The sequence below is a fragment of the Uloborus diversus genome, chromosome 8, assembly GCF_026930045.1.
Source record: "Uloborus diversus isolate 005 chromosome 8, Udiv.v.3.1, whole genome shotgun sequence".
Lineage (NCBI taxonomy): Eukaryota > Metazoa > Arthropoda > Arachnida > Araneae > Uloboridae > Uloborus > Uloborus diversus.
Window position 1 is genome coordinate 144,731,684 of NC_072738.1, and position 72,089 is coordinate 144,803,772.

At 35.3% G+C, this 72,089-nt stretch overlaps 1 non-coding gene and 1 pseudogene across 1 annotated transcript; one reads left to right on the forward strand and one right to left on the reverse strand.

The window, feature by feature from the left end:
• Nucleotides 1-24,077: 24,077 nt before the first annotated feature.
• On the reverse strand, nucleotides 24,078-59,030 carry LOC129227539 (carcinine transporter-like; annotated as a pseudogene).
• Trnak-cuu (transfer RNA lysine (anticodon CUU)) lies at nucleotides 33,539-33,611 on the forward strand. Its single transcript has one exon. It is a non-coding gene; the product is annotated as a tRNA-Lys (tRNA).
• Nucleotides 59,031-72,089: the final 13,059 nt, after the last annotated feature.

Below are 72,089 nucleotides of genomic sequence, written 5' to 3' on the forward strand. Positions count from 1 at the left end.
AGAATACCTGACTTTCGGTTTTTCGTGGATCGGAGATGTAAAATCACCAAGACCTGAGTGTCCCATTTGCGGGGAGAAACTTTCAAATGAATCGATGGTCCCTAGCAAATTAAAACGTCACCTGTCTACTAAACTTCCTTTTTACATTGGCAAAGACATCGGTTACTTCAAGCGATTGCAAGAAGAGAACTCGAAGCAAAATTCCTTCATGAAAGCCAGCACAACATTTTCTGAAAGGGCTCAAGAGGTTAGCTATAATATTGCACGGCTAATTGCCAAAACGAAAAAATCCACACACTATCGGTGAAACGCTTATTTTACCAGCGTGCAAAAGAAATTGTACGGGGAATGCTAGGACCCGAGGCAGAGAAAGAGGTGGTCTTAGTGCCACTTTCTGACGACACTATCAGGACGAATTGATGACATGTCGGGTGACATAGAAGCAACATTAGTAGAGAAATTACAAGTAGTTGGAAAATTTGCACTTCAAGTTGATGAATCAACAGACATCGGAAGCAGTGCACAACTAATAGGCAAGTGGTGGTGAGATATTCCCCGTTACAGAGGAATATCTGAAAAAGTAACGGGATCAAGTGGCAAAATTGCACAAGTGTTTGCTCCGACGGAGCTGCTGCAATAACAGGACCTATCATAGGGTTCCTGTCGAATGTGAAAAATCGTAACTCAAGTGCTCAAGCCATACACTGTTTCCTCCAGCCTGAAGCACTCATAGCAAAGAATTTACCAGATAAGCTGAAGTCAGCTTTGGTTGAAGTGAAAATCGTGAATATCATAAAATCGAGTCCGCTTATTTCTCGCCTTTGCCCCATACTTTCCCACTCAGCATAATGTCGTCGCCCAGGTGTCAATGGGACGTCATCTGCTGACGATAGAGTCGTCCCGGCAACGTCACTCCCCGGCGTCCTAAGTCTGCCCCCATGTCCGGGTTTAATAACGGTCTGTAGACGTCCCCAGAAGGGCACCGTCTGACGTCCGGGAGACGGACGGCGACTAATAAGGGACGACGCAGAGACATCCCAGGAACGCCTTAGGGCGGACTAACCCACATTAAAGCGACGGTCTCACGGCGTCCTAGGGTCGTCCACAGACGGGCCTTTCGGCGTCGGGTGACCGTTTATATTGCTTTATATTGTGTAGAGTAAGCTTTATTTGACTATTTTATTTTTTAATTCAATTTATTATTTTTTTAAATTCAGTTTACTTTATTTTGTAGCTCATTTAGTTACGAAAATTATTATTACAATTATTTTTTTTTCTCTTAAAAATTCACCAGGTTTGCAGCCCCAATGTTATTTGACAAAATGAAGCAAACTAATTTTTAAAAATATAAATTAAATAAAAAAATAAAAAAAGTCAATTAAAGCAATTTTAGTTCAGTATATTTATCATCACTATAAAATACATATATAGAAAACCTTTCAGTTTTTTTTTCAGATCAATTTTACTCTCAGATAATTAAAAAAGTTGTCATTCATTCTTTTGGTGAATTGTATTCTATTGATTATTTTTTCCAAGCTCTTTGGAGAATGGAGAGTCCAACAATCTTTTCCTAAAGCAGCTTGAAAAACATAAAAATACAGTTTAGGCATATTGCATTCCTCGAATGAAAATTATCATTTTATGTACCTTCTTGTCTATTTATGTTTATGACTTTCCATTTTTTTTAAAAAAATTATTAATATAAGAATTTATTATAGCTATTATAAGAATTTAAAATGCAAAATTTTAGTTCGCTGTGATAAAACTTTAAAGAGGTAGCCCTTTTATTAAACATATAATTGGAGATTTTCAAGTTTTAAGCAACAGCTTTGAATTTTCTTATAGCAAGTGGCTTGAAGAAATCCTCTTAGTAATGCAATTTAAAACTACTTGAACTAGCTGTTAATAAAATATCTTGCCTACAATGTAGCAGCCCCTGCACTGCTTATACATTTTCACATGTATTTTATTTATTCCTTTTAATAACTGTCCAAAACCTGAATATACATAGTACAAATTAAAGCCCAGTACATAATATTAAGATTGCAGGCAAATTTTGTTTCCAATTGAAAAACAATTCAGAATTCTTATTCGCGATATAAAAAGTTGTCTAAATGAACATGTACATTTAAACAAGTTATTCTCAATTTATTCCCTGCATGTAAGCAATCAATTTTAAACTGAAATACAGTTCCCCCAAGTTGATAAAACTAGTACACAATTGGTTCTTATCAATGCACAACGAAATTCTAACTGAAAATAATTAAATACATTAAGCCAGGACTTAGTTTTGCAAAAGAAAAAAAGAAGTACAAAGTAGCACAACATTCTTATATAATTTACCTGAATTTCATTTAATGGATTCCATGAAGTTTGATACAAAGAGCAGTACTAAAATAATACAATGAAACACCTTTATTGACAAATTTTATACAATAGATTTCTTTAATTATTGGCTATTTCCCTTATCAGCTAGTCTGCTGAATGCTTCAGCCAGGATTTCATTTTCCCTTGGTCATCTGCTACCTTCATGTTTTTTCCAATACCATCTGAAAAAGAATTAAAGAAGAGAATAAATAAGAATATTTTCAAAAACCACAAAAAAGGACAGCACAATATTAATGGCTTGGGGCGGGGGGGGGGAAGAGAAAGAAAAACATTACTTGCTCAATGCAGGAAAAAGTCATGTGATTTTATAAGCTATTGTACTAAGAAAATTCTTATTCCTGGCTTGTCAAAATATTGTCCTATTCCTTTAGTCCCCACTGTAAAATGAGTAATCAAAAGATTCATCCCCCTTCTCCCAGGGGCGGATCCAGAAATTGTTGTAAAAGGAGTCATGTTTCAATGGCGAACGTTGTACCACCTACGTAAAAAAGTATCAGTTAAGTCCATCCCCCAAGGATGATGGCTTACCCCCTCACATGCTACAAGGCCCCCTCCCCTAACCCAATGAGATCAAAATCATTTCAATTATGTCCTACCAACCCCCTATTCTTTTCAATGTCGCAACCTGCACCATAGATCATATTTTTTCAAATTTTCATCATAAAAGTCATATTTCTTTTGGCAGATAGGCTGATCACGCTACCACAAGCTTTGAATATATGGCATTAAATTTATAAAATATTGGAAAAGCATAGACACACATGTGGTTTGAGGTGGAAGAGTGCTCTGAAAAAAACGTTGAACTCATTAGTCATGATTGTTATTTTGAAGATGAACAATTAGAAAACTCAAAATAGCAATAACCCCAGTAAACGAACCCAGTCACTCCTTTGAATTATGAGGCCCTGAGAAGAAATACCTTACAGAACGGGGACAAACACACACATGTTAATATTCATTCCATGTACTATTTTTCACATCGAAAAAAAATGAAGCAATAATAATCACAACAAATTACTGTCACAGGGACCCTCTCCTGAATCCGCCCTTGCTCCCCCCCCCACGCCATTAACATTGCAAAAACCTAACAGGCACCATCATCAATGTTAAACTCAAAATCAAATCAAGAATGTCTTCCACTTTAAAGCAAAGGCAATACTTACTACTACAGGGGGGGGGGGAGAACAACACTTAGAAATTTCTAGTTTAATAACCACTTCTTTAGAAATAAATCCGCACAAAAATTTTCAAAACTACTTCTTCAAAAGATGTTTTTATACACTTTTCTTGTTGAAAACATTTCTATTACTATTTTATTTTTAATTTTTTTATTTATTTTGCAATTTTATTTGAAAAATGAAATTATTATTGAATAAGAATGTAAATAAGGTGTTTATTTTTATTGCATTTATTGTAAACATTTCTGCAGAACAATGCACCATTTTCCTTTGAATTTTGAATACCAAACAAAAATACCAAAATTCTTTAAATTTGAAAGTACCAAACTCACTTACACATTTTATAAATGTCATAAAATAGAAATTTTAGAAGTATTACTCCATATGTGCTTCAGTGGCGTAGCGAAGGGGGAGAGGGGCTGAAAACAACCCTCAGAAGCATTGGTTTTAATGAAAATGCAAATTATAACACAGTAGTTTATGCATATGAAATGCTGTTTTGATGAAAAAAAAACCCTTCAGAAGGTATTTTTGATCAAAAATACCCTCCAGAAGGTATTTCTGGCTGCGCTAGTCATGTGCTTAGATGAGTAAAGAGTAAATACATCTATCCTTTTGAGTGATTAGAAAACTTAGATCAGATTTTTTTTTTCTTTCATTGAAAGAAATACATTGTATTTTTATTTTTCATGTTAATGCTCTTTAAGTATCTATTGTAACAAAAAGCAACAGAACACAAAATATGAAATCAAACTTCATTGATCATATTGAATTTGCACAAGAAATATGTTTGGTAAAACCCTCCTCGAAACAAAAGTCTGGGTACAGCCCTGGCACATAGTGTACAACACGCAAATGATTTCTTATTTAAAAGATGATTTTTATGGTCACAAAAAAAATATATATACATAAAAATAAGCAATTGAAGTCGGATGAAATGTCAATGTCTAAATAAAAAATAATCCATAAATGACCAATAATAAATAAATAACATTTACACAAATAAATGCAAAATTAAGTTACGAATATTGTAGTGGGAAAAAAGAAAAAACAATCACTAGTTCAAAAAATTAGTTATTGGAGGGGGGAGGCGAGTGGGCGGTTAGGGGATTTGACGACTTTTTGCAGGGAAGTAACAATCTCAACACATGGCGATTGAAGAAATTGGTTAAAAAAAAAAAAAAAAAAAAGAAGGCGAGAAAAGTAGTACAGAAAGCAAGTACAACTCAACAACACTCTGTTCAATCAAACATATACAACTTGAAAATAGTAATTGGTGTAAACTGTAGAAAAATTCTTTAATGCAGGGAAGGGGGTCCTGACGGAATGGGAATGGTATTATTGAAACTGAAACAAACTACATCTTTGAAAGCTTTTTTTTTTTTTTTTTGGGGGGGGGGGGGGCGTAGCTTAGGAGGCGATGCACCATTTCCCTCAAGGGATGGTCACCCCTTGAATATTCACTCAGTTTTATATAATAACTGTTTTCTGAGTGTAAGCTATTCAGAGTGAATGATATGGAAAAGCCTATATAAAGGGACTGGGACTCGGAATAAACGTTCAATATTTGAGAGTGTCGGCTAAAGGAGGTTTTAACACAGATTTTGTTTTGTCATGCATTCTTGTCAGTTTGTTCACCAAACCCCAGCCCTCTCATACTTTCCAACTAAGTCGACAGACTTTTGTCAGCCCTGCATTTAAGCCTGAGAACCCCCCTCCCCCAACAGTAAGATCTCTTGTAATTCCTTAGAATTTATTCATTGAAACCAAGCTTAACACAGACATGAGCATGCACTTGATTGACAACATAGTTGCTTTTGTGAGAGCATTAATTCAAAGTCATGGAAAAATAACAGTAGCAGATTTGCTACACTCACAATTATGTGCTATTAAATATTTAAAAAAAAGAAAAAAATACAGTATAACCCCGATTAAATAATCGTCAAAGAACTGGAGAAAGTTTTCGTTAAATAAGGATATCTTCAAATCAAGGAGCTTATACATTCAATGCAGTTAAATTCGGACCAGTGAAATGTATCGCTAAATTCAGGAAATCGTTAAATCGGGTATCGTTAAAATCAAAGTTACACTGTATTTAAAATGATTTTTAAATATTCATTTTGGAACATTTTATACAGATACTTTTGACTAAAAAACAGCTCTAAACCGAACAATAGGAAACTTAAAAAATAATAAAACAATCAAAGGACTCAATTAAAAATTCAGTTGCATGAAAAGGGAGAGATATGGGGGAGGGGGGAGCAAAATTAGAACTGTAACTCCCTTAGTTAAAATTTCAGTATGCATACATTAAAACATTTGTCACGATTTGATCTTCAAGAAACCTAGCTCAACGCATAAGCAAAACATAAGTCAATCGATGGAAATAAAAGGTGAAAAGTGAGGTTAGATTTATATAATTCGACAAATAAAAACAAATATAATTTGCATTTGAAAGAAAGAAAAAGCATGAAAATTCAATACAAAAAGATATTACCTTCTAGACTTTAAAGTTAAAGTAGAAGCATTTCCATTCTGCTCCTCGATCCCTTTAAGTTTTCTTCCTTAAAAAAGGAAGAAAATTATATGTAATGATAAAAAGTACAATAGTATGTTAATATGTATTTGATACTTCATTATAGTACCCCTTGAATCTTCTATATATGCTGCATTGATATCACAATGTAGACAATTTTACATAGTTTATGAAAACTGAAAACAGGCCATCACTCATGCAGTGCTACCTACTGCTTACACATGGGTTAGAAAAATAATTCACTGGTTCAAGGGACCAGTAGGCAGGGCTGTTCGATTTTAGCCGGGCCAAAAAAGGCCAGCCGGCTTTTTAAAGAAAAATAGTTTTTATGGTATTTTATTGTAATTTAATCAAAATGAAAATTATCTTTGTACCTTTAATGCAGTTACGGCTGTATTATATCAAGTTCCATGAAACAGTAATAAAAAATTTGGTAGTTGTTAAATAAAGTCGTTCACAAAAACAAAACCTCGCTCTAATATTAAGAATCTAGTCTAGTTCAATGGAATTTAAATGTTTATAAATAAATTTTAGTAAAATTCAAAAAATCACATGACACTGCTGCTGTCATACCAATAACTGGGTTCAGACTTTAAGTAACAATGCATTACAATTTTGTAATAAAAAAAAGAAGAAAAAGTCTAATTTCATACATTATATCATGCATGTGAGTGCAAGGGCCACCAAGACCCAAAGGCCTAGTTAGCTTGGGACAGACATCCCCATAAAATTCGTAACATGACTGATTCTGAACCATGCCCAGTCAACCAGTTTTCGACTAGGGTGGCATGGAATCTTGTCAGCGCTGGTAAAGTCCCCAAGAACGATGGCATGCCTCCCTCTTCTCCTAAAAAGAGCAGACTAAGACTTTTAAAAATTTCAATGGCTCTTGGTGACCTGGCAGACAAACTTTATGTAAATACTACTGAAGAAATTCTCCAGAAAAAGAGAATGATCATTGCATTAGTAAATTAAAAACTATACATGATTTTTTTGCGAATGACAAAAATAACTAGTATGTTGTGGCCATCACGAAACTTTCTTCTATATTTTTCCTTTTTCTGATCCCTCCTCATGCTTGACGAGGAAGCAATATTCCTAACAAAAACAAAATTACACATGCAAAAACTTGACGACCATCCCAATGTCTGAATTATTGTAAAAACAAAACAAAGAGCGAAAATTGAAAGTTACTTTAAAAGCCTTACTTCAATTAATTACAAATATTTTATTTATTAACAAACATAAGATGGCAACAGTTAAAAATTTTAAATCATTGAGATAATATTTCCGATCATTTCCATACAATTAAAATCACGAGAAATAAGCAGACGACAATCCATTACGATTTATCTTTCTTATTGTTGCATTAATAAAGCTATTTTTATTCGCAAAAAAAAAAAAAAAAAAAAAAAAAAAAATCAACACCTCTTGGAGCGATTGGAGTCAAAATTGAACCAAAGCCTGTTTACGTATGGATTCACATATATTCCAAATTTCAACCAGAACGTAGCATTACTTCTTGAGATAGGGCACTCACAATGGAAAAAAAGAACGGGCGATTGCGCTACCCCCCTTTTAGCTGTTGACACCAAAATAAAATCAGCTCTTATACCCACTAAGGGCTACTTGTCAAAAAATTTTTGTTTGATTCCATTCGTTATTTCTTGAGATACAGCAGTCACAATTGACGATAAAAAACGTTCTATAACTCAACCCCCGTTTGAGTTATTGACACCAAAATTGAATCAGCACCTGCTCCTGTTAGGGGCAACATATGGACCAAATTTTGTTTGATTCCGCCAGTTACTTCCTGAGGAATAGCAAGCACGCGTAACTCAAAAAACGTCCCATTGCTCCACCCCCCTTGGAGGAATTCGCGCCAAAAACTAATGGGCACAAGTTCACATAGGGGCACATATGTGTACCAAATTTCGTTCGATTTCATGCGGTAGTTTTTGCTGTAGAGCGGCCACAAAAAACTGGTCACACACAGACGTGACACACATACATACACACACACACACACACACACATACATACACACACACACACAGACAGACAGACATTTTCCAAAAATAGTCGAAATGAACTCAGCACACCTCAAAACGTTCGAATCCGTCAAAATTCGAAATTCGAAAATTTGCACGAATCCAATACTTTCTTCTATATATTAGATATAGAAGAAAGTAAAAAGGAAGTAAATCATCCTGAAAAATTTAAAACAGTTGAATGCAATAAAGTAATAAAACGATGCATAACAGCAAAATCACTTCAGGTTTATTTACTCTTAAAAATTTGGCGTAATACTTTAAGGGAGTAAAATTACAGAATCATGACATAAACATCTTTAAGGAGAAAACCAAGCATGAGATAAAGAAAAATAATTTTCAGCTTTGAAAAACAATAAAATCATTATTTTTAAACATCATCTGCTTGCATTATAATACAGAGTATACGAATTTGCTTGCAATTAAACACATTATATTAATGCAGTGGTTGGAAAAACTACATTTTTTTGTAGCGAACTACAACTACAACTACTTTAGCACAAATGTAGTTAACTACAACTACAACTACTTTTTCCAAAATGTAGCAATTACAAACTACTTTTGAAATGTAGTCGCTACTTCGCTACTTTTTTTAAAAATAAATAAATAAATAAAATACACATACACACCGTTTGAGGATTGAATGAAAAAATTTAAAAAAAATTCAGATTGTTATATTGGATCATTTGAACAATGGAATACAGAAGACCCTCGTTTTACACGGGTTTATTTTACGCGGTTTCGATTATACGCGGTTTAAGATTTGACACCTTTATTTTATTTTACGCGGATGAGTTTCGGTTTTACGCGGTTTCGGCAATGCAAACAGATAAAAATTTCCCCTCTTTCAAAATCTTAACTCCTAAAGATTGCAGATTGCACGTAATAAACTGCATTTTGGCGTGCTAATAATCGAGCTTGGGCCACTGGAGACCTTTTTTGCAATTGGTCCCAGAGCTCTTTCCAGAAGTAAAGTTATTAAACTCACACAGTTCAGAACTTACTGGAAGAAGAGCTTTTAGGAGTGATAAAAAACCAACGAGGATACCGACTTCGGTGACGCATAACCAAGTACGTTCACCTTTAAAATTTTGTGCCTTTCCTAGACAATAGAAATGATCGTTCTGATTTTTTAGTGAAAGAAGATTCTATCATGGAAATGACGCAAGTGATCACGTATGCGTTAATGCTCTGCAAAGAATTACAGAGAAAAATTCTCAATGACTGCCAAAAGACTATCATAGTCAGCTCTTCATTATAAACAGAACACGAAAATAGTTTATGTTTTCTTTGTACATGTTGTGCATAATAATCGATATAAGTACACATTAAACTTATTATACAATTAGTCATCACTGGAATGAAGTATTTTTTTATCTACAGAACCTAACCCTATTTTAACACTACTATTAGGTCTCAATTTACGCGGTTTCGATTTATGCGGCATTTCCGTGGAACGTAACCCCCGCGTAAAAAGGAGGGTCAAATTTATTGCTATAAATTATATATTCTTTCTTGCCTTTACGGAAACGATTCGTCAATCCAAACATTTTTTACCATTTGCACGAATATTCCCTGCAAGAAAGGATTTAAAAGTGGTAGGAATTCAACCTTCAAATTTTTAATCCTTTCCCGACAGTAAATAGTATTTCATTCAAGAAGTGTAACTCGGCTACTTGAAATTGAGATAAATCCAGTCTTAATTTGATTTAAATTTTATATAGACATACATAAACATAAAATTGATTTAGATGATGAAAAGCATCTTTTAAACGAAAGAGAAAAACTTTAATTTTCATTATATGAGTTAATTTTAAAGGAACTTATATTTCATAGGAATTAATTGCTTTTGCACTTCAAGCTAGGGTTCCGAACCTGGACACCATCTCTTTTCTTACGCCCCTGATAAAATGAAATAAAATCATTTTTCAATTTTACCGAATAATCTCAAAAACTCACAACATTTAATAATTGACTTTTAATATGTTAATATATCAACATTTAATCAGTAAAAAAGAAAAATAAAGAAATAGGGAAAATATCCCAAACGGTACTACTAATTATCCGAAACATGAAACATAACTAAAAATGCTTATTTACTTCAATGTGCAATTTTTAACAACAGTGGTCTCGGGCTACAACGCAATTCGACAAACGCGAAATGTCTATATAGCGAGTTTTACTCGAGAAACGAATTTTGCAGCTGACGCGAATTCCTCACCCGCAACACGAAACTTTTCGGAGCGGAAGCGCAGGGCTTATATCACCTTCTTTCTTGGGTACTAAATATTAGTTTCGTGAATGGAATTTCCTTTTAGCATCACTGAAAGCCAAAATTCCTCGCACCGTACTATAGTCGAAACATCAGATTGTTAACGTACAAATCGCCGCTCCGCATTATTTTCGTTCTAAATATGAAGTTGATGAAACATAATTTCGCAAAGCTGACTGTTTATCTAAAGTTTGAAACGCATCCCTCGCGTAAGTTGAGATCCGACTGTATGTGCAAATGGAATTGATACTGAAAGCATTTTGCTTAAGGGGCAAAGTTTGCATGAAAGGGAAAAACTTCGTTTCTTTCTTTCTTTCTAAGCCATGCTCTATTCAAGGCGAATATTGGGAAAATGTGTAAGTTTCTATGCCAAACAAACTAATGGCGTCAAACAGATAGAACGTGTGGCGTCAAAGTAATATATCAGAGGTCAGCTCGTATTTTTCAGTCTTACGAATTTGATTGGTGCAAGTTTTACTCGCGTAAGACTTGCACCAGTCAGATTCGTTTCAAAACGCTTTTTTTTTTAAACTTTATTCAAAAGTAGTTTTCAGAAATCACTACAAACTACTTTTTTTTGTAGCGAACTACTCGCTACTCTACTTTTTTTTTAAAAGTAGTGCGCTACACTACAAACTACTAAAAAATGTAGCTACTACAGTAGCGTCGCTACTTGTAGCACGCTGCTTCCAACCACTGTATTAATGTTAATCACAACTGTCTAATTTCATACCATAAAAAAAAATATATCGTTGTTAAATTTAGTATCAACAGAATCTGCAACAGTCGAAGTATCAGCATGATTGTGTATTTACATTACGTAACGAGCACCCTTATTTTTTTTTCACATGCTGCAGGGACACGCAGAAAACAAAACAAAAAGACATAATGCTTTTCAGTACTTCAAGAACGTATTCCTGTAAACATTTACACTAAACTGCCACAAACACAAATGACAAACAATGGAACACATCATATAGTTAATACTACATTTCAAATAAAAACGCACACGAATATACATTAAAAGTTTGCTTTTTTCTTTCGGCGACGTTATGGATTACTCTTAAACAAACATCTTTACGAAAAGATGCACACAACGTTCTTATTGCATTTCTGTACGTAATAAACAAAAAAATATTTTTACTTACCTTTAATGCTTGCAAAAACATGGCCGAACAGCGAGCGGGAGCTCAGAGAGACGACGCGCATGAATATCTCGAAATAGAATCAAAAATAAAATTACCGTTGGAAGCTTAACTTTTTTCTTTATTTTATCCATGTTTTTTCGTTACAGTGTGTTTCGAAACAAAAAGACGCGATTTTAAACCTTTCAATAATTTATTTATTTATTTCTTGCTAAGGAGTATATTTTTACGCGGAATATCTTGATGAAGTGTAAGTGTAAAAAGGTTCGGCGTCGCATAGATGGCATGAAGTCCGTCGCCAAGACGACCCAGAGACCAGGGTAGAGGGCTGGAACCCGGGTTGAGTAAAAGGGTCCTCAAATGGTCAGTGTTATGTCGTCCCAGGGACTGACTAAACTGACGTTATAAGACCAAACTGGAAAAAAAAGGTTTTAATTAGTAATTAAACTTTTTTGAAGTAAAATATACGTTTTTCTTCTATTTTCAACAATTTTATCATCTTTTGACTCATTTTCTGCGCTAAATATTACTAAAAATAAAATTAGAGGCGTCCTGTGGACATCATATTGAAGCGCCCTCCAGACGTCAAACATACGACCATTATGGGACGTCTCGCCAACCAGTTCTGCTGAGTGGGTTGTGAAGACATGGGGGCAGATCACCACTCGCTACTTCTTCATAAAGAGATTCGCTGGCCTTCACAAGATATGGTACTATCAAGAATTTTTGAATTGACGGACGAAGTACGACAGTTTTTGATTTAAAAAAACGAAATGCAGTATGCCAGTTAGTTGCAAGACATATTGGCTGCAAAACTAGCGTAAATAGCTGACATTTTTTAACACCTAAGCAAATTGAATCGGAAAATGCAAGGACAAGTAGGGAATTTGGTTACATGTATGGACAAGCTGAACGGGTTCAAATCAAAAATTCAGCTGTGGAGAGAAGTATAGCGTGGCTCGTTGGACATGTTCGAACGGACCGTCAACATGGTATGTAGAGGAAATGGCTGGAAGAGAAGCTGCCGAATGTGGTTGCAGAACATTTAGTCATATTCAGGACAAGTTTAAGCAATGTTTCAAGAACACTAACATCGAACAGTATGACTGGATTCGCGATCCATTCTCTTCATCTGCAAATGCATCAGTTAAAGACCAATCTTTGAAGGCGAGAGAAGAATTTATGGACCTCAAGAGCGATCGTACTCCTAAACTTAAATTGGAGCGAAGAGCCTCTGGACGAATTTTTGGTTGCTGGTTAAAAATGAGTATCCTACCATCTCTTGTCTTGCTATTTATGTGCTGCTACCATTTTCAACTACATATCTTTGCGAACTCAGCTTCTCAGTCCTCACACTTATTAAAAAAAAACAGCAAGAGATCATCTCTAAAGAGCCTGGATCAAGAACTTCGTGTAGCTCTTTCCAGCATAGAGCCGAACATCAAACATCTTTGCTCCTCAAGGCAGGTTCAAGTGTCTCAGTGTCAAACGGAAGTTAGGTGCTTGGTTTTAATTTCTTGCTTGCTTCTTTCTTGAAACATTTTTTGATAAATCGTTTAACTGCAGTGTGCACTTCAATGACATGTTTGACAGAAATGCTTCGAAACATATCAAGTATAATTTTCTGTAAAGTCTGATATAGGTAGTTTTGTTGTTCATTATCAACCTCAATACATTCGAAATATTTCTACTTTCTAAATAGATTTAACTACACTACGATTGTTATAATTGTTTTATTCATATGAAAATATGCCCTCCCCCCTCTCCCCGTCTTTTTACCACTGAATGATAAAAAAACTTCTCTGTGCGAAAAAGTTCAGTGTGCCCCGTTGATCTAGATATTTCTTAAATGTGTCGCAAAGTAAAAAAGGTTGAGAAGCACGGCTGTAAGGGACATTTTAAATGGCTCTAGCATAACTGATCTGAAAACGAAATTTTCTCAACTATGAAAAGTGAAAAAAATGTCTGATTGCCTGTAGAGCTCAATCTAAAAACATGTATAACATTCAAACTAGTGCTTCTTTCCAGGGCAGGGGATTTCAAATTGACATGAGACTAAAACTTTTTCATCAATTTCGATAGAAAGGGACAGAAGTCGTATTATGGGGGGGTAACATTGTCAAACTGTGCGAGCTACCAAACGACACAACCTTGAGGGTCACGGATCTGGACGAAATTCTGGATTTAGGTCAACACCCACAAGATATGAGCCCAGGTTTAAAACGGTTTGACTGCATAAACCTTAGTTCGGCCGTAATGAGGGTCCAAAGTTTCTAGTTTGGCTCAGAAAAGCAATGGTTTTTCCTTTAAAATTAACCCTTTTTTAAAACTCTTTTCTTGATATTGCATTGCAGTATCGCCGAACTGAATGCGTTCATAATAAATTTCACCGCCCCTAAGTTGTACTAATAAGAGACGTGACAGACGTAAGGAGAGGTATTGTGCCAAAGTTTCAAATTCCAAAGAAAACGCTATTGCAGTTCCGGACCTAAACAAGCTATATTTAGACCGTTCTTGGTGTCGAACTGGAGCCTTGCACTCAACTAAGTTACCTGAGCTCATATCTTGCACGAATTGAATTTAAATCCAGAAGTTTATCCAGATTCGTGGCTTTCAAGTTTTTGCCGTCTGAATCACGCTGATTTACAGGACTTCAGAATGGGGTTGTTTCCTTCAGTCGAAAGCACTATAACTTTTAGTCACTGAAATTGATAGAATGCGTTAAAAAAAAAAAAAACATTCCTACATTGCACCTACTAATATTAAATATAAATATATATATATATATATATATATATATATATATATATATATATATATATATATATATATATATATATATATATATATATATATATATATATATATATATATATATATATATATATACTATATATTAATTTGAATTTTTGGCATCTTGAATTCAAATTATGTTTTTCGCAATCACGAGCGGTGTGTGTGTATGTATGCGCGTGTGTGTTTGTGTAGGCGCATGTGTGTTTGTTTGTAGGTGCTGTGTGTGTGGGTGCGTGTGTGTGTGAGTGTATGTATGCATGTATGTGTGTTGAGTGTTGTGTATGCAGTGCAGTGCGTGTAGGCGTTCGTGTTTGTGTGTGTGTATGTAGGCATGTGTGTTTGTGTCTGTGTACTGGCATGAGTGTGTGTATGTGTGTGTGTAGGAGGTGCGTGTAGGTGTGTGTGTGTGTAGGTGTGTGTATGGTATACGTGTAGGTGTGTGTGTGTAGGTGTGTGTATGTATACGTGTGTGTGTAGGATATGGACGCAACCTGGACACGGTTTTTCGCAAGAGGAGCAGCACCGTGAGGCGGCCTGTCGACGGTGATGCTGCAGAGGGTGCTGGCGGGAAATTAAAATTAGATTAACGCCAAAAAGAGTCAAATGAGAACAATAAGCAATGTGATTGCTCAAAAAAAAAAAAAAAAAAAAAAACATGGACCCAGAAAAGTTTCATTTTTCCAACAGTTATTTTTTATTTATTTTTAAAATGTCCGATTTTTCAAACAAGGCATGGTCCTAAACGTCACAAATGATGCAATTTTGGCGCATCTTTCTACCACGTTTCCACGTTATGATAATCAAGAAGCGAATTAAATATTGAGTTCTACGCCTGCTATCAACCATATCGTTGCCAATACACGTGAGTAAAGATGCGAATTAAATATTGTGCTCTCTGAATGGCAACACTGAATGGTATTTCATCATTTGTGATGTTATCGGCTAATACGTAAACAATGAAAGCGCACCGATTTAAGTAATTTTTTTTAAATGTTAAACTTTAAACAAATTATTTAAAAAATGGTCAGATCCCATGTTTTTAATCATGCTCTTTCAGAAAAAAATACTTTTAAAATTTTGGAAGCGACCCCATTGCAATGGCGTTTTTACTGGAATTTGAAACTTTGGAGCAATGTCTACTCTCCCAAGACTTTTGGCGTCTCTTGTCACTACAACGAAGGAGGGGGGGGGGGATTTGTTCTAGGTGGTGAATGCATTTAATTGGCTCATACTGCAATGCGAATGCAAGAAAAACTAAAAAAAAGTTTAATTTCAAACGGAAAAAAACCATTGCTTTTCTGAACTCAAATAACTTTTGACCTCCGCTGCAGTCGAACTTAAGCCTATGCAGTCAAACCGCTTTAACCTGGGTTCATATCAAGTGTGAATTGACCTAAATCTAGAATTTATCCAGATCTGTGACTCTCAAGGTCGTGCTATTTGGTAATATAAGTCAAAACAAACTGTTTTTCATTTATTTCATTGTACAGTGAAGAATCGAACTGTACATTGAAGCAACAACTGCAATCTGAGTGAATGTTGTCTGCAAGCTACAAGTTAAAACTAATGAAAACTTTTGGGGAAAGCAGTTCTAAAAATGCTTGAACATACTGCCAAGTTTACACTGTATAATTATCACTGCAACTCAAAATGGTGTAAATTTCCCCTCAGTCATATTACACTAACACCTCTGATATAGCATTTTTGAGCAATCACATTGCTAAATTGTTCTCATTTAACTGTTTTGGTGTTCCTATAATTTTATTTTCCTCCCGCTTCCCTCTGCAGCATCACCGTGGACCGGCCCCTCCCGATGCTGCTCCTCTAGCGAGCAAAGTCTCCAGGTTGTCTATATCTTTACACACACATTCACACACTTACACACATACATACACACCTACCCACACACACACACACCTACACATACATACCACACCTACCCACACACACACATACATACACACCTACCCACAAACACACTCCTACACACACATACAGACACACATACAAACATACACAAACATAGCCACACACTCATGCCTGCAGACAGACACAAACACACACGCCTACATACACACACATACTTGTGATTGCGAAAAACATAATTTGAATTCCAGGCGCCAAAATTCAAATTAATTTTTAATTTTAATTTTTTTTTTTTTCATATTACTAACCACCCAACTCAGCGGTTCAAAGCTCTGCGTTATTAGTACATTGCATTATGTTACTGTTTTACATATCAGCTTTAACAAGAAGTTCTGTCTAGAACTAGACGAGCCTACTTTCCCGTATACCCATACTACTTTCTAGTACCTGATCAATATTCTCAAAAATAACTAAAATTGCAAATTTTTTCAAACATACTTTTAAAATACTTTAAGCTGATTTCTAGGAATAAAATATTCCTCACTCATCAAAAAAAAGAAAAGAAAAAAAAAACCGAACAAATAAAAATAGCAGCAACTTTTAAACAAAGCAGCTAATACACTTTTTTTAGATTAAAAAAAATCTTTAATAGCTTTCAAAATGAAAAATTAATAAGTAAAATTAATAAGCTCATTAAAATAAATACATCATATCAAAAAAAATCGTTTCTTTTTTGCCCTGTTGCCAAAAAACATTTTTTAAAATGAATTAATGCAATTACTAAAACAAAAAAAAAAAAAAAAAATGTCAACTTAAAGAAATAATTTTCTTTGTCAAAAAAAAAAAAAAAATCGTCTGCGCATATCTTATGTAGAAACATAAATGACTTCGAATTTATTCGCCAGTAAACTGAATACCTAAATTTAAACTTTAGCGTGAAAATAAAAACAAGTCATATCAACAATAAGTATTTCACAGTTAAAACCATAGCTGCGGTGTCGGAGTCGGAGTCAATCTCATTTTGAGATAAAAGAGTCGGAGTCGAATATCCAAGAATCAGAGTTAGTCATTTGTCCATAAATTTTTGCCAAAGCTACGAAGTCAGAGTTGAAGTCGGGGAGTCGGAGTCCAATTAATTGTCGGGCACAGGAATCGGAAGTCGGAGTCAGGTGCCTCTAAATTCTCGGAGTCGGAGTCTGGAATTTTGGCGTCAAGAGCTATTTCTAACAAAATTTGTTTGAAGTAAATCCGCCTTCAAGTACGGAATCTACATTGACTTTCAGTTTCCCCGTAGGCGCCAATGTTAAGGGATTTGAACAGTTCAAAATTGAATGGAAAATTGTTCAAATCAAAAAGATATTTCATATACAAGTTTTTCATCAAAAGTTTGTTTGAAGCAAATTCGCCTCACAGTTCGGAATTGCCTTGAATTTCCCCGTAGGCGCTAATGTTAAGTTTTTTTTGAACTGTTCAAAATTGAACAAAAAATAGTTCAAATCAAAAAAGTGAAATATGGGTATGAGGTGTCCTCGCCGAGATCTTTCGAACAAAAAAAAGTTTGTTCGAATCGGATTATTCATTCAAAAGTTATTAGGGGGGGACAGACAGACAGACCGACAGACAGACAGACCGACAGACATTTTTCCCCATCTCAATACCCTACTTTCCAATTTTTAATTTTTTCGATATTTATTTAATTATTTTATTTATTTTTGAGTTTTTTTTTGTTTTTTCGGGATATTTTTAAGATGCATTAAGCCTTCTTTCATGCTTTTTTTTTATTTTTCTGACTTTTACTGGGAAAGTAGGCTAAAAAAGGAAGAAATAAGTAAAAGATATGTAAGCTAATGGATGACCCGGTTGAGTTAGCTCTGTAAAAACTGATATCTCTCCGGAAAAGTTATTTGTAACTACCCAACCTACTCGGCCTAGTTCCGTTAACGGCCTAAAACGCCGTTATAATATAGTATAGAAGAGATATAATATAGAAGTGCTGAAAAAATAAATGTAAACCTGTACTAACTTTATTTCTTATGAAATGTAAACATATATTCTCTATTGCCAAGTTTATTATCTGTACTGATCACTGTTTCATTAGAAATAGCTCATCCAAATTACAGATTTTGCACAATATCACGCCCGTCACAATTTCGTCTTACCCGTCACATCACGAAAAAAAAAATCCTGTTTGGTAAAAAAATTTAAATTCATCATAAATATCATGCATTAAGTTTCATTTGAATGTCTTTTAATACGAAATCTTTAAAAAAAAATTGAAAACTCCTACAGTTTTTATTTTTCAGCACAATTATTCAAGCAAATGCATAGTTGAACATGATTAAAATACTTTGTTAGTGTTTGTTAACTGATTTAGTGCTGAAAATGTTGGTTTAACTAATAAAATCTTGTCTAAGTGTCACATCCGTCACAATGGAATTGCCCACAACTAAAATGGTCTGCAGTGTGACATCTGTAAAATGAAAAAATAGATAAAAGTGTGATTTTATTCACAAATTCAATGGGCTTATCTTACTGTAAGTAAAATTTATTTTTTGAGGGAAAGGTTATCGCATAGAGTCAGGTTCAGAGCTTGATAGTGTAAATATTGTAAGTTTTAAGCAGAGACCAACAGCAAAAGGTTTAAAACTTTTATTTATAAGTCGTGTTCAAAAAAGATGAGTTATTCATTTTGATAAAATATTCATATTAGCTACAAATATCTTCAGAAATACTTTGTACAACATAACCGACTAATTGGTCAGATTAAGAAAAAATAACAAAAAATAATAGCATTCTATAAGGCACAATAAAATTTATTCACTTTCAAGACTCTTCATTTCGTTTTCTATAATCTTACAATTTAAGAGACAGAGAACATTCAGAGCGATTTTTGTACTGCTCGAACTTCTTCCCCTGCAAGTTTCGACCAGTCACGTGGACGAAATCGTATCCGATTCACCAATCGGCCGCCAAGCTCATCACTTGACCCAGTCGAAAATAATCGAGAATCAGACTCTTTGTACCAACAGACTTTTCACAGATAAATAGTCATCCTAAAAATATTAATGTAAGTTGTTTTTTCATGAATAGCAATGAAGTACATTTGCTATGCTGTCTATGTCTAAAGAATTTGTGGTTAAAAAATTATGACCAAGATTGCACTGGGCAACGTAATTTTTTCACAGCTTATTACGGAATATATTCGAGTACTTACTCGGTTTTATTAAAAAAATCTTTAATAATCAAATAGAAAACATTTCATTAGAAAAATGTTTTATTATCCACTTTGCAGCATGAGAAAAATCAAATTTTCCACTTTTTTTTTTTTTGAAGGTACAAATTTATTGCCAAAAGTTTATAAAAAAATGTTTTAGTGCAGTTTATTTTAAATAAATTGTTCTTTCGTTATGTGCTGAAATTTTCATAACATATTTTTAATTTGTTCATTTTAAAAAAGGTAAGTTAACTATTTTACTTTGCCCCACATTCTCCGACGTAATTTTGTTGAGAATACGCAAATTCTTTGAAAAGCTACGTCATCATCACTCCACTTATTGGCTTCATCTTTGCAATGACTGAATTTATTTTCTACAATATATTTCATAATAAAAAAAAATTAAAGAATTAATCACACAATACAGTATAAAATACATTTCTACTAAACTATTTTTAGTTGTTCTTACAATGCATCTGATATCTAAAAGAAGCAAGATTTCAAGCTGCTTTTACATCAACTATGCAAATCACGTTACAGTTTCCATTTGTTTCAAATTGAGTTCTTAACAATTTAGATTAATAATCTAAAAGGCCATTCGCATGATGCGTTCACATGAATTCATCGTATTTGATGTAGAAATCAGTGACGTGGGGCATTCATTACCCAGGTAGCACAAACATTTAAAAGCTTTATAAAAGTTTTAAAATATTTGTCACAATCAGTGACTTAGCAATTATTCTGTTTTGAAGGGGGCCAGGTTCTTGCCACTAAGACAGTATTACATGTTTTTTCATTAAATTGCTAGTTAAATGGACTATTATGTTAATTATCGATAACTGCTAATTATTAATTAATAATTAGTTATTAAAAATGCCAACAAACTCCTACTTGTGATTCTGAGTATTTTTAAAAGTGGTAAATAACCTCAAAATTCATGCATGAGTAATATAATTAAAACATTTCCTTAATTAGAAGACAGAAAAATTAAGTGCATTTACCTGCAATAGCGTTAATTATTCACTTAAATTCACGCAGAAAAAGTTTTTGAATATTAAAAAAATTGAAATGTCTCTCTCTTTTTTATTCTTCTGAATCAGAGAACCTTTGAAAGACATTACGTGAGAAGGGGGGGGGGGGGGGGTTGGAATATATCACGAAACAAATTTGGAAATTTAAATCTTGAAGGGGCAAATCCCGGCTAAATTTGTTCTTAACGTTTGGGAAAGCTTGAGGTTTGGGACCTTGCCCTGGTATTTTTTTGAAATTAAAGACTTAAAACGCGCTTTAGGCTCACTTCGATGACGTTAGGAAAAGAGTTAAGACTCGAAGGATGCCCCCAGAAACTCTTTGTCATTGAAGTTTCAAAAACTTTAAGGTATATATAATAAGGTTTCAACTTTAGGGTGTATCTAGAAACGTTAGGGGATGAAGAAATTGTTCGAAATTGAAAGCCTGAAATGCACTTTTGGGCTATGTTTCGTGACTTTATTGGAAAAGTGAGAGTTCCGTGGGTCTCCTCGGAATTTTTTCAACATTGAAACTAAAAATGCAATTTCAAGCCATCTTTGGTGGTGTTTAGGAAAAGGATACGATATATGGGAGCTCTTCCTGCTGAAAACATTGTAAAGCTATGTTTGGCTACGTAAAATACGCAACGGAAGGGTAAGGAGCGGATTGTTCCTGCAAAAAATGATTTAAAATTCCCGAAAACCCCGATCTTTGATGACATAAGGGAGGAGCTTGGGAATCAGGGGCTCAGCCCCGAAATTTTTCCGAAAAAAGGTTTAAAAACTCAACTTTAGGCTCTCTTTGGTCTACAAGGAGGGTATGACTCTTTTGAATCCGCGATTGGACGCCAAACTTGAAATGACCAAGCTTTTCGGGAAGGGGGGGGGGGGGGGACTCCTGGGCCCTTTTCCCTGGCTACGCCACTGGTCACAACGTTGACAAACTCATTCAAACGATTATGAAACGAAGTCTGCAGCCTGGGTTAATTACTGATAAAGAGTAAATGAATGTTAATAATGCTACATCTAATGCAAATATCTATCACTTGAAAAGGAATATTAATAATGAAAAATAAAAGACGTGCAGACAGAGTACTTGATGCAGATTAGAGGAAAACAGCGATTGCTACTCTGGGGGGGGGGGGGGGGGGTGCGTTTAGAGTCAATTTGGTCCATAAGTGGTGGTACAAGTGAGTACTGCTTCTCTTAAAAACACGTGCAATTCAAAATAGTACCATCAGGTGTGGGGTCGAAGAACGAAGATTATCCTGATATGTAATGTAATTTTTGGTATGCATAAGAACTGTTTTTTATCAGTTTGATAGTATCTATTGGGACCTTGTGGAATCGAGAACATTATTGACGATATGATAACTTTGGACCGGTTGCTGTAATATTTATAAAAGCACCAATGGAAAACAATGGAATTGTAAGTCCGATCTCAAAAACGGAACGAGATAGGGGAACAAAAAGGTTATTTACAAAGTTTTGGAAAATTATAAATTTTGTGCGAAAATTCACATTGTGGATATTTGCAAAGAATAAAACAGTTGAAGCACGCATTTGTTCTTTCGTGACTGAGACGTCACGAAACTTAAACGGAAGAAGAAAGGACTATGTTTTGGGCAAAACACAAAACTGCTATGTCAAATAGTATGTTGGTTATAACTGGTTTCTTTTTTACTTTCTTCTATATCTAATATATAGAAGAAAGTATTGGATTCGTGCAAATTTTCGAATTTCGAATTTTGACGGATTCGAACGTTTTGAGGTGTTCTGAGTCCATTTCGACTATTTTTGGAAAATGTCTGTCTGTCTGTGTGTATGTATGTATGTGTGTGTGTATGTATGTATGTGTGTGTGTGTGTCACGTCTGTGTGTGACCAGTTTTTTGTGGCCGCTCTACAGCAAAAACTACCGCACGAAATCGAACAAAATTTGGTACACATATGTGCCCCTATGTGAACTTGTGCCCATTGGGTTTTGGCGCGAATTCCTCCAAGGGGGGTGGAGCAATGGGACGTTTTTTGAGTTACGCGTGCTTGCTATTCCTCAGGAAGTAACTGGCGGAATCAAACAAAATTTGGACCATATGTTGCCATTAACAGGAACAGGTGCTGATTCAATTTTGGTGGCAATAACTCAAACGGGGGTTGAGCTATAGAACGTTTTTTGTCGTCAATTGTGACTGCTGTATCTCAAGAAATAATGAACGGAATGAAAGAAAAATTTATCGGCAAGTAGACCTTAGTGGGTATAAGAGCTGATTTTATTTTGGTGTCAAAAGCTGAAAAGGGGGGTGGCGCAATCGAATGTTCTTTTTTTTCATTGTGAGTGCCATTTCTCAAGAAGTAATGCTACGTTCTGGATGAAATTTGGAATAAATGTGAATCTATTTGTAAATAGGCGTTGTTTCAATTTTGGCGCCAATCGCTCCATGGGGGTCTGATTTTTTTTTGTGTTAATAAAAATCTTATACATATAAAATCTGAGTATCTATCTATCTATCTATCTATCTATCTATGTCCAAGCTTCTTCTCCCGAACGACAGTGAACTGACCATCGAACCAGGTATCGATGGATTCGTAATCCTCCCGTCTTCATGTTTGGCTATTTAACATAATTCTCCGATAATAATTAGCGGAGATATCAATTAAAAACTTTTAATTATGACTCTTAGATTTCAAAATCAAATCACTATTTTTCGAAGGCTTTCCTCCATTCAAATTATTATTCAGTGCTTCATCTCAACTTTCCGGATGAACGCTTTTATTAAAATTTACAGCGTGAAGAAAATCATTGAGATGAAAGATCTGTTGCCATTTCTTTTTCTCGAATATGAACAGGTAAAATTCTTGTTTTTGTTTTAAGGCTTTTCCTGTAATCAGGGTGTTTAAGTTGTTTACTTTTCGATTATTTTGCCGTAATCTGCAGCAAAATTTTGCTGTTTTTTTTTTTTTTTTTGTTCAAGCCTGATTGTTAAATACGCGTCACATGACATAACTTTCATTTTCGAGGAGGACCGTGCACGTCGTAAAGTAAATGAGTGATTTACAAGTTATTTGAGTTCTTTGAGGGTTTGTACCTGGAAAACGGATTGATGTAATTCTTGTACAACCATGTGGATAGAATCCATCCAAATATTTATCTGAGTGGTATGTCGCATTAATAAACACCCGGGCAACGCCGGGTAGTAGACTATTTTATGTAAAACGCGGATTGTTATTGTGCATAAATATTTCCGATATAGTCTATCAGATGTAATTCAGTTTAACGTGAGTAAAGATTATAGTTGATAATGCATATATTTTCCCCTTTTGTGCTGACTGAAAATGTACTCATAACTTGTATCATTGATAACGATTATTAACGTTGATGAGGTGTTTTGGCAAAAATATGTTTTACTGGTGTTTTGCAAACCTTGCTTTACGCGCATTTATTTATTCCTTAACGCGTTAGAAACTAGTGTCAGTGTACTACAAAAGCATCAACTGGACTGCTCTTACATTTTTTAGGTAGCCCGTGCAACGCCGGGCACGCAGCTAGTAGTTTTATAAATGCAACAATAAGAAAGATAAATTACAATACTCTCGTCTGCTTATTTCACGTGATTTTAATTTTCGGGAGATAATCGGAAATGTTATCGCAATGATTTAAAATTAATAACTGTTGCCATTTTATGTTTGTTAACAAATAAAACATCTAATTAGTTCAAGCAAGGCTTTTAAAATAACTTTCAAATCGTTCTTTGCTTTGCTTTTGCGGGAATTCAGGAATTCGGACGGTCGTCAAGTTTTTTTTTTTTTTTTTGCTGGGAATATTGCATTCTTTTCAAGCATAGGAATTGATCAGAATTCACAAGAAAGATATAGAAGAAAGTTTCGTGATGGCCACAACATACTAGTTTCTTTTTCAATTTACTTTATCTCAGATAGTTTTCTCACTTCGTAGTACAACCCACCTTCGACAAGTTGAGCTGTGGCTTTGAGCAAGTTCATTTCTTTCAAGAGAAAGCAATCACTAAGAAAAGGAATAGTTAGGCGCAGAGTTGGACTACTATTGCAACCTTTTATTGGGGAAAAAATCTTGTACCGCTTGCAACTTCTTACCTTAGTTATATTGTTCGCCAAACGGGCAATAATACTGCAAACTAAATCCGCAAGTTCTTCAGCCGTTTTTCCTCACCCCTATTTCAACAAATGGAATCGTTTAATCGGTCGGGCAGCGGAGCTCAACTTGCAACAGGTGGACAGTATAGGAAATTGCTAAAAACCAAACACGAGTTTTAACCTTTCTATTCTTTGCATTGTTCGCAAGGTGTCTTTTCGTGCTAAAGCGATGATGCTCTACAGTTTAGTAATTCATTTTCCCTCCTATATCGATCCATTTTCAAGATAGGAGTGTTAACTTCGAAGTTTTCCACTAAGTGACGCCGTAGGTAGTTTTTTCAGCAGAAAATGGTTACTTTATTATAACACAGATACCGCTTGTTTGAATATAGCAGCAACCGTTCCAAAGTTCAAGAAGAGGCAAAGGGATTTAGTGGGCATACTGTATATGGTGTAAAAAAATACTTCATGCAAAATAGTATTATCTGACGCATAGTTGATACTTTAAGTTTAATGCAAGTGATACTTTATACACAACAGTATGTATATATATATATGCATATATATATATGTGTGTGTGTGTTACCCTGTACATGTTTTAAGTTAAGTAATATTAACGTATTGCTTGTTGCAGAATTAATGAAAATACTAGCTTTGGTGTTGTCAAGCAGCACTTGATGCAATATGTTCCGTTATGGCGAATACATGATATCCACAAATAACCAACTGAGGTAGAACAAATAATTATGTAAGTACTTGTTGAAGCAGAGTAGGCAATGCGCCTAAGTACTACTCTTGGATCCAGAAACTGGGGAGAGTCACAGCCCGTATCAATCAATCAATCAGAGTACCTTTTTTCAAAAAAATCACAGAACTCTTTTAAAGTTATCTGAAGAATTTAGAAAGAAGTTCAGATATCTTTTTTAACTTTTCAGAAAATACAAAAAAAGTTGTTTCGCTATAACTGCTCTGTTTAATTCTCCGAATGATACTTCTTGAAACGTGTACACTCACAAACGTTGCTGAATGGATTGAACGGGAAGTATTGACATGAAGGTCAAGAAGGACATGGGCATCAACATTCTAAATTGAGGTCTTTGATTTGAGCAACATGAACACCAACATTATAAATTGAGATCCTTCATTTCAGTGACATCGAAATCAACTCTCTGAATTGAAATCCTTGATTTCAGGACTGCACAAGCTTTGGGAAACATTCTAAGAAGATCAATACAATGTACTTAACCATTCGATCCCAAATATGTTCCACGCGACATTGTAAAACAAGGATGCAAAACGAACCTGCTTAATGCACATTTTCATGATCAGTCAAAATGAACTTTTGATTCAAAATATATCAATGAAAACCTATGAAATCATGTATAAATGTTGAGATACGTAAAATACGAATAATACAAATTTCATTGAACACTTCTCTGAAAATATGGAGTAACGGCACCAGTCACAGACATGCTTAAGACATCGCTCTCAGGTTACCTTAATTTTCTGAGACTTTTAGTGTTTTTAGAATTTTTAAACTATTTTTCTCTCATTCAACTACACCTCATCTAAAGTTTGGCTTCTTCTGGATCCTCAGAATTAGTTAATTCCATTTTTATTTGCTCAATTTCGAAAAAAGGTCCAACCCCCAGTAACAGACACCGAAAAATCTGATAATACCCAGTAACAGATAGGGTGTGGAAAGGATGAGTAATGGGCAGAATACCCCTTTTCTCTTCAAAATGTGCAAGTGTTCTTTATTTTTAGAACTAAAGTCTTATTAAATTCAAATGAACATGAAACTCCAGCTGACCTCGTAGTGGCTGTTCATATAACCTTCCACCACTGTCTTGTAAATACCAACTGGCTCATAAAATTCACTCTGATAAACACCAGATGCTTGCACCGTATTCATGGATCGCAGCAACATCGGTTTCACCCGCCTAAAATTCTTATTTTTAAATCCAAACTTATGGTTGTCTGTTACTGGATCCTTGTCTGTTACTGATGCCGTTACCCTATTCTATCTCTAATAAAATGGCCTTAGAACAGACCAACGAAATAATTGACCGCCTCAGTAGGCATCGAGTTTTAGATTTCTGTCCTGGATCAGAAAATCACGCAAGATGTTCAATGAGCATTAATAATTCAGAGTCAGCTCAGAAAATCTGCTATGAAGTTTGACTTAAGTGTTTATGGCCAGTGTATTTCTGCTCGACACGAGGTTACTCATCTTGCCTTGATGACACCCTCAGCTGTCATGGATATTCCTACAATGGAGGACATGGAATCCCTCTTCATGTAGCATGGGAGAGTTTTCTTCGACATGGGGTCTTCAATGGTACGCATTAAGTCTTGTGGGGACAAAGTTGCCGGTTGCCAGTTACTTGGTGGTTGTCCATCGCCACTTTCTTCGTCCGGATCCTCACACCCCCTAAAAGTCAAAGAAAAAAGACCCACTTAATAAAATAGTATATACTGGAGTACTATTAATTTTCAGCATTTGATACATTTCTGCCTCAGCTTGAAATTTTGAACGTCGATTATGAAATTCAGATCGACTTTTCTACGTCATAATTTGTCAACGATTTCATTTTCTGTTGCAAAAATACTATTAGATTTTTATAACATTATAAGAAATATAGTCCTAAAAATATTTGCCGGGTCAAAAATCGCCTGGTTCATTGCTACTGTTATTAAGCCTGTGCATGTAGGCCCATAGCATTACCGGTAATTTAATTTCTGAGAAATTCCTCACTTTCACTTTAGTTTTAATCAGTTGAATTAATGGCATCACAAACGCGATCTGACGCTTCCTTTTTTCTAAGTAATTTTACTTTTTTCTGGCTCAATCATAAGTCCCAAATGTTTACGCTGAAAAAGCAAACAGATGTTACTAAGGAAACCACTGTGGTTTACTTTCTTTCAGAAGATGAAAGCAATGAGAATCAATTTTGAAAATTCTTCATAGCTTTTTGAACTGTTTAACTGTTATCAGAACAATCCGCAAATCATCGTAAAATTCACAATCGTAAAACGATCCGAATGTTTTTCGGTTAAAGTTTCTACTAGCTGCAACAAGTTTAACAACCTAAGTCAAAGAAAAATAACTAATCCCTTGTCTAGTAAACATGTTTACAAAATTCCATTCTAGTTAGATGTTTAAAGAATATATTTTCCCTGGAGAAATTGAAAACTTTGTTTCTTATTTTCAGAGTAATTGGATGAAATTTTATGGATTTATGAACAATTCTGAGTCAACATTATTAAGTTACTCATTCATGATACTATTGTGGTGAATAGCAGTAGTTTGAAAGCATATTTTTGTTTTTCTTCGAATTTTCATGATAATCTTCCCAGGAAAAACATGTTTTGCGCACACGGCCCTCTATATGTGATAAAAAATGTCGTAAGACGACAGCGAACAAAACAAAAAAAAAAAAAAAAAAAAAAAAACAGATTTGTATTCCTTACTACTATTTTTTACGTCTATGAAATAATCAATGATTTTTAATAACTTTTTTTCACCGCTTCCGGCGAAAAATAATCAAACACTTCACATTTTGACTGTTTTTCAAAGGAAAAAAAAAAAAAGATTTTCGGGTTATTTTCTCACGCAGTGTACTGATGCATAAGCCTTCGAAACTGGATGCCCGTTACTTCAATTGATAAGAACGTCGTTTAAAACAGTGCTTCCCAACCTTTTTTACTTTGCGGCACACTTAAGAAATTTCTAGATCAACGAGGCACACTGAACTTAATTTCGCAATGGTAAAATAGAAATGTTTTTATCATTCACTGGAAAGACGGGGGGGGGGGGACTTTTTTCATATGAATAAAACAATTATAACAAACGTAGTGTATTTAAATTTATTTAGAAAGCAGAAATATTTCGAATGTATTGAGGTTGATAATGAACAACAAAACTATAGCTATTTACAGAAAATTATGCTTCATGTGTTTCAAAGCATTTCTGTCAAACATGTCATAAAAGTGCACACTGCAACTAAACGATTTATCAAATAATGTTTCAAGAAAGAAGCAAGCAAGAAATTAAAACCAAGCTCCTAACTTCCGTTTGGCACTAATTTTTGCAAAGACGTTTGATGTTCGGCTCTATGCTGGAAAGAGCTACACGAAGTTCTTGATCCAAGCTCTTTAGAGATGATCTCTTACTGTTTTTTATAAGTGCGAGGGCTGGGAGGCTGAGTTCGCAAGGATATGTAGTTGGAAATGGTAGCAGCACATCAATAGCAAGACAAAAGATAGTGGGATACTCATTTTTAACCAGCAACCAAAATTCGTCCAGAGGCACTTCGCTCAACTTAAGTTTAAGAGTACGGTCGTTCTTGAGGTCCATAAATTATGCTCGCGCCTCAAAGAAAGGTCTTTAACTGATGCATCCGCAGATGAAGAGAATGGATTACGAATCCAGTTATCGCTTCTCCCCTTGTTGGGTATGTCTTATTGCACATGATCGACAGGGTGAATTGAGAAGTTACAGAACGATACAATTGCTATTCGGTCGTAACTTTAAAATAAAATACGTCAATGCTCTTTCTTTTTATATAACTATGAAAATACTGCGGCACACCGAGTTCCTTGTCGCGGCGCACCAGTGTGCCGCGGCACACCGGTTGCGAAGCCCTGGTTTAAAACACACAAATATCGTGGATTCGAAACTCCAAGGGCTGAAATACGGTGTTTTCAATGACTTTTTCCTTTTTCAGTAAAATTCTGATCTAAACTCATTGCAGGAATCTGAACTACAGTCCTGTTGCTGTAAAAAGGTTTATTTTACATTATTAAATCACAGTATGATTTAAAAAAAAAATACTTCAATAAAACAGAGGCATCGATTTAATTTTTTCCCCTATTTTATCATGCAGTGAAAGGTTACTAAAGTTTTTAAAGATGGAACTGTCCCATTTTTGCACCGAGGTGCTCAACTGATACCCGCCTGCTATCTGAAATAAATACAAATACACAGATTTCAATGGCTACTTACTGCGAACACGAGAAGAACTTTCTGTGTTTTTCAAAGTTTTCTGCATCGGCAACTGTCTGAGGAAGCTTTCGGTTTAACGTCTCTGGCAGAAATGAGGCGCAAACGCAGGATATCATCGTTATGATAGCAAATACCAGGAATGGTATGTATGTGCCGTAACGGGTCTGTGATAAAAGACAGAACATTTGTTAAGTGAAAGGCGGTTTCCTAACTTTAAGTACAGATCATGAACCAACTGTAATCATTTACAAGCATAAAAAATAGCTTGAAACCACTTAATTTGAGGATTTAGAAAAAAAAAAAAAAAATGTGCTTATAGCGAAAATAACTGCATTGTGATATTAGCTCTAAAGCAAAGTAGTATTAAAAAAAGTACTTGAAACAATTGTAAGAATGAAAGTGCTTTGAAATATTCTTCTTTATTTTTGCTACTTTATCAAAAATAAGATTTTTAGTGCTTTTCAAGAAAAGAAATAGTTTTGTAATAAAGCGTTTTTAAATTTGATGATTTTGTCGACATAGTTAAATACGATTAAATTTAAACACATGCTAACTGACAATTGTATTTTTTATAATTAGATTTGAAATAGCTTCGATTTGTAAAATTGAGGATCCGAAATTTTGGGATTTTTTGTACTGTTAGCAAAAATGGGAATCTATTGGCATCCCAGCTAAGTTTATAATAATTAACAGGGACGAATTTAGCAGGTATTAAAACATTTCAAAGACAGTAAAAAAATGTATAAAATATAAAATTTGCCGCAGTAGGTAGCTGCTTGCTCTTGCAAACTACTCACACAAAGTCCGTTCAGCTGCCAATGTATTCAATAGATGCGAACGTATATGAAGAAATGACGTGGAATACCATCATCATGAGCCAAAATTAGTTCTTTTTGCCCTACCTGCTGGTTTCGGTTCCTGAGAGCAGTACCGTTTCTGTCACATTTGTGACAACTGTTTTGTTCTTCTATTAAGTACTTGTGATAGATTATTTAGTGGAAAGTATGAGCTCAAGCAAATCCGTTACGTGATCAGGGCCGCTGAGAGCCAAGGCGGGCTCCTAGACAGTTTCCTCACCTGATCTCCCTCGCCTCCCTCCCTCCTTAATATTTATTTCCCCAATGGGGCTCTGTAAGAGGTCATTAGGCCTTTTCCAGACCTAATGCGCTCCCCGACAGGGTATCAGTTTTTCACGCGATACCATTAAGGCGCTTGAGGCATGACACAAAAGTAGTTTTTGACGTCCAGTTTCCACCAGATGGAGGCACCTGGGCTCTTTTCGATGCAAACTGCACAAGGAATTTAATTTTGCCGAAGGAATTCAAAGCCAAACGAATACGACATGGGCGCTGATGATTTTCTGCATCTCGAAAATCCACCGACTGGCCACCTCAGGTCAGAACCCGAGTCTAAGGCGTAGACTGCGAGTGCCTTACCATCAAGCCACCAGCCGGCCCCTCCAGCCAAGTACCCGTCTTAATACTCGTAACATTTATACTACTACTATTCCGAGTTTGGCCCTCCAAAGGATCGGGCCCCAAGTTTCCGCCTAAGCTGACATGGCCTCTCGCCGGCCCTGTAAGCGATGGAAGTTGGAGATCAATTCCGGGTGTAGTTCCCAAGAAATTCAACACAACGTCTAACATCGAAAGTCTCTGGTGATTTTCGGCTGATGCAGTGTAGTTCTTAAAACTTGTGCACCATTTTATTAAACAGAAATGAACTTATATATAAATTTAACGAAAAGTAAATATCTTTATACGATCAGATGAACCAAAATGCAGTTTTATTTGACCTCAAGTGAGTCCACCTCTACCTGTGTTCCACTCAAAGGACATGGTTGCATCACACTCCAAAGAAAAAAAAAGGAGAGGGGGGGGGGCAATCACTTTTCTTCCACTTTGGTTAGTTACATAATTTAAATTGATCAGTCCAATTTGCTGACTTAGTAGTCAAGTTTTGAGCCTTGTTGCCCGAGTGAAAAAAGATTCCATTTTTCATCAAAAATTTGCGTGAATCTCTGAAGCATTTTATGTTAAGTTAGACTCAGCAGATGTCCATAAACACTTGAAATCCTGTGAAAAATACATTAATAGAAATTTAGAGAAAATGTAATTTGAGATATAGTTTTTGTTGATTGACTTACCAAATAAACAATGTATGGAACCATTAAGGTTGATCCTGTTCCAATGGTGCCGCTCATGCCTAAACCAACACCCCTAAGTGCGGTTGGAAATAACTCCGGTCCTTGCTGGTAAAGAGTCATAAAGGCTGAACTTGTGCCTGCTTTGGCAATTAAAGATGCTATCACTCCCACTGATGGATAAACTGTTTAAAAAAAGAAAATGGCTGAGTATGGAGGTTTACGAAATGATATTAAAATCATTTTCTTTCCAAGAAAGAAGTAATTGTTTGCGTTGTTTGAAAGAACCTCAGCCATTTGAATAATAAAAATGTGTTTCAATTGGCATAAATTACGTCTCAGTTAAATTCAAATTTAGTATTCCCCATGGTCGAAACTCAAGCTTTATTGTATTTATAAAGTAAGAATTCAACTTGTTTTTTACTTAATTGGAGAAACTCAAACCATGAACTAACAAAGTACTGATAAATAAATACTTTTTCTATTTCTACATTTTTGCTTTCCATTATTGTTTCAATTTAATTTTTATGCTGTTGTTTTGGATAACGCTTACGGCAGATCCTGAAAATGACCACCTACTCGTGTGTTCTCCCCCGCCAGGACCTTATCCCGATCAAAACTGACGAATCGCTACCATAACTGAGCCACTCTACACTATTTTTCGAGCTTATTGCACGAATTTATTTCCGAGAGTGTCAAATACAGGGTAGTTCAAAAGGTTGGACACTATTTCAAATGGCTATATTTCCTGCACGTTGCACTTGTATTTTGTTAGGTATATTTGCAAGAGGATACTGTAAGAGTTTAGAATACTAACCACTAGAGTGTTCCAGTACCGTTCTGTGCTGTAGCGTCAGTTGTTATTGAATTACTACCAGTAGCAATTGTAAGCGACATGGCTACTATGAAACACAAGATTTTTTGCATTCATGAATTCAATAGAAGCGAGTTTGCGATTTTTTAAATTATTATTGTTACTTTATCTTTTTGTGAAAGTTCGTGCAGGCCCGAAATTTTGAATTTTTTCAGCAAAGGGACAAAAGGTATAACTCAACGCAAATTTTTACCACAAAACGGCAAAAACCACTTCCAATTTCGTGTAAATACGTTAATTTTACAAAGCAGAGGGGGCAGTTGAGCCCTCCCCGATCCCCTAAATGACGTGCCTGGGTTCGTAAAAAATACCATTTATGTACCACCTCTTCCCATAAATATCGTTACAAATTTTGTGACTAGTAATTATTTTTATGACTAATTTGTTGTAATCTGAGAAAATATTCCACTAACAGTCATCTAAAATTATCGTAGTAACTTAACCTGTAAATAGTTTCTGGTAATGCATATACAACCCCCTCACATTCGAATGAAGAACATGGTCGCCCCATTTCCAAATGATAGGATTCGTGAATGAATAAAAAGAAAATATGAGAAATATTGGTAGAACGTTGTAGGATTTTCTAGATATTTCTTTGCTGGTATAAAACGCCGGGCGTCTTGTGAATGATGGAGTCAGTCAGTTTGCTTTCTAACTGTTTAGTCTCATTTTTCACTGCTTTCTGTAAATGTATTAGGGCTTGCGCTGTGCTTTTCGAATTTGTTCTTTTCACGTATGTTGGATTTAAATGCGTGGTGTACTGAGTAATGTACGGTGTTTAACGATATTCGATTAATTGCTGGATGTTTGCAATTGTTACCTGCTCTATTGTTCATATTTGAAATAAATTCATTGTGTTTTTATCAAGATTGGAATCGTCATTTCGAAGAGAGTTTGAAGTTGCATCGAACTCGTAACAGTTTGGCGCCTAACGTGGGGCTCGAACCAGCCGGGCTAGCTCAGTCGGTAGAGCACGAGACTCTTAATCTCGGGGTCGTGGGTTCGAGCCCCACGTTTGGTGCCAAATTGTTACGAGTTCGATGCAACTTCAAACTTTCTTCGAAATGACGATTCCAATCGCCATTTCGAAGAAAGTTTGAAGTTGCATCGAACTCGTAACAATATGAATTAAAAGGGCTTTAATTTGAGTGACCTACAAAACTGTATCATAGAGGCGGTAAACTCAGCGACGCAATACATTACTCCATTTAGTGTTGGATGAATTGCGTTACGTTGTCCGTGCATCTGAAAGAAGGCATATTGAACATCTGTAAACTTCTATGTATAGGGTGTCCAGCAAAGGACTCCCTGGTTTCTAAATTAAATATCTCGAAAACAAAGGACGATATTGGAATAAAATAAACGGTATGTTTATTGTGAAATCCATAAAAATCATATACAGGAACTTGTAAATTAGTTTTAAAAAGTTCCAACAGGTGGCGCTGCACACTGTAATTGCAATAGAAGTCTCCATAAATAGTGCTGCGAAGAGGTTGGACGATAATTTCTAGCGTATATGTAAGCATATCTGAGAGACTAAACAACTAACCTCTTCGCAGCACTAGTTATAGAGACTCCTATTGCAATTACATTGTGCAGCGCCACCTGTTGGCAGTTTTTAAAACTAATTTCCAAGTTCCTGTATATGATTTTTATGGGTTTCACAGTAAACATACCGTTTATTTTATTCCAATATTCGTCCTTTGTCTCCGAGATATTTAATTTTGAAACCAGGGAGTCCTTTGCTGGACACCCTGTATATGCATAAATACATGCAATTTTCAGAATTATAGTACAATAAATAGAGCAGGAAATATAACAGTTTTAAATTGTGTAAATCTTGTTGAATCACCGTGTACTTGTATCCCTAACAAATCAGTAGTGCTCACGAGGACTGCGCCAGTGAAACTTTTAGAAGGGAAGTGGAGGGAATTTGACAGGGTTTTGGATCTCATTTTGGGGGGTGGGGGGAGGTTCTCGTTCTAAGGGTGCTCTGTTGTATTTGAGGGGGCACCATCGCCCCCTTAGACCATCGAGAGATAGACAAGCCATTCCATTGAGCCGCTATTGTATGCGCTGAAGCAAGAGTAAAGGCGACAACTTTTATGACCAGGGGGAAAAGATCAAATAATTTCGCAGCCGTGTACCACGTGACCGAAAACTTTGGGGTTTCGGCGTTTTCCTCTCTCTATTCTTCGAGAGCGCAACTTTTAGAACCATTTTTAAATCGGCAGAACTCAACAACTTACTGTACAAATTGAAAAGAAAGCACTTATTCCTGAATCAGTAAACTATGCGCTTGAGGGTGACAAGAAAAAAATGTGCCAAAACACTTCAGGCGGAAGGTAAACAATTAAAATCGACGACTATTCAAATCCTTACGAGATTTAGTGCAGTTCTGGCGAAACGTCTTCCGTGGAAGTACGTAGTCACGTGGTCTCCCTTCACTTTCCCCCGCGAAGATTCCTTCGTCAACAACCACACCAACTTGCCGTATTTATGCGTTACTGATCTAAGATCGCCCCCGGTTGGGATGGGCGCCTTTGCAAATGCCAGTATGCCAGTTAAATTGGGCCTGTTGTCGATTACCTACCTGATGAGAAGAGGACGGGCAGGAGGCAGGCGACAGTTGTGACGGCGAACGCGCAGACGGAGCACCAGCGCCTTCCGATGCGCTCCATGAAGAGCCACGTGCACAGGTGGGCCGGGATCTCGACGATGGACACCAGGAAGAAGTTGAGGAACTCGTTGCCGGCCAGGTTCTTCACGTTCATCTGCAGGCCGAAGTACGGGATGGAGTTGCCCAACCTGCAACAGGGAAGTGACGCCCTGATCTGATTGCTGACAAACTGGAATGACTTAGATAGACTCATCAAAATGACTTTGAAACATCAAAATGACGACTTTTTACGTGGCAACAATAACGGGACTTAAAAAGGGAAAAGAGGCATTAGCGCAGTGAGGGGGAGGGGTAACTCCCCTCTTAAACCCTTAGTGTGAGCATTATCGCCAACTCTAATACGGTAGTGCATAAAAGATACCCGGTAGCAGAAACAGCGCGACAGTGCGACGTACGTCGCAATTTCTTGAGAAAGTCTGCAGAATATTTCTCCAAGTGGTGCCACGTGAAAACGTGATAGTGATGATATATCGGGTAGAACCAGTTTTAAAAGAACAGGCCTACTTATCCGACATTTTGGTTCCAAGACAGCTTTGGATCCAACCTTGTTTCTAGTATTTATAAATACGTTATACTATTCGCTGGTTGCTATTTCGTACAAAAATTGATGATAAGTTGAGTAAAATGTCAGTTAAGGTACATCTAGATAGATAACCTCGTTTACGAATTCAACAAAAGTATATCAGGAAATGCTTACTGTAATGGACCTTTTTTTCACACCTTATTTGTTTTTAATTTGTTTGATTTAAATCTTCATTTACAGAATACAATAATCAAACATTAATCAGGCAACCCATCTAAAGCTTCGACACCAGTTTTCTGCAACGAGGCTTTTGTACAAATACTAATTTTGTCCCCCGGCAATTTTGGAACCAAAATGGAGGATGAGTCAGCTCCCCTTATTTAGTGGCCTTAATATCAAGAGATCGCTCTAGGTTTGCAAAAGGCAGTACCTCTAGCGCCATGAGAAAAAGAAAAATATCCAACGATATTTCATAATTTTCGTCCAGAAACTTTCCTTTTCCCTTTATGTGAAAAACATCAGATATTTAAAACTTTTTTGCAAAAAAGAAATTCTGAAAAATACCTTCATTAATTTCCGAAGATGGAAAGCATAGTCTAATAACGTTATCTGAAATTGAGAAATCGTTCAGCAATGAAAATATTCTATTGTAGTGTGAAAGTAATCAGAATACTAGCAAAAGTCTGCTAAACTTTTAAAATACTGTGTTATATTCTCTTATTCTTTCGATGTTGAACATATTCGATGAAATTCAAAATTATCGACTGATATATAAAAGCTTTTTTCAAAAATGTTTTTTTTTCTTTTTCTTTTTTTGACATGTCTAGAAAAAGTAAAAATGGGAAACGTCAGTTATTTACCGAACGATTAACTTGCCAGCCTCCAAGTTTTATTTATTTACTAGCATTCCCGTACCCGGCATTGTTCGGGTAATGGAATTAGCATTGGGATTACAGTGCTTAGTGCACCTAGTTACGAAAATCCCCTATAATAATTACTTATTACCTAGAATTTTTTCTAATTTTGGGAGGGTCCCGGGGCCTCTGGACTTCTTATATATATGCCCTTGTCCTTAACCGATCGTTAACTGTCATTAACAATCCTTTTAAAGTATTGATTTTCTTTGCAAACGCAGGCCATCCTCATTTTATTGTTATACCTATGTTTAAGCAAGAACTTCTTTTGTGTACAACATTTTTGGGTTTTTTTTTCTTCTGTTGCTAAAACTATTAAGCTGCTTGATGGAACTGACTCTGGAGCAAGCTACAAAAAATTGGCCGTGTGAAAAACAGTCTTCTCTTAAATCGATCTCTGCTACTTTTAATGTCTGTCCTTGTGACTTATTAACGATTATTGCAAATCAAACTTTTACACGAAACGGAAAATTCACATTCTAAATCAGTACTTCTTCCCCTCTTGTTTTTGGTGCTCAAGTTAACCTCTTTAAAATTAAAAATTTCAGCACGGTTCCTTGGATCAAAGGTCATGGTAATAATCTGGGGGGTTCAACCGACTTTTTAGCCAAACAGGTACATACTATCCTACTAACTTTCATGTTCCAATTCCAATTAAAGTTCTTAAAATTATCATCAACAATACCATTCTTGCTGATTGGCAAATCTGTTGGAATAATTCAGAAAACGCAAGATGGACTTTTGAAATCCACCCGAATGTTTCTTTTAACAGGTTGTTCAACACCAATTTCAATCAATTTCTTACCAATCATGGATTAACTCATTCTTACTTTTTTTTTAAAGAATACTCCTCAACTCTCCAGATTGCATCTGTGAGAAATTGGAGACTACAAACATTTTCTTTTCTATTGTAGGTTTACTCTTGTATTTTATATTTCATGTTAAAAATTTAAAACGTTCAAAATTTTGTATTCTGTTATTTGTATTCAGTATTATGTTATTTGTATTCCGTATTCTGTTACTGTTTTCTAAATTCTCTATTCTGTTACTTTGGAATTAAATAAAAAAGGTTGCAACGTCCCGAGGGTCCCTAATCTGGGCAAGTCACTACTGTGATAGGAACAGGGGACCCTTGGGTGTAATGTGATGTAGGTTTACTCAAGCCTTCCATCTTGCCCCCCCCCCCTCTATTACCGGCTCAAACTGGAAAACCTACTGTTTTATTGATAAAAATGCTTTTAAAAATGTTCAAAACCTTCTCAATTTTATTTACAAGCACAAATCTTTTTTTCCCCTCACTGAAATAAAGAAAAATAAATATTTAGGGTCTGAGAATTTAAAATTTTTTGTGAACAGGTATTGTTATTTTAGTTTCCTCTTAGACTCTTACTTTAATGAAATTCAAAAAAAAAAAAAAAAAACTGAGTTATGTTTTCCACCAATTTACTAAAGTCAACAATTTACTGATTATGACCATATTATCGATTGTGACAGTCTACTGATCATGACTTTGTTACTGCACCAGTATATTTTTAATCATTCTTATCTTCAATTAAGACTGTTTTTGAAACATATGTTGTTTCTAAAATGCTAAATAACTTTTAATCATTTTCTAATTAATTCTCCTTATCATTTATGTTTTTGAAAGAAACATCATTTTCTCTTCAAAATTGTACTTAAAAAAATCATTTATATTAAAGTGAAAAAACAACGTAAATAGCACAAATTTTGAAGAAAATACAGCATATAGCTATTTCAAGGCTACAATGGAGCCTCTTTCTCAGTGCAAAAAGCTCACCAACACAATCAGAAGTTGTGAGAGAAGTCACAAGTGTGATTCCTGTTCCGGGCTGATGAGTGCTAAAAAGCACAAAACTACAGTCCTCGGATGGAATACCTGGCGCTGGGGGTGTATTTTAAGTATTTCTGCCTTAGCCCTGGCTTTAGGGCGGTAACTTACTACAAAAAAAAGTCAGCTGTAGTTCCGGGTTTCTTAGTTGGATGGCGTTGGAAAGTCACTCCACATCTCCCCCCAAAACCGAAAAGGTCTTGTTACCATTCGGGGGAGAAGTGGAGGAGTTGTCTTCAGTTGTCTAAATCAGTACTATGCAAACTAATAATAAACTGCAAAACATCACTCATTTACTTTTACGATGTGAAATAAGGAACTACTTTGATATACCCCCCCAAGTCGGAAATTTGGCGACTTTTTTTTCTCGCCAAGCAAAATACTTGTTTTTGGCGCCTTTTTTCGAATGAATGAAATAGCGCTAAATCATATATGAAATCCAAAAATTGTTGCCACAAAACTTTTTTAAAAAAACTCAAAAAATGGTTCAAAATACAAGAAAATGCTAAATTTGGCAACAGCAAAAACCTAAAAGCTGAAAAAACCTAAATTGGCAACACCAAAATAAGAAACAGCAACCCTAAAAAGTCCGTAGGGAGTGCCAGATTTGGCGCGTAATTTTTTTTTTTGGGGGGGGGGGGGGGGGGGGTATATAAAAGTTATACCTGAAATAAAACTTAAATGCTTTATATATTTTATTTGTGATGATTTCTTAAAAACTTCGTTTCCAGTTTTGAAAAAGTGAAAGCAAAAGACAGAAACATTATTATTTGACTTGAGAAAAGCCTCAAAGAATCACGTGAGAAACAAAAGCAATCTTATACATATAAAATCTGAGTATCTATCTATCTATGTCCAAGCTTCTTCTCCCGAACGACAGTGAACTGACCATCGAACCAGGTATCGATGGATTCGTCATCTTCCCGTCTTCATGTTTGGCTATTTAACATAATCCTCCGATAATAATTAGCGGAGATATCAACTAAAAATTATTAATTATGACTCTTAGATTTCAAAATCAAATCCATATTTTTCGAAGGCTTTCCTCCATTCAAATTATTATTCAGTGCTTCAACTCAACTTTCCGGATGAACGCTTTTATTAAAATTTACAGCGTGAAGAAAATCATTGAAAAGAAACATCTGTTGCAATTTTTTTTCTCGAATATAAAGAAATAAAATTAGGCTTTTGTTTTAAGGCTTTTCCTGTAATCAGGGTGTTTAAGTTGTTTACTTTTCGATTATTTTGCCGTAATCTGCAAATTAATTACTTTTGACTAAAGGAAACAACCTCATTGAGAAATTCAAGTCATAAATATTCAATTAAGACATCATATTTTGTGTTTTAACGGAAAATAATGACAAGCTTATAATTTTACTGCAATTTGTTTTCTGACCAGTAGGATTCTCAGTGCATTTATTACAGCCCCTGACACATTTGTCTAGAAACTAGTGTCAGTGTACTACAAAAGCATCAACTGGACTGCTCTTACATTTTTTAGGTAGCCCGTGCAACGCCGGGCACGCAGCTAGTATCAAATTTAAAATTCGCTATGGAACAAAAGTTGAGATGAAGTACTGAATAATAATACTACTTTGATATACCCCCCAAATCGGAAATTTGGCTCTTTTTTTTCCTCGCCAAGCAAAATACTTGTTTTTGGCGCCTTTTTTTCGAATGAATGAAATGGCGCGCTAAAACATATATGAAATCCAAAAATTGTTGCCACAAAACTTTTTTTAAAAAAACTCAAAAAATGGTTCAAAATACAAGAAAATACTAAATTTGGCAACAGCAAAAACCTAAAAGCTGAAAAAACCTAAATTGGAAACAGCAAAATAAGAAACAGCAACCCTAAAAAGTCCGTAGGGAGTGCCAGATTTGGCGCGTAATTTTTTTTTTTTTTGGGGGGGGGGGGGTATATCAAAGTTATACCTGAAATAAAACTTAAATGCTTTATATATTTTATCTGTGATGATGTTCTTAAAAACTTCGTTTCCAGTTTTGAAAAAGTGAAAGCAAAAGACAGAAACATTATTATATGACTTGAGAAAAGAAGCAAAGAATCACGTGAGAAACAAAAGCAATATCAAATTTAAAATTCGCTATGGACCAAAAAATGAGATGAAGTACTGAATAATAATTTGAATGGAGGAAAGCCTTCGAAAATAAGGGATTTAAATTTCAATTACAGGTTTTAATTTCACAGAAATTAAAGGGTTTTAATTAATTTCTCCCGAACTACTTGATATTTCGAAAAATCTTTTCTTAGTGGATACTTTCGTAATCATGTGGACATGCCTGCCAAATTTCAAGTCTGAGGCTTCAGTGGTATTGGCTGTGCGTTGATATATGTATGTTACCTCAGAACATTGATTTTTATATAATAGATTTTTTTAACTCTTTACTTTTATCTCCATTCGATCTGCTTCTGTACTCGTTCGTCTATTTTTAGCAAAGCCACTATGTTGCATTAATGAAAACAACCAAACTAATAGGTGCAGTATAGACGAATAAAGCACTGAAAAAGAATTCTAATGTTTTATTCACGAAGAAAAAATAATAATAATGGCATTGTAACGAGCAACAACACTTACCAGCAAACGGTGACCAAGATGAATCGCTTTCTTAAAGTCGGATACTTAAAAAAATCAGCAGGAGAGTGTTTTTCTTCGCTATCTCTCTGCTTCTTTATTTTTTTCTCCCAGTTTCTAAAAAAAAAAAAATAACAAAAAAAAAAAATAATAAAAATAAAATAAAATAAATAAATTAAATGTTTTAAAGATTATGGCTAAACAATTTTGCAAATTGTTAGATGAATTAACATTATATTTCATTACTGTGAACATTTGTACTTGATTTAAGTAAAAAAGGTGATTGTTAATTTCATTGATAGTTTTTAAGTGCACCAAAAAATGACAATAAATGCGAGAAACATGCTTGTTATATCTGTGTGGCTATAATACTGTCTGATCTCGAAAGCCGCGACTAGCACCGTTGAACGGTTCTATTTTAGAAAGGGGTGACAGCTAGTTGAAGAAAATGCACCATAGTAGCATTTCTGCTATAAAAAAAAAAAAAAAAAAAAGCCTCAACTCGAACCAACATTTCTAATAAACGAATCCAACGGAAAACAAAAAAATAAAATAAAAATCCCCCTTACATTCGTTATCTTTCTTATCAATATCTCCCCTATTTTGATAAAATCAGAAGCGACCTGACGCATGCGCAAATTTGAGGAAGGTTGAGGTTTAAATGTCAAACAGTACCTGAATGCCAATTACTAAATAGTTACCACAGGTACAAGAGAAAATTACTTTTCCTTTCAAGCTCAAGTCTAAGTTGAGGAAGTAGAGGTGACTGGTGGCGACTCATCCCTCAATGCTTAAGCCAGTTATCGTTCAAGCTGGAAATCCTGGATCTCGAGGTAGTGTACAGCTTGAACACGGGGAGATAACGGACGAGCTGGTAGCGGAAACGAACCACTTCAGTTTGACAATAAGGAGAATCAGCCAGATCTCACGAGAAGTAAAAACTTTACTGCTTTCATGTTTTCGCTGATCCTACCTATTGCAAAATGAAGTGTCCTGTTTCCGATTCCAGCTAATCCGCCATCTCTTTGTGCGCAAGATAATTATACTTCTACTGTCTGACCATCTATTACATGGAAAGGCTAATATCCGGTTTATAGGCGGAAATGGACGTATCTATTAGCTTATAGGGCTGTTAATTGGTTTGTTTCAGATGTGCACTTTTGCTTCTCTATTATTTAGCCTTAGTTTTGTAAAAATCAAAATTTGCTCACAGCAGCATATTTTAAATCTAAAGAATATTCGATCCATATTCTTACGGCAAATATTAATTGATTTATTCATTCACAACGAAATTTTGAGCTTACCATTTTTCTTTTACGTTTCTGAACGAAATGAAAATATTTTATTTTCTTTTTGTTGTTTCCATGGTAACTATTTTTGTATCCCCTATTTTAGTTTTGAAAATGCAATAAATGAATAAGGCACTAGTAACATTATAAAATGCTTGCATCAAAATCCCATCGTTATTTTCCCTTCTCCCCTGCTAGATTCATTCAGATGGAATCGTCTTTACGTGGCAGATTGCCAAATTACATACAATCCATGGTCAAATAGCAGTGCTATCCATGGACGACAAGACAAAAACAAACACAATAACATAATAATTTTGCGTTTCAAAGCACAAATCAAGTTTCCTTCTAAAGGGCAGCAGCAAAAATGAGGAATCCGCTGCTTTAAAGCAGCATGAAGACTTCTTGAGATTTTTAAGTTGCTGTACTGCACTGTGTTCAATTAGTATTATTGTGGTAATGGTACATCAGCGACGTTATTATTTTTTATACGATGAAGACTTGTTGACACTCGTTTAACTAGTATTGAAGATCGACTCGATATGTTAGCAATGCATTGCGGTCTATCTTCAAAATTTTTCGCTTAATGACAAGAAGGGAGTTAGTAATAAAATGTTTTTAAAATGTTCGTTTCTCAGTATGTTGATTCAGCAGCACATAAAAGTAAGTTTAGGTTTAAAATAATCATGCAATTGCACAGAAAGAAACCAGCAAATGAAAATGTTCGAGTTTTTTTCATTGGAAGGTTATATTGTAGAAGAGTATTTCTCTACATGGTTAAACACTATATTTGTTATGAATGATGTTGAACACTATATTTAATCTTTCTTTTGTGTGAACTATGATAATGCATATTTACATTTGAGAAAGTTGGACAATAACATAAACAGATCGGCAAGAAATCATCCCGTGATTCCCCCGTTAGCTACTCCTAGTAAAAGGTAGTACAGTGAAACCTCCGAATAGCGGACAGTCAAGGGACTAGAAGTTTTGTCCGTTATTGGGAGGTGTCTGCTATTAGGAGGAACTGCTTAATTTACCTTTTTCAAAATGGGCTGTTGTTCCCTTTGTAGAACTCAATCGAAACAATTGCGAAAGGTTTACTACATTTTACGTCAAGTGTAATTAATCTGTTTTTTCTTAATAAAGGTATACTGACAGCACACACTTGTCTTAAAAAGCATTTAATCAATTAAAGTAATCAGTTAAAACAGTTTGACATCTCTTTTTTGCATTACCAACGGCGGCGATTCGGCGGAGCAACCCCCCTCCCCCCCACAAACTTTTTATGGTTAATTTATTTATTTTATCTCGAGTATCACTATTGCATGATTGACAGTTGGCAATATGACTTTGAATATGGGCAAATCTTTTTCATGTCTAAAAATTAAACAACCCAACGAAACCACGGCGCCATAAAGCCGACTACTACCGGCGCCGGTCTGCTCAATTGCATCTCCCGAGAGCCCCAGTTAGAAAAAGCGCCCAGTTTCCTCTTTTTTATCTTAACTTTTAAATAGTTATTGTGTACAAAATTCATTAAAATCTTAAGAAAAACGTGCGATAATTGTTAGACTGTCATCAGTTTTCACTTATCTGCTTCAATACTCTCAAAACTAGCCGTTACAAAACTATGACTTTTTTTTTCTTCCTTTTTTCTTTTTTTGCTGCCCGCAAAAAGGACCATGCCTTTTAGTTTTTTTTTTTTTTCTGCCCCCAACTTTTAAGACCCAATCGCTGCCTCTGCCCATTACCACTCTTTTAATTCCAAGAAACAGTAATAAGGAAATGACGGGGAGGGGGGGATATCAGTTGTGGAGGATGAAAAGCTTTGTAAGTAAGGCAAGCAGTTACTAAGATATTCTGTGAAAAGAAAAAAACCCGGAAGTGCTACGATCGCAAGGGAAATTTTTTGTGAAATAACTGTCCGTTATTCAGAGTGAATTACATGGAAAGGCCTATATTGAGGGACTGGGACTTGCAAAAATGTCCGTTAATTAGAGGTGTCCGTTATTCGGGAGTGTCCGTTAACGGAGGTTTCACTGTATCAACAGTAGTTTTTAATATGTTCATTAAAAAATATTATAGTAAATGTGAAATAATAACCTTTAAGATTCTATTTGAGGCCTGTGCAAAAAGGTTCCTCAATCTTGGACAAAACTGTGGTGTGGTATGATGGAACAGAGAAAATGCTCTTAATCTTTCTTTCTAGAGTTATACAGTGGAAATATTTTTTTAATCATTTAAATGAAACTTGAAATGTGTGGTTTTCTCCTTTCGTGCATTAATTCTAACTATGATACTAAAGTGAAAGACGACACCTTTTCTATGTTTAATTTCCACACTTAAATTTAAAAAAAAAAACAAAAAAAATAGAGCACGTGGGTAAATGAGATATTTTTGATTAGAGAGATTAAAAAATAATGATAATAATAATTAGAAGGAATGACCGATTCTTAACAGTGAATAACTAACGCTTTAGTAAAAAGATTTTCTTTTCATTGGTGTCCGTGTTTTAAAGAAGCATTTTTTAAACAGCATCAGGATTCAATCGATAAATATGGGAACTACCAAAATTTTCTTCTGGCACTACTGCTCGACCAGCATTATAAGTATGTGACTACTGTAAATAGGTCTACTGTTTGACCACGGATTGTTTGTAATTTGGCGATCGTCCAAATTAAGACGATTCCATCTGAATGAACCTAGAAGGGGAGAAGGAAAAATAGCGATGGGATTTTGATGCACGCGTTTCATAATAATTTCACTAGGGCCGCATTTATTTATTGTCCTTATTGAGGTGAAAATGAGTGAACACAAAATAAGTTTCTATGGAAACTACAAAAAGAAAATAAAATGATTTCATTTCGTTCTGAAATTTTGCAAATCGTAAGTTCAAAGTTATGTTGTAAGCAAAATAAATCAATCAATTTTTGAGTGAAAATAAAGATCGAATATAGTATTGATTTAAAAATTATTACAGCGAATAAATAGATCGCCATTTTTAAAAAACTGAGTCTAAATAATAAAGAAGCAAACGCGCACATCTGTATCTATGGAAAACTACTATCCTTGAAAGGTAATAGACGTGCCCATTTTCCGCCTGTAAACCGGATATTATTTCTTCCATAAAACCGCTAGTCAGATAGTACTATATATTAAAAAACGGGTCATGTGACTCACAGGGACTAACTAACCCATGAGGGGGATGGGACGTGATTCATGAAATAGCTTCCCCCCCCCCCCCCCAATTTACGAGTGGACGATCCTTGAAGTTAGAATAGGGGCCATGAAAGACTCTTCAAGTAAAGGTAGACTTTTTTAGTAATTTCTTTTTGAACCTGACGAGAATAAGCGAGAAGGAATACACAATATTTACCAATATTTTCTGCTGAAGCTGAGGTCCCTCGTGCGCAGTCGACCCATTCATTTTACTGATTCTGGCCATTATATCAGTTGCTTCACCGTACCGTTCCTGGGAAATCAACCAACTGGGAGATTCAGGAAGAACCCTACAATAAACATGGGGTTTAGTAAACGGTGTGACTTCTAATTAAAAAAAAAAAAAAAAAAATACATAGATTTTCTTCTTTTTTTTAAAAATAGCGATTTTCCAAATTTTGTGTCTAGTCTTAAAATACTGTTACAAATTTTGTAAATAGTAATTATTTTTATGATTAATTTGTTGTAATTTGGCTAATTTTGGCGTTTGTTCCGTTAATTTTCATCTAAAATTATCGTAGTAACTTAACCTGTAAATAGTTTCTTGTAATATACATACATCCCCCTAACATTTGACTGAAGTATACGGTCCCCCCATTTCTGAGTGATAAAATTTGTGCATGGAAATTTGCTGGGACTTCGATGTATAGAAAATTTTGATATAAGGAAGTTCGATGCACGGAGGTTCGACTAACAGATAAATTTCTTGTGTTCTATTGAATGATAGCTATATTTTCAGATTGAATGCTCAATAACATAACAATCAAAATACAGAAACATCCCCATGCTGCTGATTGAAATAGTAATAAACTTCATTTCTGGGGTTGGGGTGCACTTGAAAATATTTGGCCCCCCAGGACCGCCAATTTCCCTCAAAACGTTTTCATAACTCACCTAGCATACAAAAGGAGGCAGAACGCAGTGCAGGTAGTCACGATGCTTAGGTAAAGCCAATTCCTCGTCTGCCAGGCAATGAGAGGAAGAAGGCACAACCCCAAGGTCCACGAAGTTGTAGTGATGCCGTTCATTCGGGCTCGCAAATCTGGCGTTACCAATTCGAGCACTGTAGGGAGAAAGAAAAAAAAAGAGAAGAAAATTAATTTGAATTCTGAAATTTTGAATTAAAATTATGTTTTCGCAATCACGAGCTGCGACAGGACTCTACTCATTGGAGCCATTGTTTTTAGAAACGGCTCTTGTCCCCCCAAGCCTTACCCTCATCTTTGGCGGTTACATATGTATAGTTGTTTGTGCGTAGACCTGTGTGAATGCTGTTGGCGTATGTGTGTGTGTGTGTGAGCGTGTGTGTGTAGGAGGACATGGACGCCACCGACCCGGCGAAGCGGATTCCGGTGGACAGTGCTCAGGACCGGAGGAGCCGCGCCTGCAGAGGACGGTTGGGTTGAAAAAGGAACCAGATGCCAAAGACGGTCAAATGAAAACAATTAGCAATCGTGATTGCTAAAAAAAAAAAAACGACTAAATATGTTAACTTGATATAATTCTAAAACTAATCGCAACTGCTTCTCTGTAGGATTTTCAAAAATAATGATGATCTTACATATTGACATCTTTACTAATAATGAAGCTGAAAGTCTTTCTGTCTGGATATCTGAATGTCTCTCTGTCTGGATATCTGAATGTCTCTCTGTCTGGATGTCTGGATCTCTTTGACGCGCATAGCGTCTAGACCGTTGGGCCGATTTTCATGAAATTTGGCACAAAGTTTGTTTGTAGCATGGGGGTGTGCACCTCGAAGTGATTTTTCGAAAATTCGATTTTGTTCTTTTTCTATTCCTATTTTAAGAACATTTTACCGAGCAAAATTATCATTAGATGGACGAGTAAATTACTAAGTTATCATAACGTCGAACCGTAACATGGGCAAGCCAATTGGTGAGAAATTCACCACACATTATTTGTAAATATACAGACGAACCAAAAGAACTTTTAATTTTTCTCCTACGGGCAAAGCCGTGCGGGTACCACTAGTATTAAATACATTTAAAAATACCATTTCATTTTGCTTATTTTATAGCAATGAATTTGATTTTCTTTAATATTAATTTTTGATCAACACAACAGTCAAAAATAAAATAAAAAAAGATTTTTAATAAAATGCTTTTTTGAAATCAATATTTAGGTAGGGATGGACACACATAGAAAATTATAGATAGGTAGACACATATTGACAGAGAGATGAATTAGACATAGACGCATAGATATAGAAAGACAAATATACTGATAGGTAGATGTAGTTAGATATAGATAGATTATCTTTTGGAATAGGCAAATAGATGTATAGAGATAGACAGCCAGATAGATATTGATAGAAATATAGGGATATAACAGATAGATAGATGTGTGTATATATATATATATTTATATATATATAGATAGATAGATAGATAGAGAGAGAGAGAGAGAGAGAGAGTTGGATAGACAGGTAGATAAATAGATAAGTAGATAAATATGAATAGATTAATATATTTTATGATCTTTCAAAGAATTGATAAATCAATGTGTTTTCAGCTTTATGTCGCTCGTATACTACACAGCAAAAACTCAGGCCCTTCAGCTGAAATAAACTCTTATTCCATTAGATATATTTTGTGTTCATTGCTTATCAAAGAAAACGCAGGGAATATTTTTCAGGTCGAGCATGTACATTGTACAAACCAACCTTTTGTACTTACGTATAATATAGGCTACTCCGTAGATTGTTGACATGCAAGTACCGTTGATGGTCCTTAGGATGAGGAAGAGGGAAAAGTAAGGACTGAGGACGGAACCTATTTCCGTTATTGCTATGATTGATGCCATTATCAAGAATGTTGGTTTGCGTCCAAGCCTGGAAAAAAAACAAAGAAATGAAACTAAGCAAAATGGGCTGGTGGATTTGGTATGCGTAATGATTTTGCCTGTTTTCCTACCTTCCTTTAATAATACTGTTCAAAAGACGTCAAACGTTCACTTTTATGAAGAGAGCAATGAACGAAAATAATCAAAATTATTAATCAACTAGAAAATCATCCATCAGGGTATGAAGGATGAAAATTGCTAGAGAAGCAATTGCCCGTTCGGTGATATTTTGATAGTTGACATTTTAACCCTAACTCCAGAGGATTAACCCTAAACTCCCGGTAGATAGCTTTTATTGTCAACCTCTTTTTCGTTTCTTCACTCTTCTAAAGTGACATTCTTGCCAGTAAAACAGACTGGATCCAGTTCAGCCTTGTCGAAATAAAGCATTTCCCTGCACGTCAAACATTACCAAAAAATATTGTCAAATTACCATGCCGTTGCGTAAGTTTCATTGTTGATGACGTCAGGAACGTTACTCGATCATTCGCTATTATATATATTTAACCCTAACTCCAGAGGATTAACCCTAAACTCCCGGTAGATAGCTTTTATTGTCAACCTCTTTTTCGTTTCTTCACTCTTCTAAAGTGACAGTCTTGCCAGTAAAACAGACTGGATCCAGTTCAGCCTTGTCGAAATAAAGCATTTCCCTGCACGTCAAACATTACCAAAAAATATTGTCAAATTACCATGCCATTGCGTAAGTTTCATTGTTGATGACGTCAGGAACGTTACTCGATCATTCGCTATTATATATATGAGGTTTTTCATACCTTCCTTTAATAATACTGTCCAAAGGATGTCAAACGTTCACTTTTACGCAAAGAGCAATGAATGAAAATAATCTAATCAATGGAGTGGCTGAACTATAATTTTCTCTAGGGAGAGTGGATGGAATAGTCCTTACACACATACAAATACCTGTATTGCCGTGGGTAGGTAAACGACAGATCTTTAAAAATGAGTTTTTCAGATATTTAAAGAAAAGCTTTTTGAATTCCCCATTAACACTAGTAAAATGTTGGAATTTGACATTTTTTTCGAGCTTTATTTTCAGCAGAAGCCAAATATAGATAAGGTTGTACATAAAGCTAAAGTAAAATAAATGACAAAAATGCGAAAAATGAAAAATCGAAAATTTTGCAGATACAGCTGTTTACCTGCCCCGGTTAGTTATTAACATACTAGGGACTGAAAATTGACTTGCAGGGCCAGAACCTCTGTTCAGGGCTGCACTAACCGACGCATATGCCTCAGTTATTTGTTGGTTCATCAGTTTTTTTAGTCGTTCATTTACTTTTTGCAAGTAATATTGAAATTTTAAAGTTAAGTAGCATTTGGATAAACTTATGGCAATGTGTTTGTTCTTTTGTTATGAAAATAAAAATAATAATTTTCGTGGGTAGCGGTTTTTGAGCCTCTTCAAGCCAGGGTACCAGAAGGTTATTTCTAGTGAGTCCTGCACTATCTGTTTCCGGCTAGTTATTAACATACTAGGGACTGAAAATTGACTTGCAGGGCCAGAACCTCTGTTCAGGGCTGCACTAACCGACGCATATGCCTCAGTTATTTGTTGGTTCATCAGTTTTTTTAGTCGTTCATTTACTTTTTGCAAGTAATATTGAAATTTTAAAGTTAAGTAGCATTTGGATAAACTTATGGCAATGTGTTTGTTCTTTTGTTATGAAAATAAAAATAATAATTTTCGTGGTAGCGGTTTTTGAGCCTCTTCAAGCCAGATACCAGAACGTTATTTCTAGTGAGTCCTGCACTATCTGTTTAGGGAATAAAATAAACTCCTTTTTAGTTCAGAAAAAGATTTGAGATTCCTGAGCAAAGCAAAAGTGACAAAGAAGCTTATAAGTAATTGGCTGCAGATTTTGTATATTGTGTGTGTGTGGGGGGGGGGGGCACCAATGGTTTTTTCGAAAATGCTTCTTCTAAAAGATGGTTTTTAAGAGTTTTTTTTTTTTTTCCAATGCTTATATCAAGTTAAATAAAAAAAATACTTACCTGTCGGATAGATATCCATAGCCTGGTGTCCCAATGACGTCACCAATGAATATGAGACTAAGGGCAAGACTGCTAAAATGGCTATCGTGACAGACCATGTTCCACTATAAAAAAAAAAGTAAATGAATAAATGAAAAGGAAACAAGTATTCCTTTGAATAAATTCTTAAATCAATTCCTTTGATTAAATCTTAATGAAATAATTTTAATCTATGTATATAAGCTTCGATTTTGTTAGCAGCTATCCTTGTCTCTCTCATTATTTGGGCTGTCTTTTACTTTGAATGTTAGAGTTTTAATCAATAAAATAATTATTCCGAACGATTTGCATTTATTTTAAACACAAAGGTATTTGTATTACAAAACAAACCAAATTCATTCTCTCAAACTGTTATGTGTTATATTACATGAGTTAGAATGCTTTGTTCTAATGAGAAAGTTTTCAAGTCGATTATTTTCCTTTCTTTATTTTTTTTATTTTTTTTATTTTTTGAGCAATGGCAAATTGCTATTTGTCCTCATTTGACCGTTTTCGATGTTCCTTTGGTTTTCAGATTATCCTGACGACCGGAATATGTCTAGCTCGATGTTTTTAATATTTATCATAGACTAATAATAAGAGTAGACCGAGCTATGGCAACCCTTTTGCTGCTCATAAACCAAACCATGTGACTGGTGGATATCCTAGCAACAGCGGGCGCAGACGATCAACGCCAACGAGAAATAAAATAAATAGAATTGATGGAACACGGAAGAATGATCTTTTATGGAGTCCGATTTGTAAATTTGTTATTATAAGTTGTAAATATTTTGTTAATATAGTGAGTTTTTCGTTTAGATAGTATTGTGCATTTTCTTTAGTCAAGTTCAATAACTCTCTAAGCAATTAAAGATGCAAGCGCCCAAAAAGAATCGGCAAACGGTAAGATTTTTCCCTACAATTTCAATTTAAGATACCGATTAGTACATTTTTGTGTCAACGCAAAACGTTTACGCCATTATGTTTACACCAACGCTGACGTAGCAGTTCCGAATGAAATAAAAGTTACTGAAAACTGATCAAAAACTAATTACTAATGTGAAAATAATGCATAACTAAAAGAAAAACAGTTCAATCTCTGCACCTGGAAAAAAATTATAATAAAAACACATTGCGTCTTAAAATACATGTCGAGTGCCAAACTATAGATAATCCTGCCATCTAGCAACCATGCTGCCAAAGTTTTCGCCAAGCCTTCCACTAGTCACATGATGTATCCATGAACCAATTTTTTTCATCAGCAAGTCTGAGAAAGCTCGGTCTACTCTTATTATTAGTCTATGATATTTATTTAGAGAGTCTAATTTTTGGCATCATGGTTACAGATCATTTATGGTTTGATTTCATTCAAGGCTTTACTCAAGCAAATTTTACGTTAAAAACCTCTTCTCTCCCCTTGTAAGATAACGTTTTCAGTAAAAATATCTATATAGATGAACATGAATGTACCATTAGTTAGCAGTGAGGCTAATGTCTTCCAATATCTTAAGCAGATCGCGAAGAAACCATTTTGTGACAAATGTGTTAGCCACCTTTGCAGTAGCGGATTTACCATGCCGAAATGGGGTCGTTTCCAATAATTTAAAAGTATTTTTTTCTGAAAGAACTTGCTTAAAAACATAGGATCTAACCATTTTTTAAACAATTTGTTTAAGTTTTATATTTTTAAAAAATTACTTAAATCGGTGATCTTTCATTGTTTACTCTTCTGTCCGATGACATTACAAATGATGAAATGCCATTCTGTGTTGCCATTCACAGAGCAAAATATTTAATTCACATCTTTACTCACGTGTATTGGCAACGATATGGTTGATAGCAAGCGTAGAGCGCAATTTAAATTCGCTGCTTGATTATCATAACGTGGAAACGCGGTACAAAGATGCGCCAAAAAGTATCATTTGTGACGTCATCAAGACCACGCCTTGTTTGAAAAATCGGACAGTTTAAAAAATTAATTAAAAAATAACTTTTGGGAAAATGAAAGAATTTTCTGGGTCCGTGTTATTATTATTATTATTTTTTGCTTATTCTATCAATTTCAGTGATAAAAGTACTACTTTTGACTTGAAGGAAACAACCCCATTGTCGCACTAGAGAGGGGCCTTCACGATTATAGGAGCCCCAAACAGGATTAAAAGCTGCACATGACAAACGTTTCATAAAGTTCTTTGGGGATCTCAAAAACTGTGTTGCGGGGCGAGCTCCTGTTCCTGCAAATCTGCTACTGCACCTTGTATAGGGGCGCCCCGATGGAAGGCCACGGGAGGTCAGCTTGACCTCTCAAAAATGTCCTTATACGGAAAATTTCGTATGACGATTCGGCAAAATTATCATTATTAGGCAAAATTTGAAGCTCTATGCGGCAAAATTGTCATAATTAGGCGAAATTTGGAGTTCCAATCGGAAAATTGTCGAGTTCCATTCGGCAAAATCATCATCATTCGGCAAAATTTGGGGCTCCGTTCCCCAAATTGTTCCGACCTCCCAAAAATTTAAGTTCGGGGAGCCCCTGACCTTATATCATTGTGAGGAAGAGCACATGACAACACAACAAAGAATGAGCTAGGCGAAAATTTTAGAACAGATATGAATCTATATCTCATTTCTAATCAGGCAAGGAAACAGAAGCGCGCGAATTTGCTGCTGTAAATGCTTCTTGAATTACGAACCAGAGAATTTATGGCACTTTTCATACTCAAGGAGAGTACTCATCATAAAAATTTCAAAGCCAACGTTATCAGTCAACTTTAGATCCAAATATATGCTTTACGAGATGGATGCGTACTTAAGGGGTAAAACTTTTACAGGTAAGAAATAAGTATGGGCACCGTGTGAATTGTAATCTTTATTTTTAATTCGCTTTCTTTTTACTTCCGCTTACAAAAAAGGAAGCATTGTATTCGCGAAAAAATTTTCACTCAAAATTCGGCCTTAATTTCCATTTTGCTCACCCCCCGAATTAATGTTGAGTTTTTTTTTCAACCCGACCACACACGGATAAGTGCCTAAGAACGTATAAACACTCGAAATATATATTTTGACATTCTCCGAGTTAACCACAACGACTTTTCTCGTGACGTCCGTATGAACGTATGTATGTATGTGCGTATATGCGGACGTGCGTATGTATGTCGCATAACTCAAGAACGGTACGTCCTAGAAAGTTGAAATTTGGTACGTAGACTCCTAGTGGGGTCTAGATGTGTACCTTCTTTTTTGGTTGCATTCGGATGTTCCAAAGGGGGTGTTTCACACCTTTTTGGGGGTCAAATCATTGTTAATTTCGATGCAAACTCAAGTGGTGTTATAATTTGGCGGACACTTGGCGATACATCGCCAGTCCTTTGGTCGCCAACTAGGCGAAAAAATTTGGCGACTTTTTTTAAAATTTGGTTAAGTGCAAGGGCGCATCCCCCTAAATATCGCGAAGATCCCCCCTAAAAATTTCAATGTCGCATTCCGCGCCATGAGGCTCAGAAAATTGAGTTAACCTAAGAAGGATGTCTTAAGGATGTCTGTTACTGGTGCCGTTACCCTACACAGGGCCGGATTTAGGGGAGGGCAGGCGGGGCTACTGCCCCGGGGCCTCCACAACAAAGGGGTCCCCACAATAGTTTTTGCAAAATATCCAAAATAAAAAAATAAATAGCAGTAACTTCAGGATGTATTTACTATTAAAGTGTTGATCGAAAATATTGGATATATACATACATATCAAAATATTCGGATATATATCAAAGTATGGGATATTTTCGAAAATATGATGATTTTTCGAACCCTGATTAGGGGCCTTCACTCTTTCGTTGCCCCGGGGTCTCCACACTTCCAAATCCGGCCCTGACCCTACACGAAGGTGATTAAAACTTCAGATATAAAAATATTCCTTTAATGGAAGGCAAACATTGGGAAACGTTTGGATGGAAAATCTTCTGCTCTTTTTCTCTCGATATTAATCCAGCTAAATATCGTGCGGGATTCGGGATCAGAAATTGGAGACCCAATAGAGCAACACCATGTCCTCTTCACTCTCCCAATGTTAAATCTCTATATTTTTTTGAGTGGAGACATTTAAAGGACAGAGTGTTTGCAACACCAGCTTAAGGACTCGGGGATATCTTACATCAAAAACTATATTGTTGACACCACCACAAACTTCTTCACCAAACTTGGTTATCACGATAACCCACTGATCTTCGATCAAATCTTCTTCACATTTAATTCTGGCGGCACAAATATGCCGTCGGATGCTATGTTCATCTGTTGATGATTCTTGTTTGCTTAGGTTTTACCTAAGCTTCTTTTCATTCTCGGCACTGATAGGACTATGCCTATCAGTTTTCATTCCACTTGTACATTCCATGTAAATACTTGTATATACTCAGTTCTTATCATATTCCAGATTATTCAATTCTCCTGTCATTTCAGTTATGTAATCCCTGTAAATATGTATATAGTGTAGCCCTGAAAAGATTCCTTTTTTTTTCATTTCAGTTATGTAATCCCTGTAAATATGTATATAGTGTAGCCCTGAAAAGATTCCTTTTTTTTTCTACTCCATCCCCCCCCCCCCTCACACCATTTCAAATCAACTCCTTCATGACTTTCCCTCATACAGGGTAAAAGATCTGGCCCATATAAATTCCTATCTGTATCTGTATCAACACCAGCTTCAGATATTTAATTTTCTAAGATCAGAATCATGGATGTTTTGACCTTCGTCTAGTGTGATTACCCCAATGTTGAGCAATAGGTGGGGGAAACTGGAATACCGCCTCGACGTTCTGCGAGTTACAAAAAGTGCAGACATAAAGAAATTTATTATCCTTAAAAGTTGATTAGTTTCGTCATGGAATATTTAAACGAGCTTCTGCCTAATTACATTTATCTTAATTCATTAAGACATTAAAGAGGGGTAAGTCTATTTTTATCATTTTGCACGTGCAGTCAGTGACTTAGCTGGTGTTTTCCTCTCATAATTCAGCTGTGACATTTTTCATTTTTCAGAACTCATTAGAACGTCCTTTTTTTTTCCTTCGTAACGTTAGAACTTGACCCTTTTTTTTTTTCTGAACGCACGCGCTTCCGTGGCATTAAATTAATACATCAGTTTGGTTTTACTTGTGATGGAAATATTTAAAAAATTAATGCTTTAAAAATTTAAACTGTTTTTAAATTTGATAACGTTTTGTAAGGTACTTTGTTGGAGAGAAAATTTTGAAGATGTTGAATTTAATTTGTCAGAATGACAAATATTAGCATAAAGCTAATTGTAGAAGGGGTATAACAGCATTATATATAATATTTATAAATGATTTGTAGGTGTGCCAACAACGCTCTTAAGACGTGCAGTTAAACATTAAATATATTTAAATTTTTTGTAAAGCAAAGGCAAAATAGGTTTATGAAACTATATTTCCTTTCAAATGAACGTGGAGTGTTTATAGGTCAAGAATGAACCCGCGAACAAAACAATAACATTAAAACCAACAGAGTGTAAAAAAACAAAGTGCTTTCAAGGGCAGGGGCCCTCCGATGGGAGGTCACTGTGATTTTCCAAAAATTTCCATATTCGGCAATTTTGTCTAACGATTTGGCAAAATATGGAGCTCTATTTGGCATCATTCGACAGAATGAGAGTTTCCGCCCTCCCAAAAATTAAAGTTCGGAGCGTCCCTGATCATGGGATTGAAATAACTTGATGAGAAAATTCTCATTTTACATTATAAAATTGGTAATGTTAAGCAAGCATAGCTCTCTCGTGATTTTTAAACTCATTAAAGTATTTAAACTTGCGAATCAGCCTGAAAGTACGTAATAAAAATTTTCCAGAGGGGGTACTGTTCATTTAGATAACTAGAACACACAAAAAAGTTAAACACGCAATTTAATTTTTCCATGATGTGGCAAGAAATTTGCTAAACATTAAAATCCTCACCCTCTTATTTGACTACTAATTTCTTCCATTAAAAAGGGAAAAAACGTGGAGAGAGTAAAACCTGCAGCTCTTGAAGCAAGCATCCCAAATCACGTTTGGAAAAAAATCAGATTTCTTCACTCGTTTCGGATAAAATGTGTTTCCCATTCGTCGAAATTGAACCATGTGACTTGATATTTTTGCCTCAGCATTACCTAAGCCAATGCTTGGACCTGCTCCCTCCAGTTTCTAATTCCTGCTTTCTGATTTCTCCTCGTGCTTACAACCAGTTTCTGCCTCGCGGATAAAAGAGCAAGCACTCTAACTTTTATATCAACTCTATGGTTGTTCCTCATCATTTTAACCTGATACAAATACAAGCTTCTTACCCGCCATTTTTGACACACTAGCAAAACTGATTGAGAATACTATTTTTAAGGATGCAAGAAAATAGTGCACAGTTCAAACTGACTGGATTTCGATTTCTGTTTAATCCATCATTTTCTATTTTGGCAACCCCAATATCATTCGATTTGGCCTCGACTGGGTTATGTAAACTATCATTTTTCATCAAGCGTGTACTCAATCGCACCCCGGCAAGAAAAGTAACACAACTCAAAAAAAAGGGGGGGGGGGGGAACAATTTTGGAGAAAATTATGGTTTTACGCAATAGTATTTTTAATTGATTTAGTCTCAACTCAAATACTACAATAAGCGCGTAAAAAAAAACGTGTTTACTGGTTGGTTTTTGTTGTCTAAATTAATAATGCATTTTCAAAGTTCAAGCATTTTTCTTCTTATACGTTATGGAATTTCAATGATGTGTCACAGTTGATAATATCATTTTTACGCCACCATGCACCAGTTATTTAAGCTAACTTCGTGCGAGTTTTGTGTCAAGAAAGAGCAATAAATTTAGGTTTCAAATCAATGGCTAGAGAGAATCAAAGTGCAAAATGCTCAGTTCGCTAACCATTTAACTACCATAGGAATGTGTCCCATAAGTTCAAGGTTTGAAAAAATTGCTAAATACAAGCTTTTTTTTTTAATTGCATTTTTCCATGTCACTGAGACATCAGAACCAAAAAACAGCAAAAAAAAAAAGTTGTTTTTTTTTGAAGTGAAACTTTTTATGGATAACACACATTAAGGTCTATAGTTATTCTCAGCGGAGAGGCTTTATATCTCCGATAATTCACAACATTTTTCCAAATTTTATTCTCAGGACAATACAAATGAAAAATTTACAATACATGAGAATGGAAGAATACCCAGGGCGAGGTGGGAATCGAATTCACACCTCTGGCTTAGAAGACACAGCTTCTACCAAAGCGCCAACGAGGCCCCAGTGGACTTTGAATTTCTGATCCACAAGCTTTTTGTGTGGCGAAAATGGCGTAGAAGTGTTTTAATTATTGCCAGAAACAATGAAAAAAAAGTAATTATAAAGTTTTTTTGTTAATAAATTTTGCATATTAATTTCAATGCTGAACTTGCAAGCATATATTTGTGTGTTTGGACATTTTAATCCTTTTAAATATTGTAGATTTTGGAAAATTTGTTTGATTCAAGTCAAGTCATCAGTTTAAAAGCGTAATCCACATTGCTTCAGTTCAGCCGTGAAATTAGTTTATTAACTTTTACTAACAAAATTAACTTGATAATTACTATTATTTTTCACTGCTTTTGGCAACAATTAAAAATCGGATTTCGAGTATTGTTAAGTTCGCTCGTTGTTCATACTCTACAATTTTGTTGGAAATATGTGTTAAGTTAGGCTCAGAAAGAGCAAGAACGTGGCCTGAGAGAAAAAGCGTGAGGGTGAGGTGACAGTTCAGAATGTAAAAAAGAAAAAAGAAAAGATAAAATTTCCCTTCTGTTGTGTCTTTACGACACACATTTTTTTTTTTTTTTGAAAGTTATTGTGTAAAAGATGTAGCTTTCTTTTTCTGTGGAAACATTGCAAAACTTTCTTACTCTACCCCAAAACTTGCAGTCCTGAAAGGCTTCAATAAGGTTTATCAGTTAAAACAGCAAACTTACCGCAGTTACTGCTGTAGCATCATAGTTAGAAGTATCATAAGACCATCCTTTGTCACATTGCTTTATGGGCCAAGAGGCATCGACAGTCCAGTTTCCAGTTTCCAAAATAGTCCTATAATCAACATCATACATGGAACAGGACTGATCAGAAGGAGGTCGTATCAGCGCCTTCTGAACTTCCAAAGAGAGATTCGAGTGGACCAGCTCCGGTACATAGCACCAGTGTTCGGGTGTGTTGGTCATGAAGATCAAGTTCAACGAAAACCATGGTATTACGACAAAAGCCGGGACGAGGAAAGCTCCCACCAGGAGTTTCTGGTAAAGTCCGAAGCCTCCGATTTCTTTGAGGATGTCCTCGAAATCCATTGCGTTTCCTCGGGTGACAGAAGAGTGAGTTATAGTTCTGCTAAAGAGGTTGGAGTTTTATTCTAGCGAGAATATCTGTAATGATAGAACAATGATTGCTCAAGAGACGGAGAGGGAGCACCGAAAGACACCTGTAACGAGAGCAAATATTATATTCACTTCTATGACAAGGCGTTGTTTTGCTTTCTTCAGCATAAAAATTGATGAAATGTCGTAAAATAAATGCTTTATACGTTATCCCAACAATGAGTAAATTGTTTATGCTCTGCAGAAAAAGAAATGGTAAAATCAACGTTATTAAAGCAAAGTTGCAAAAATATTGTATACACGTGCAGCGGAGGGACAAATAATCTCATTTTTCATCGGAAAAAAATTTGAGCTTCCAAATTTGAACAGAAGTTAAAATTTTGAATGTTCGTGTTTCGTAATTAGATAGAACTCTTACTAATAACAAAAATAGCTTTCTTGGTTGGTCCTATAGTTAACGGTTGTTATATGTTAAGGGCCGAGAACCGCGAGGTGGTTAAGCAGCAGACGCAGTATCAATACGTGTTTCGGGGCTAATCATAACCCCTAACCATATAACACGTGCATGCAATGTTTTGGCCCGTTTTTGCTGTCAAAAGGTTGATTTTATCATTTAAATCGTCTAACAGTCAGAAAATAAATAATTTTTAAAAATATGGAAATTTTCTTTGTGATCAGAATATACAAATTCATATTTAGCGAAGTAAAAATAAATAGATAAATCCTTGATTTAAGAATAATTTTGAAAAAACATTCAATACAGTTAGTTGTAAATACCCATTTTTTAACATGACAGAAATCTCATTTCAAAGGTTAAGCAGCGACTATAACAATTAAAAATGTAAAGAATCGAGGATCTGCGAACGAAACTACTGCGCAAAAGCGTTTCAAAGAATGTTTGTTTGCGCAAGACTGACATAACCGAAAAATTGTATAAACAGAAGCAGATCCGGGCAGTTAGTTTTTCACAGCTATCAAGTTCCAACTCAACAGTATCCTCAGAATTTGGTACTTCGCGAAGTACCAAATTCTTCGAATTGATACCTCCCCGATCTTGAGTAGGTATAGAAACTTTCGAGAAGTTTCCATAAACTAATAGCAGTTTCAGAAACAGCAACGCGGGAAAGTCCGCGAAGAATTATTTGCCGAACTTTATGCTCCTCGATTTTGGCGCTGAATCATGACTTGGGATGCAAAACAGAACTTTTTCTGAAATCCAGACATCAGAAACAGTGACAGCGTCGTGAAAGGCATAGAAAATTTGTTGACGAATCACGGCCGCGTAGAGCACACGGTTCTTGCAGCGTATTTGATGCAATTTCAAAAGAGTTCTGTACTTAGACTACGGTACTTAACTACTGTAGTCTTACTCATGGCACTGCTGTGGATACTGACTTCTACAGGAAGCAACTGCAATGAGTGTGCCATGTTCTGAAGGTCTGGCAACCAGCACTCGTCAACAAAAAGCTTACACGCCTGCTGCTTAGAACGCTCCAGTTAACAGAAAACAGAGCTCTATCGACCAAGGCAAGGCTAAGTACCGATACGTATATCAATACATTCAATAGAATGTACTGGTACGTATCAACTAGGCCCGTCAGTTCGAATTTTATGCCAAAGTGGGAAGAGGCGAAGGGCAAAAACAACAGAAACCACGGCCACTTACGTGTAAGAGCAGTAGTTTTTCAAAACCAGGGACCCCCTAAATGACGAGCCTGTACCTATATTAACAAGCTGCCCCATTTTGCAAAGAACTCAGCCACTGCATCATTTTATAGTAATTGTCTTATCTTATGTGGGAAAGGCGGTTCAATGATATCTGAATAATATTTACGACGAATGTCACGAATGATACTCGTACTTGCAGGGAATTTAACTTTCGGCTTCGAGATAGCGAATCACTTCAATGAATAAAATTAGCCATGCATAAAAATATAAACTCTTGTGCTTTCTGAGGCTTACTTAATCTGTGTATAAGTTCCCAGTCGAATTTGCATAGCAATTAACTCGAATTGAACTTCATACGTTCACTGTACTGAGACTTAATGTTAAAGCAACACCGTTCCTTATACTTTGAAAAAGCTGCTTTCAAAAATTTAATAGCGTACCACATCAAATTGACTAAACGCATTTGACTAGCTACGCACAGCTCTGGTGACTGTTGGAAGTTATAGGTTTTCAAGTGGGGCAGCCAAGTGCTCGGAGCAAGCAATATAAATTTATATACATTTTATCTGATTAAAGAACTAACTTCTGGACAAATTTAGTTCGTAAACTCAAAATTGGAAGTTATAAAACATTTAAAATAAATTAATAAAATTTTAAATTGTGTTCAGTTTACTATATTTTAATTGGCGTTCATATTTTTTTCAAAAATGAGAGCAGACTTACCGAAAGGGATGTCTTGGTGCCCTTCGAACATTGGCTATCAGAAAGACTACTTTTGATTTGATTGTAATTCTATTTGTTCCTGTAGCACTCGCTTATTCAAATCGGTCGCTGTTTCTACGCAAGTAATAACTCTTCCAGATATGCTTGCTTAATATGCACTTGCAAACTGATTCAAGCATCGGATTTCCTTTTTTTTTTTTTTTTTTCTGAGTGAAAATAAAGGTCTTATGAATATTTGCTTATGAATATTTTTGCAGTTCTTCTTTGTTCAAGTATTTTGGCATTTGATATTCAGTGTTTAAGAAACCAGTTCAATCTGCTGGAAATACCTTTTGTTTTCTATTAAGGTGATGATAACTTTTATTATTCTCAAAACGCGGTGAGAAATGCACACTGAAATCTTACGAATTTTTCGTAGTGTTTCTACGAAACGATTTCGTAAAAAATGCTCCAGTTCAGTTTTTCGTCAAATTGGAGACATTTCGTGAGATTTCAGCATGAATTTCGGACCTATCGAGAGAGAATCGTCATGGATGACGAAATGTTTCTTACGATTGAAGAATCTTCGTAAGTGAGTGTTCTTATTTCTGCGAGTGAATAAAAAGAAGAAGAAAAAAAAAACTTCCAGCGGTATATCGTCGATTTTGGTGTATAGGAAATGAATCAATAATTCAAAAATTACCATATGAATTGACATTGAAATTAGAGAAAGCATCCTAAAATGCACCTAAAAATGATTTTTAATGATATTCAAGCTAGTTTTAAGTAAAAAAGCTTTAAATTACTCTCATAGCTGTCAATGTTTAAAATTTTTGCCAGTGTTCAAAACACCCTTTTCACGAACTTTTCATTTTAAAATAAATAGGTACTCATTATTATTCTTTTATTTCTTTATTTTATTCCAATTTTTTGAGCAAGAAGGTGGGCTAAGAAAGAAACCAATCGAATTGAACTCTCTTACTAATCTATTGTACTCCCCCCCTCCCTCTACAAAAAAAAGGAAAAAAAAAAAAGAAAAGAAAACTAACTTTGCTTCGAGAGTACATAAAATTAAAACTTTCAGCACACAGAATCTGGCATCCAGCCCTAAACATCCAGCCCCTGTCGTTAATTTGAATTTTGACGCCTTGAACTCAAATTATATTTTTCGCAATCACGAATTCCGCTAGGACCCTACTCGCGGGTTTCTTCTTTTTAAAATGGCTCCTACGTACGGCATCCTTCGGTCCAAAGTGAAATAATGGGGCAAAGTGAAATGTTCAAATATTAACTCTGCTTTCAGCGCCACCTGCCTAGTGATAATTTAACTATGTAGTAACACATGTAATCTCTCTATTCCAGTCCAAAAAAAAAAAAAACCCTCTAAAGATCAAACGATATGATAATACAAGCAATTTTCAAAAATTGATACTCATATTGTAATATTTTGTTGTAAGTCAAAAATGATTTTCGTTATTATTAAATGATAGAGTTATTGTTATTAATATTTTGAATTTTTATGAGACCTACTAATATACGGCGAAGTATTTATTTGCTTAATATTAAGCTTATTTGTATTTCAAAGCTTTGTACAGTTAGTCAAATGCATGTAGGGCAAAGTGAAATACAGTCCATTTCATTTACCTATTCAATCTTTTATAAAATCATTTACGTATTAGAAAATTAGTTGTTCCATTCACATTCTTTCATTTAAAAATCCCCTTATATATATTTGTTCATTCATTCACTTATTTTCTTCTTCACACACACACACACACACACACAGACATTCGCGATTTTATGCAAACATTCAATTTTTCTCACGTATTAACTTATTTATATATTTATTTATTCGTTTATTGTTTCATTTTATTTTCATTTCTCCATTCATTCTTTTATTTACTCATTTATTCTATCAAAAATATCTTTAACAATCGAATAAAAAATATTTCATTAAAAAAATATTTTATTTTTCACTTTGCCCCATGAAAAAAAGAAGGGAAAAATTTCCACCTTTTTTTAAAGGTAGAAATTTACTGTCAAATATTAAAAATAATGTTTCAGTGCAAGTTTTATTATAAAATATAGTGTTCTTTCTTTATGTACCGTAATTTTCAAAACAAATTTTCAATTTGTTCATTTTGAAAAAAGTAAGTGGTCTTAACTATTTCACTTTGCCGTACATCCCCCTACCATTTTAAGTCACTGAAGTGAATAGAATGAGCATAAAAAATAACATGGACCCAGAAAATACTTTCATTTTCCCAACAGGTTTTTAAAATTAAATTCTTAAAATATCCGATTTTTCAAACAAGGCGTGGTCTTTATAACGTCACAAATGATGAACTTAGGCGCGTATTCCACTAGCGCGCTGAATGCTTACGCTTGCTGTCTACTGCGTTTCTACGTTAAGATAATTCAGAAACGAATTCAATATTGCGCTCTGCGCTTGCTATCAACCGTATCGTTGTAGTACACGAGAATAAAGAAGTGAATTAAGTATTGCTCTCTGCGTTAATGGCAACAGTGAATGGCAGTTCATCATTTGTGATGTCATGCAGAGAAGCGTAAAAAAATGAAATCGAGTCTGCGCACCGATTTAAATATTTTTATTAAAGTACTAAACTTTGTCAAATTGCACTAGTCAACAAAAATAATTTTTTGTCTGCACTCTGCATCCTGGTTTTAAATAGCCAATTCCTACTAATTTTGGGTCGAGAAAAACGAATATGGTAGTGGATTTCTTTTATTAGCTCTTGTTTTTAAGATACATAAAAGCCCACTGAAGAAAGATGCACAGCAATCTCACATTGATTTAAAAATGTTCAAAAGGAAACAAAAAATCCTGCGCAATAAACGTTATTAAATAGGTCCTGTTCTATTAAACATCGCTTATTTTTCGGAAAGCAGTGGTTGCTTTTGGCTTATTGCTGTAAACGCTTCATTTTTGATTGCTTTTTGTACGTCAAAGAAGCACAATCTCTTGTAATAGTTCAGCAGCATTTGATGAGCATTAACTCAGCACCATGACCCTGATATCTGCGTCCCATTGTAAAGATATCTTTGGTGAAACCTTTTCTCATGCTCACTGCTCATAGCTTTAGTTTTTAAACAAAATATCCTAGAAGTGAGCAAAATAGAGTTTCAGAGACACATCAATCCTCAATAGTCATAGAACTTCCGTAGGGATTGTTTGACCAACTGTTTTTAGTTCTCGTCTTCTCTGTTGCTTAGAAATACTTGTAATACACCCTTAAAGGCTTCTTAAGTGCTTTTTTCAGCCTTCGCTTTTTTTTTCTTTCAAAAACAGTGATTTTTATAACTGCGCGAATTTGAAGTGCTGTTAAAAATTCCCTCCTTAACCTTAGCAACCTTAGCTTCAATATATCTTAGAAATTACCCACTAAGATATTGGAAAATTATCTTTGTAGACAGCTTTCAAAGTTCTTGATTATTCCCAGCAGAATGAGTATGGGTGGAATCAGAAATGAGTGGATCTACTAGAGGCTGATTTTGGACATTTCTCCTCCCAGAATTTAAATTTTTGAAGTCCATTGCGGTTGTTATGTAGAGAGATTTTCTATCTTAACCTGGGGGTCGAAGTTTAGAAGACAGTCAGTCCCATGGGGATGCGGGGGGTTCAATCTGCCAAGAGAAGAAAGAGCATTAGTGAGAATTTACCATCTTAGTTGGCTCTGTATCTTGAAAACTAGAACTAATCTCAACTTTATATGGTGATTTTCGTGTTTAGCGAGGCAAAATACTTCGGAAATAGCTATTTTGGAGCCGGATACATTTTTGGTGTGGACTAGTGTTATTTAAAAAATGCGCAAATCCTATGTTTTTAAACATGCTCTTTAAGAAAAAAATACTTTTAAAATTTCGGAAACGACCCCATTGGGAAAAACACAGTTTGAATTCAAGACTTCAAAATTCAAATTGATGCCAGGAGTGGGATGCTGGATGTTGTGTGCTAAATGCTGTTCTTTTCAAATAGGATTGTGTGACGTCGAGAGGGAGAGGGTTGGTTATAAATAAAGTCAATTCCGGAGTCATAGATGTCACCACTCACCACCCAGGAAGAGGGACATGAACGTCATCGCCCAGGAAGGGTAACATGTATGTCATCGCCCAAGAGGAGGTTCCACTCGCGGAAGTCCTGGTCAGAAGTTACCCGGAACAACAACTTCAATCAAGTGAGGAGCAATGCGTGATCGCCCCCCCCCCAAAAAAAATATAGGGAAAAAAGAAAGGAAAAGTCTTAGAAAGTCTTCAGGATGTACGTGGCGGTAAAGAGTCTTTCCTCAACACCAATTTGCACAAGAAAGTTATCAAACTGGCCTAAAACATAGCTATTTTTTAATTTAAGTTTTAGACAAGTAATTTGTGGCAACATTAATAATTACTTCTTCTATTTTCAACATTTGGTTAAGGAGATTTTTTCTGCCTAGTTAAATCTAACCCCTCAGCTCTTATACCCCAGCCCAGTTGGATAGTACATGTCAGCATTATCAAAAAACTTGTCATCTTTTATAATACTCGTTTGATGTCAACCAATACGAAGATTACCACGCAGTTGAAATAAGCAAGTAAATTCTTGCTAATTTGATAAAAATGCAAATACTCGCTGATTTGTACGTTACCGACCTTTATGGAAACCTGTAAATTATTATAATATGCCAACTGCTCCAGCTCTTTGCTAACGTAGCAGTTACTGCCCATTTTATTTATCTTAATGTTCATATTGTTCAACTTTTCCTATTTACATGGTTTTCAATTTACATTGTTAATATTCTTGTGGGTTTCTTGTTGTTGTTTAGTACACTTGCCATTTTGCTACCTACGAGTGTGACATTAAATTGTATAATATTGTAGTATACATTTAATACTATAGCTGCATTTGCGCTATCTAAATGTCTAAATGTAAAATATTTTTCTTCAAGTTTCAATAATTTTATATATATATATATATATATATATATATATATATATATATATATATATATATATATATATATATATATATATATATATATATATATATATATATATATATATATATATATATATATATATATAGATCGAAATAATATGTGAGCAACCGCCACGAAAATATTCTAATCGCATTAATTAATTTGTGGCTCTGTTGAAATATAAACAAACAAGGATTCTTAAAACAGAAAGCCCAATGATCTAAGTCTGCGCGCAAGCGCAATCGCGGAGGCAAATTTGTGATATGTGTCGTTTGGACATCCAGTCAAATCTTAAGCCCTTATTAATTACTGTTTGAAAACTTGGTCAGTATAATGTAGTGTGCATTCGAGACATACTGTCAAAATTAACGACTAAAGTTGGGGCAAACCTAAAATACCAGTGTCGTAATGCTGTGATAAGGATCTGCGCATCCTTCACAATGCTGCCACGTTAGGTTTGCCAACGAAAGAACCTCACGTATCAATCGCTCTACGCGATAAATTTTTTGTACAGCTTTTGTCAACTAAACTCAATAAAAAATTTGTTCGTTGCAATTTTAGCATCCATTCGATTCCCAATTAGAAATAATTTCATCGTAGATAACGCAATTTGGATTAAAAAAAAAACCCACACACACACACCTTTTTGCACGTGTATCTATAACAAATGTAACTACAGAAACTATAACTCTGTTACTATAAATGCACGGCAAGACTGTATTGTGCGTCACGTGTTTTAACATCACGTTTCGTTTTGTAGTAATATGAGTAATTTCTTACGTTTTATGACCAAAACAAGTTTTATTTTCGATCTTTTCAACCGTTTAAATGCTTAAATACTAATGGCTGTAGTAGTAAACGACTTTGGTCTGTTTACTTAATTCGGAAAATATTTTTCCCAGGCTAACTTAATTTCCTTTCGAAACATTGAATTTCAAGGAAACGTCATGTTTTCTTGCAGTCAATAAATCTACACAGATGCCATCATAAATCCCTAAAGAAAGCAAACATATTTTGCAACTTTTAACATAATTGATTTTTAACATAATCGAATTTTTTTCCAACTCTCCTTCTATGAAAACATTTCTTTCGAGGGCGTTGACTCAGTTGTTCTCTGACTTGTGAAATTTTTGCTTTTCCATGCGTTCAAATGTGTGTGATTCCTAAGCTTTTCATTGTTGCTTCCAAAAATGACTATTGTTAATCTCGTCAATATTCATCATAGAGCCGCTATATAGATGGACCGACGCATCAGCTTAAGTTTAGCCATTTTGGATCGGATTTTTCATTGTTGCACTGCTATAGTTACCACATCAAAGTTTCGGATTTCGCCAAATTTGCCGAAAATAATATTTTATTTAATAAATAATTCACGTGCCGCTAATTGCTCACAGTGAACAATCACCAAACGCGATAACTCGCCAGAAATGACAACCACTCAAACACGTGCTCCGATCCAAAATGGCTAATCTTAAGCTGATGCGTCGGCTCGTATACATAGGGGCCTTAATTCATCATAAATCTGGAGCCCAAAAATTAAAAAAAAAAAAAAAGAAAGAAAAAAAGGAAAATTTATAACTTTAAAATAGAAAAAATGTATTTTCAAATAATTTATTCCCTTTTGCTAATAATACGCTAGATTTTACGGCCCAGGAAAAATGAGGGATCTGAAATGAGGACGAAATGCTTTATTAAACATTCATTTCAACAAGATTTACCACTACAATAAGTAAATAAGAAGAATAAGAAAAAAAGAAGAAAAAACTACATTTAAAAAATATATATAAATAAATTAATACGTAAAAACGAGAGATTTTCTGAATGTTTAATTTTCTAAAACGGAAGAGATGTGTCTGGGCCGATTCCGAGTTACACTCAGGCCACGGAGTTGAGATTGGAGGTCACGGGTGGCTACTGTGACCTCCTAAAATTCTTATTTGGCAGATTTTGTTTGACCATTCGGCAAATTTGGAGACATTAATGCAATATTGCGATTTAAAATACCCTTTTTATTACAGTGTGCATTACCGCAATTTCACTCGGCAAAATTTGGAATTCCACGCTGCAAATTGAGAATTTCCACAGTCCCAAAGTTTTAAGTTTCTAGCGCTCTTGCCAATAGTTGGGACAAACCTAACCGAGCAGTATTGTGAAGGATACGACAACACCGATCCTAATCACAGTATTACGACGCCAGGTCAGGTTTGTCCCAACTGGGGGCAAACCTGGGTTAGGGGTAAAAACATCCCCAAGAGGTCTTGGTTTTAACATTGCTGCCAATCCAGTAGTTTATTCATGTGTCAGGACAATTGTGACGAAAAAAAAAAAAAAACAGTAGGAATTTCTGGTGGCGCTAGTGGGAATGTGCACGTTTAAGTAGTTACGTAAGTTCAAAAAAAAAAAAAAAAAAAAACTTGGACAGTTCCTTTTTAATTCTCTGTATCATTTATTCGTAACTCCAATAAACTATAGGGGGCGCTGCAGTCACTGTCTAATGGTGGATGAAAAAGGTAAAACAAACAGATGCCGTAACTTTACAACTTGCTTTAAAGCTTAATGAATGATAGTAATATTTCATCGTGTTTGTGGGAAACTTTCTTTTCTATTCCTCTGAAATTACATTACACCATAAAGCTCTCTGAAGCCTGTAATTTTCCCCAAAGAAAACACGTGGAACGGAATGTTTTACCTTTTTCTTTAGTATTGTTAATCACCGCAAGGTAGCGCATTCGAGCTCTGGAGTTGCGAATAGTGGTAAGTAAAATAGTTTATGAAATATAAATGTTTAAACTCGGGATATTCTTTTGTGCTAACTCTATACTTTTCAAACTGCAGCCAGTTTGGATAAGCATCACATACAACACTATTTTTATCATTGTTTCCATTGTACTTATTGAAGCATCAAGACTTATTGATGCTTCAATAAGCGTTGTTCCACATCATCTATTGAAGTATCACATTCTGCGCTTGTAGAAATGTACAGTAAAATAAGAAATAACAAAGTCAAAACGCATGAATTGCGGATTACTGCAGACACGTGTTTCGGCGTCACAAGGAACGCCCTTTTCAATGCCAAAGAAATGAGCGTATGGAGAAAAAGACATTCGGGAAGTTTTCATCTATAAACTCATTTCTTTTCATTGAAATAGGCGTTCCTTGTTATGCCGAAACACGTGTGAGCAGTAATCCGCAATTTGTACTTTTTGACGCTGTTATTTCTTATTTTACTTTTTAGCACTAAGGTATTTATTTATCTTAGAAATGTACAAGTTATTTTTTGGAGAGAAAAATTTGAAAACTTTCAAAACGTGAGAATTTTTTGATTCTTTTTTCTCTCTATCGCCACAAAAAAAAGTTCTACATTAACTGTTTACACTAACATAAGGACTTAATCAAACAAAAAAAAAAATAAAAAATAAACAGTTAGATTTTCATAAAAATGTTCAAAAATTGACCATTTTTAACCCTGTTTTTCAAAGTTTCAATTGCGCGAGCTGAAGACATAAATATAATGATTATTATTTTTTTATATTTCCTATATTTAGGATGGCAATAAAACTTTTTTTTTTGCTATTATAAGCTGCGGGCTCTTCCACGGAAAACAGCCTTTCTGTCCCGCACGTAACGCCTCATATATTTCATTGAAAGTAATGCTTTAAAATATTAATGAACAATTTTTTCTGCTTAACAAATTACCAACTTATATGTGATCTCTTAAGCAAAAACTTTCGTAATTACCCTTTAAAAAATTGTTACTTTTTAATGAAATATATAAACCGTTACGTGCGGCAAAGGGTTGACTTTTTCGTGCAATGGCCCTAGAAATTATGCCCAGCTGCATTTCATGTAGATTCCTGTTCCGTATTGAGCCACAACAACGTACTAATTCCATAAAAATTCTTCTATAATTATTTACCAGTATCATGAGAGCACTAGTCCCAACCCTTGTACGCCCCAGACAAACATTTTTACGCTCTCCTGCATAGAAGTGACAATGTGAGTCACATTAATCTGGTTTTGAGGTACAGATACTACCTTAAACTTTAAAAATACATACAGAGGAACCTCGACTTCAAAATTTTCTGTCAGACTAGTGATAAAACACGTTCCGAGCGGGAAAACGTAAAATCGTGGCTGCGTTAAAAATCTAAATATCGCTCATTTGGAAGAAGAGTGCCACAATACGAAGAAATGAATCTTTACAGGAGAAGCGTTTAAAGTTTAACTCTTCAGGAAATTTGCTGTAAGAAAAGCAAGTTTGCTGTGCTCTCCAGTGGTTTATATTACAACAAAAAACTATCATTTTTTTTCCAAAGATGATAACGTCCTTTAAAGGCCTTTAAGCGAAAAAAAATTAATTTGAACTTTGACATCTTCAATTCAAATTATGTTTTTCGCAATCACGAGTGCGTGTGTGTATGTAGGCGTGTTTGTGTGTGCGCGGGGGGGGGGGGGTACGTTTGTTTGTGTGTGGGGTGTGTATGTGTGTGCATGTGTAGGCATGTGTGTTTGTGTAGTTGTGTGTATGTGTTTGTGTGGGGAGTATGTGAATGTGTGGGTAGTTGTGTGTATGTGTAGGTGTGTGTGTATGTGTAGGGTGTGTGTGTATGTGTAGGTGTGTGTGTATGTGCAGGTGTTTGTATGCGTGTGTGAATGTGTGTGTGTGTATGTGTGTGTGTAGGATATGAAGACGGTTTTCGCTAGAGGAGCAGCATCTTGAGGCGGCTGGCTGCAGAGGTGGTGCTGCAGAGTAAGACGGGGGAAAATAAAATCATAGGTTATCAAAACTGCCAAATGAGTACAATAAGCAATCGTGATTGCTCAAAAAAAAAAAAAAAAAAAAGAGGGAAAGTTAAACATTTTGTATTGTGTCACTCTTTTTCTAAATGAGCGATGTATTGCTTAAAAGTTGACTCTTCTTTACTAATAATAAAGCAGAAAGTCTCTCTGTCCGGAGGATGTCTGGATGTCTGGATGTCTGTAGGATATCTGTAGGATGTCTGTAGGATGTCTGTGACGCGCATAGCGCCTAGACCGTTCGGCCGATTTTCATGAAATTTGGCACAAAGTTAGTATGTAGCATGGGGGTGTGCACCTCGAAGCGATTTTTCGAAAATTCGATTTTGTTCTTTTTCTATTCCAATTTTAAGAAAAAAAAATATCATAAGATGAACGAATAAATTACGAAATTATCATAACGTGGAACCGTAACATGGGCACAAGCCAATTGGCGAGATACGAAATGATCATAGCGTGGAACCGTAACGTCGGTACAAGCCAATTGGCGAGAAAATTCACCATACATTATTTGTAAATATACAAGCGAACCAAAAGACCTTTAATTTTTCTATTACGGGCGAAGCCGTGCGGGTGTCACTAGTTTCCAATAAAGTAGAAGGGAAAATGTAATTTTTACTTGTTTTGTGTTTTTAGATAAAATTTCATTTATAGCCCGATCTGTACTAACAATTTTTTTCCCAAATATGCTTCTTAGTTAGCATTCTCAAAAAAAAAAAAAAAAAAAAAAACCAGCTTCAGAGTTTTACGCTTAGAATCGTTTAATCAGCTGTGGGGACACACTCGATTATTTTCGCTTCTTCTTCATCATTTCCGTCAAAATCGGGTAGTCAATCTATTTTGAAAGAATTCGTGATCTTATGAGACAAGACGATTCATGAGTCACCAACTTCTGTAAAATTCCCAAGAAGAGTGTCAGCAGCTCTAGTCCTCCATGGGGTTATTTTCGAAATTTTAAAAGTATTTTTTTCCAAAAGAGCATGCTTAAAAACATAGGATTTGACAATTTTTTTAATA